Raw genomic sequence first — 70,129 nt, forward strand, 5'->3', positions numbered from 1 at the left:
GAAGAGGCAGATTCCAGGCTTGGACTGCTCTCACCTATGGATATGACACTTACCGGACTTTCCACAGTCAGACGTGTTCACAGACAAGTGACTTACTTGCTGCATGAAGAGGCAGATTCCAGGCTTGGACTGCTCTCACCTATTGATATGACACTTACCGGACTTTCCAGTCAGACATGCTCACAGAAGAGTGACTTACTTGCTGCATGAAGAGGCAGATTCCAGGCTTGGACTGCTCTCACTTATGGATATGACCCATACCGGACTTTCCACAGTCAGACGTGTTCACGGACAAGTGACTTACTTGCTGCATGAAGAGGCAGATTCCAGGCTTGGACTGCTCTCAACCAGTCGTATGACATTTACCAGACATTCAGCAGCCAAGTGTACCCACGACACAGGTGAGGTATCGGCTGTAAAAAGAGGCAGATTCCGGGCTCGGTCTCTGTTCTCACCTATCCACAGCCCAAGGGAAGGGCACTCCTTTAACCTTGGTTCCCTAGAGGTTTCCTCCACTGGGGGTTTTTCCTCTCTTGTTAAAGGACGACTCTTCAGGAGTCAAGGACCCATCATCATCAGGGCCAAATTTAAAACTACTGTCCTGACTTCTAATGGAAACTTCCTCAATATCCAACTTGAATAAAGTAATTAATGAAGTCAGTGTATATCATGTATATTTGAGCTTTCTTTTATGGATCATTACAATACAGCAGAAAATACATAGCACTGGACAACTTTGTATAGTCATTACCATTACACATGGATGCTGATCATCCCTTTTTATTGCACACATGTAAACTAGGGTACAAGTAGTGTTGTGGTTAAAAACAATATATCCCTTTCTTGACATGCAATCTAAATATATGTCACATGTCTAATGCACTTCTATGGAGAGAGTTCTGGAGCATAGCCCAATTCATATACTTTGGAATATAAAAGTTTGGGCACTCCTGGTCAAAATTACTGTTATAGGGAACAGTTAAGTAAGTTGAAGAGGAAATGATCTCTAAAAGGCCTAAAGTTACACATGACATATTTTCTTTGCATGTTAGGCAAAAAAATATATATAATCATCATTTACATTTTAAAAACTACAAAATTCTTCCTTGGAAAATTCTTCCAGCTTTGTGGGATTTCTGGATCGTCTTGCATGCACTGCTATTTTGAGGTCTTGCCACAGATTTTCAATAATGTTCAGATCAGAGTGCTGTGAGGGTCATTGTAAACCTTTCAGCTTCTGCCTTTTGAGATAGTCTATTTTGGATTTTGACATGTGTTTAGGATCATTATCCATTTGTAGAAGCCATCCCCTTTTAACTTCATCCTTTTTACAGATGGTGCAATGTTTCCATTAAGAATATGTTGAAATTCAATTGAATCCATTCATCCCTTTACTTGTAAAATCTTTCCCATGCCATTGGCTGCAACACAACCCCACAGCTTGATTGATCCACTCACATGCTTAACCCCTTTACCCCCAAGGGTGGTTTGCACGTTAATGACCGGGCCAATTTTTACAATTCTGACCACTGTCCCTCTATGAGGTAATAACTCTGGAACGCTTACATGGATCCCGGTGACTCTGACACTGTTTTCTTGTGACATATTGTCTTTCATGTTAGTGGTAAAATTTCATTCATATAACTTGCGTTTATTTGTGAAAAAAACAGAAATTTGGCAAAAATTTTGAAAATGTTGCAATTTTCCAAATTTAAATTTTTATGCCCTTAAATCACAGAGATATGGCACACAAAAAACTTAATAAATAAAATTTGCCACATGTTAACTTTACATCAGCACCATTTGGGAACCAAAATATTTTTTGTTAGGAAGTTATAAGGGTAAAAGTTGACCAGCAATTTCTCATTTTTACACCATTTTATTTTTAGGGACCACATCACATTTGAAGTCAACGGGTCTATATGATTTGAAATACCCAAAAGTGACAACATTCTAAAAACTGCACCCCTCAAGGTGCTCAAAACCACATTAAAGAAATTTATTAACCCTTCAAGTGCTTCACAGGAATTTTTTGAATGTTTAAAAAAAAATTGAACATTTAACTTTTTTTTCACAAAAAAATTACTTCAGGTCCAATTTTTTTTATTTTACCAAAGGTAACAGGAGAAATTGAACTGCAAACGTTATTGTGCAATTTGTTCTGAGTACGATAATACCTGATATGTGGGGGGAAACTACTGTTTCGGTGCATGACAGCGCTCAGAGAAGGGAAGGACTTTTTCAATGCAAAATTGGCTGGAATTCAGATCGGACGCCATGTCACGATTGGAGAGCCCCTGGTGTGCATAAACAGTGGAAACCCCCACAAGTGACCCATTTTGGAAACTAGACCCCCCAAGGAACTTATCTAGATGTGTGGTGAGAACGTTAAACCCCCAAGGGCTTCACAGAAGTTTATATGATACAGCTGTAAAATTAAAAAATCATATTTTTTCCACAAAAATGATCTTTTCACTCCCAATTTTAATTTTACCAAGGGTAAGCAGCGCCATTTGACTTTTTTGGCTGGAATTGAGATTGGACGCCATGTCGCGTTAGGAAAGCCCCTGATGTGCCTAACCAGTGGAAACCCCACAGAAATGACACCATTTTGGAAACTAGACCCCCCAAGGAACTTATCTAGATGTGTGGTGAGCACATTGAACCCCCAAGGGCTTCACAGACGTTTATGACGCCTTGGCGTGAAAATAAAAGAAATCATATTTTTTCCACAAACATGATCTTTTAGTCCCCAATTTTTTTATTTTCCCAAGGGTAACAGGAGAAATTGGACCCCATACATTGTTGTTCAATTTGTCCTAAGCACGCTGATACCCAATATGTGGGAGAAATCTACTGTATGGGCACACATAGAGGCTTGGAAGGGAAGGAGTGATGTTTGGAATGCAGGCTTTGATTGAATGGTCTGCGGCTGTCATGTCGTGTTTGCAGAGCCCCTGATAAGCCTAAACTGTTGAAACCCCCCACAAGTGACCCCAATTTGGAAACTAGACCCCCCACGGAACTTATCTTGATGTATTGTGAGCACTTTGAACCAACAAGTGCTTCACAGAAGTATATAACGCCCGGGCGAGAAAATAAAAAAATAATTTTTTCCACAAAAATGATATTTTAGACCCCAATATTTTTATTTTCCCAAGGGTAACAGGAGAAATTGGACCCCAAAAGTTGTTGTCCAATTTGTCCTGAGTAGGCTGATACCCCATATGTGGGGGTAAACCACTGTTTGGGCGCATGGCAGAGCTTGGAAGGGAAGGAGCACCATTTGACTTTTTCAATGCAGAATTGGCTGCAATTGAGATCAGACGCCATGTTGTGTTTTGAGACCACCTGATGTGCCCAAACAGTGGAAACCCCCCAATTCTAACTCCAACCCTAACCCCAACACACCTCTAACCCTAATCTCAGCCCTAACCATAACCCTAACCCTATCCCTAACTCCAAACCTAGCGCAGACCCTAACCCTAATGGGAAAATGGAAATAAATTCTTCATTTTTTTAATTTTATTATTTTTCCCTAACTAAGGGGGTGATAACGGGGGGTTTGAATTACTATATATGGCGGTTTTTATGTTTGGCAGCTGTCATACGCTAAAAGACAATTTTATTATAAATATAGTTTTTGCATCACCATATTTTGAGGGCTATAATTTTTCCATATTTTGACCCACAGAGTTATGTGAGGTCTTATTTTTTGCGGGACGAGTTGACGTTTTTATTGGTGCCATTTTCGGGCACATTACATTTTTTGATCGCTTTTTATTCCGATTTTTAGGACGCAGAATGAACAAAAACCAGCGTTTCATGAATTTCTTTTGGGGGGTGCGTTTACACTGTTCCGCGTGCGGTAAAATTGATAAAGCGGTTTTATTCTTCGGGTCAGTAGGATTACAGCGATACCTCATTTATGTCATTTTTTTATGTTTTGGTGCTTTTATGTAATGAAAAGTATTTTATATAAAAAAATAATTATTTTTGCATCACTTTATTCTGCGAGCTATAACTTTTTTATTTTTTCGCTGATGATGCTGGGTGGCGGCTAATTTTTTGCGGGACAAGATGACGTTTTCAGCGGTTCCATGATTATTTATATGCGTCTTTTTGATCGCGCGTTATTGCACTTTTTGTTCGGCGATATGATGCTAACGCATTGTTTTTTGCTTTGTTATTTATTTTTATTTTTTAAGGGGTTCACTAAAGGGGTTAACTAGTGGGACAGTTTTATAGGACGGGTTGTTTCAGACGTGACGATACTAATTATGTGTACTTTTGTTTGTTTTTTTTATTTCCAGAAAATGAATTAGGGAATATTTTTTTTTAAATTTATTTAGGGATTTTTTATATAAATTATTTTTACACTTTTTTTTTTACTTTATTGCTTTGCCCCAGGGTGGACATTACTGTGAAGTGTCAGATCGCTGATCTGACGTTTCGAACAGCGCTGTGTCAGATCAGCGATCTGACAGCCGCTGCACAGGCTTCCTCACTGCCTGCTTTCAGCAGCCACTGAGGAAGCCGCCTCCCTGAAGGCCATATTTGTGCAAGTGTCTTCAGCAATCCTATGAGCAGTTCTCACTCAAATATTGCTTGGTCTTCCTGGCCTTATCTTTACCTCCACTGCTCATATTAACTTTCATTTCTTAATTACATTTCAAACTGAGGAAAGGGCGACTTGAAGACGCTTTGTTATCTTCTTGTAGCCTCCTGCTTTGTGGGCCTCCACTATTTTCATTTTCAGAGTGCTAGGCAGCTGCTTAGAAAAACCCACGGCTGCTGTTTTTTTGGGACAACGTTAGAGGAGGCTGGGTTTTTATAAAGCTGTGAAATCTGCATCACCTGGCCTTTCCTAATGATGATAGTGAGCGAGCAGCACTCTTACAGGCTAATTAATGTCCGAAACCTTGGTCAAAGTTATCTGAGCACGCAAAGATCCAAGGGTGCCCAAACTTTTGCATTTAACCATTTTCCTTTTTGTCATTTTAAAATGTAAAAAAATGACAACTTTTTTTTGCCTAAAATACAAAGGAAATGTCATCTTTAACTTTTGACCTATTTAAAGACCATTTCATCTTATAATAAATAATCTTTATTTTTATATAGCGGTAACATATACCGCAGCGCTTTACAGTTTGCACACATTATCATCGCTGTCCTCGATGGGAATCACAATCTAGGTTCCCTATCAGTATGTCTTATGAACATACTTCTTCCAATGGAATGAGTGCAATGCTATTTGGTTTCCCCCGCCATCCTCAGTAATTGGATCAGCTCCACATCTTGCTCCCTATAACAACTGCTGGATCCATTCACTCTCAGTTTGGAATCACTGTATTGCAATGACCAATGCAATATACCAGTCTAATAGTCTGATGTTACCTGAAAAATTATTCCTACCTTTTACAGCAATTTCCCTCCATTTTTACATGGAAATTGAGGCTGTTTCGGCCATACTTAATGTAATGTAGAGACCTCCGGTATGTGAATAGAAGTGGATTCCTGGAACTTGTCACCTTGTAAGTCCATCGGGAAATATACAATTAGATGGGGAGAAAGTTACTAGCCGCAGAAAATACAGTATAAGGCTCATACTCACTTGTGAGAGACTCGCACCATTCTCGTGAGAGTCTCTCGCATGAAAACCTGGCACTGCCGCCAGCACTGGCACTGGAGCGTGCGGCGGCACAGAAATACACGTAGCCGCACGCTCCAGTCCGAGTGCCGGTGGCAGTGCCAGGTTTTCATGCGAGATACTCGCAGGAGGATCGTACGAGTCTCTCACAAGTGAGTATGAGCCCTAAAGATGGCAGTAATAGATATAAACCTGGGGCTGTAGAGGAACACAGTGCAGGATTTTTGCACGATCTTTTTGAAAGTTCAATATTATTTGTTGATTTAGACTTATATTACTATCCTCTTTCTTTCCTCTGCTGCCTTTATAGGGATTCATAAAAGTGTGTTGTAATGGACCTTGTTCACTTAGTATGTTACAAATGCTATGTGTGATTTATCATCTAGAGAGGTGTGTGTATGTGTGTATACAGCGCATGAAATAAGTGTTGAATACATCACCATTTTCTAAGTAAACATATTTCTAACGCATATTTGTCGTTAACAACCCATTGAACCCACAAAGGCAAAGAAATCAAACCACAGATGTCCATAAATTATGTGTAAGAATGTAAAAATGACACAGAAAAAAATATTGAACACAGGAAAAAAGAGAGGTGCTAAAAGCCATGGAAAGCCACGACACCAGCTAAAATCTATCGGTAATTAAAAAGCAATCCTGCTAGTGAAAAATAATATCAGCTGGTTCAACTGATTGCCTAAAAAAAGGTGTCTCATTACCAAGGTGCCACGCAAGAAATAGCTCACAATGGGTAAAACAAGTGAGCTGTCTCAAGACCTTCACAACCTTATTGTTGCAAAACCTACTGATGGCATTGGTGACGGAAGACTTCCTAAACTACTGAATGCTCCAGTGAACACTTTTGGGGTCATAATCTGTAAATGGAAAGTAGATAATTTCACTATAAACCAGGTATGATCAGGTGCTCCTTGCAGGATTTCAGAGTAGTGGAAAGAATTATCAGAAGAGTTGTTCAAGAGCAGTGGAAAGCTACAAAATGGACTTGAATCAGCAGATACAATTATTTCAAATAAAATAATAAGTAATGCACTGAACCTCCATGGCCTCTATGCACGCTCACCACACAAGACTCCATTGCTGAATAAAAAGCATGTTCAAGCATGTTTAAAGTTTCCTCAACAACATTTAGACAAGCCTGTGAAATACTGAGACAATATAGTCTGGCTAGATGAGACCAAAATTGAAGTCTTTGGATGCCATAATACACACCATGTTTGGAGGTCACAAGGCACTACATATCACCCCAAAATCACCATACCCACAGTGAAGTTTGGCGTTGGGAACATCATAGTATGGGGCTGCTTGTCTTTATTACATTTCACTATAGGGTTAGTAATGGGGGTGCAGCCTATGTCTAGTCACCTATGTTTTATTGCTGAAATGTTGTGATGCTGTCACATGTGACCGCCTGTGCCTCTGTGTAAAACCGAAGATGTGAAAAGAAACTTTGTACCTGATGCCTGCTGTATATATGTTTCACCAGTTCCAACAGTAAAGTTCAATTTATTTTTATAAAATGGCTTTTTTTTTTTTATAAAACATGTCGGCTCATATACACCTATGTAAAAACGTTTGGGGAGTACACAGACACAGGTCATTAAAAAGCTATGCCTAAAATGGAGACACTATTCTTTCAAGACCCAATAGAGGAAGCACTGACATAAATTGAAAAACTATGGTCCCGATTCAATATTGCACTTGCAACTATTTTTTATCTTGCTTTTAGTGTTATGTGCCTTTTTAATTGTTAAAATATTCATCTTTCCATTTGCGTCATTTTTGTAAAGAAGTTCTCCCATTGACGGTTTTATCCTCATAATATTTTGCAGTCATCATATTATACAGTACTGTGCACTTACAATTGCTCATTTTGCCTTTCTACTCAGCTAACTCTCCTCTTTTTCCATTAGGAAACTGAGGAGGGCTACAGGTGTGCACAGGGAATAGGAGGCACGGAACGGTAGGAAGGAGAGGTAGGACAGAGGGAGACACAGGAGCTAGGACGGGCTTTTGAGCACAGCAGAAAGTACAGCGAGGAAGCGCAAACAGGAACAGGGCCTGAGTCAAAGCGGGGGCTGACAGGTAGAGCAGCGTCACTGCAAGGGATAGTCAGGCACCTTACCTGGCCTGACGCTGAGCAGAAATAGCTGGTGGGCGCCGCCAGGTTGGGGGCGGAGCCACCGCATCATAGTTCCTAGGGGCCAGCGTGTCAGCAGCAGGGTAGTGCGCAGGCACGCAGGGACGGCGCCGGGGTACCCGGAGGTCAGGTGCGGGGACGCGCCGAGAAGCAGGAGCGCGCCAGGAGCCGGGGCCACGCTGGTGGGAAGTCACGGCAGGGACCGTGAAAGTACCCCCCCTTTACTCCCCCTCTTCCTAATGCTGGTGAGAAATCATCTCATAATAAGAGGAGCATTAATATTTTCTTGGGGTTCCGAAGATCTCTCCTCAGGACCGAAACCTTTCCAATCGACCAAAAACAAAGTTCTCCCTCTAACTGTCTACAAAGCTAGTATATCCTGCACCTCAAAGATATTATCAGAACTACTAGGTTGGGGAATTTGAGAAGAAGCTGAGTGAAAGTGGTTAAATACCGCAGGTTTGAGGAGTGATACGTGAAAGGTATTGGGGATTCTAAGCGAAGCGGGCAATTTCAACTTGTAGGCCACGTCGTTGACACGACTCAAGATCTCAAAGGGACCAATGTAACGTGGGCCCAACTTATAGGAGGGAATCTTTAACCTGATGTACCGTGAGGATAGCCAAACCTTATCTCCTAGGAGATATGGGGGGCATCCAACCGTTTTTTGTCGGCATACCTCTTCATCTTGAGACTGGCTTTTTCAAGGGCTTCTTTGGTCTCCCCCAAAATCTGAGAGAAGTCTACAGACACGGAGGCCACTGCCGGTACACCCGAGGCGGGGGAAACAGGAAGGGGGATGCCGGGATGTTGTCCAAAAACCACAAAAAAGGGAGACTTCGAGGAAGCTTCACTTGGATGATTGTTGTAGGCGAATTCTGCCCAAGGAAGAAGAGAGACCCAGTCATCTTGGTGAGCATTGGAGAACTACCGGAGGTAGGATGTTAAAGCCTGGTTGACGCTCTCTACTTGACCATTTGACGGGATGATAGGCTGAGGAAAAATCCAGAGATATCTTCAACAATCCGCAGAGAGCTCGCCAAAAACGGGAGGTAAACTGGACTCCTCAATCCGAGATAATATGCTGAGGGAAGCCATGGAGTCGGAAGACGTGGAACAGAAAAATCTTTGCCAACTCGGGAGCAGTAGGCAGGCTAGGCAAAGGAATGAAATGGGCCATTTTGGAAAACCGATCAACGACCACCAATATAGCAGTACACCTTGAGGAAGGAGGCAGATCGGTGATGAAGTCCATGGCAATATGGGTCCATGGATTCGCAGGCACAGGTTACGGATGTAGGAGTCCCGAAGGGAGGTGATGAGGGACTTTGTTCCTGGCACAAGAGGGACAGGAGGTGATGAAATCCTAGACATCTTTGCGAAGCGAAGGCCACCAATAATGGCGGGAGACGAGAGAGAGAGTTTTTTAAATTGCTACATGTCCAGAAAACTTAGATGAATGGCTCCAATATAGGACCTTCCATCTATCTCTACTTCAAACCAGGGTTTTACCGGCCGGTGGGGAGACCACGCTCGGTGGGGCCACGGTAAGGATTTTGGCAGGGTCAATGAGATATGCCTGTCCATCTTCCTTATCCATTGACAAAAATGACTGTGATAGGGCGTCAGCCTTGACGTTCTTATCCCCGGGTCGAAAGTGAAGTTCAAAATCAAAACGCCCGAAAAACAAGGACCACCTGGCTTGCCGTGGGTTGAGTCTTTGAGCGGACTGAATGTAGGCCAAATTCTTATGATCCGTGAATATGGTGAACGGATGGACGGCTCCCTCGAGAAGATGGTGCCACTCTTCGAGAGCCATTTTTATAGCCAGCAGCTCTCTGTCTCCAATGGAATAATTTCGTTCAGGAGCGGAGAAGGCCTTAGAAAAAAAACTGCAGGTGAGTAAACGGCCAGAGGAGGATTTTTGCAGAAGGACTGCTCCTGCTCCAACTGAAGATGCGTCCACCTCGAGAATGAATGGCCTATTGGTATCCGGGCAATGGAGCACAGGAGACTTCGCAAATTCCTGTTTCAGAGCCTCAAAGGCGATCTCCGCATCGGGAGGCCAAAGATTGGGGTTGGCTCCTTTCCAGACGAGGGCAGAAATAGGCTAAATAGGCTTAGTCAGAGAAGAAAAGTGGGGGATAAATTGCCTATAATAATTGGCAAATCCCAAGAAACACTGGATTGCTTTTACTCCAAGGGGGCGTGGCCAATTGAGGACAGCTGAGACTTTCTCAGGATCCATCTCCAAGCCCGAGCTCGAGACGATATACCCAAGAAAAGGCAACAAAAAGGCAAGAAAAGGCACCGTGGGCAGCACGGTGGCTCAGTGGTTAGCGCTGCAGCCTTGCAGCGCTGGAGTCCTGGGTTCGAATCCCACCTAGGACAACATCTGCAAGGAGTTTGTATGTTCTCCCCGTGTTTGCGTGGGTTTCCTCTGGGCACTCCGGTTTCCTCCCACACTCCAAAGACATACTGATAGGGAATTTAGATTGTGAGCCCCATCGGGGACAGTGATGAAAATGTGTGCAAACTGTAAAGCGCTGCGGAATATGTTAGCGCTATATAAAAATAAAGATTATTATTATTATTAACAAAGCTTGCTCAAAGATGCACTTCTCCAACTTGGCAAAAAGGTGGTTCTCTCTGAGGCGTTGGAGGACTTGGCAGACATCTCAATGATGCGTGGACAGGGTGGGGGAGAAGACTAAGATGTCGTCTAAGTAGACCACTACACAGGAGTAGAGGAGATCTCGAAAGATGCCATTAACGAGCTCCTGGAAGACTGCAGGTGCGTTGCAAAGACCAAAAGGTCTTAACCAAAATTAACTAAATACTCGTAGTGGCCGTCTCGTGTGTTGAACGCAGTCTTCCACTCATCCCCGGAACGTATGCGAACAAGATTGTAGGCTCCTCATACGTCGAGCTTGGTAAATACTCGTGCTCCCCTCAGGCGATCAAAGAGCTCAGAGATGAGTGGCAGTGGGTATTTGTTCTTCACCGTGATGCGATTTAGGCCACGATAGTCGATGCATGGGCGAAGAGACCCATCCTTCTTCACAAAAAAGAAGTCTGCTCCTGCAGGGGATGAAGATTTCCGAATGAAGCCTCTGGCCAGATAGTCCTGAATGTACTCTGACATGGCTTGGGTCTCTGCCGGGGAGAGAGGATAAATCCTTCCACGAGGAGGAGTGGTACCCGAAACGAGCTCAATGGGGCAGTCGTAGGGACGGTGCGGAGGAAGAATCTCAGCTTCTTTCTTGTCAAAAACATCCGAAAAAGCACTGTATAACAAAAGGCAATCCCAAGAGAACAGAGGGAGGACGGGTTATACCTACAGGATGCGCCGACAGCAGACACCGAGCCTGACAGCACTCCCCCCAGCGCAAGACGTTACCGCTATGCCAATCTAAGGTGGGCTCGTGGAGCCGCAGCCAAGGAAGACCGAGTAGGATAGGGTGAGAGATACCTGCTAAGACATAAAACGTAATTTTCTCTTTGTGCAGGGCCCCAACTTGCAGTTCTACTTCCTGGGTAACAAGCGTAATGGTCTCTTGCAGGGGTTGACCATCTACAGATGCGAGAACCTTGGGATTCTCCAGGGTCTTCACAGGGATAGAAAATTTGTTGACCTCCTCAAGCCTAATAAAATTTCCAGCAGCGCCCGAGTCCATATAGGCAACCAGAGAAGCTCGCTTCCCACCGACATGCAAAAGGACAGACAAAGTGAGGGGTTGAGAGGTATCACATGCTCCTCGGGAGGCCTCTCTTACCTGGCCTAGGTGGAGAAGTTTTCCGGATGCTCGGGACAGGTTCGAAGCAAATGGGAACTGCTGCCACAATAAAAGCAAAGAAACCGGAGATCAATCCAGGAGGCTAGAGAAATTAGATCTTCTAGGGCCGTGGAAGTGTCCTGACCAGCAAGCTGATCTTTTATTCAGCCCGAAAGACCCCGCAAAAAAGCGCCCACCAATGCTTCGTTGTTCCAGCCCAAATCAGAGGACAAGGTCTGGAACTGGATGGCGTACTGGCCCACGGTTTGAGAACCTTGGCAAAGATTAAACAGAGCCTAAGTGGTAGAGGCTAGACGACCCGGTTTGTCAAGCACCCGGTGAAACGGATAACTGGGTGACCACAGGGTCATCATGCTCCCAGAGGGGATTCACCCAAGCCAAGGCGTCCGCTTCCAGATGGGAAATGATGAAGGCCACCTTAGCTCGGTCCGTGGGGTACTGCTGAGGCAGAAGTTCAAAATGGAGGCCATATTGGTTTAAAAAACCCCGGCATAATTTGGCATCCCCGTTATACCGGGGTGGTTTGGCCAACCACGGAGGAGGGTGAGAAACCGTGGCTGGGGGAGGAGCAGAAGCAGCCGACTGCAAGGATAGCAATCGACCATCCACCGACGCCATGTAACTGAGGGTATGTGTCTGATTGTCACGCTGCTGAGCCAACTCCTGTTGCAAGCCAGCCAGCTGGGCGGCGTTACCCGGGTCAGAGGATTGGAGAGCGGAGAGACGCGAGTCCATAGTTTTCATAAAGGACATTATGCGCGTTTGATTCTCCCGGAGGAAAACTAACTCTTTTTGCGCAGCGGCGGCTCCAGCGGGATCCATGGCCTGACTATGCTGTTACGGTATGCTGTCACGGGGAGGAAAAGTAACAACAACCCGGAGTGGACCCTCTGGGTCACGGCCCCAGAGCCCCCGAGGGCGAGCTGGCCTGGTGTAGCCACCCCCTATACAGGGAGAGTTAGGGGCAGCCCCACGGAGGATGCAGCCGTGACAGCCAGAGCCAAAGGGACGACTGGGGCAAAACACTGGAAACGAGGCACAGCGGAATCAGAGCTGCGAAACACGGGGACCACGGAGCGAGGGCAGGACACAGAACCGGGGCACAGAGGATGGCGGAGACTGGAGGCTGCAAGAGAGAGAGCAGGGTACAGGTAAGGCAACAATGGAAGATTGAGGGCTACAGGTGTGCACAGGGAATAGGAGGCACAGAACGGTAGGAAGGAGAGGTAGGACAGAGGGAGACACAGGAGCTAGGACGGGCTTTTGAGCACAGCAGAAGGTACAGCGAGGAAGCGCAAACAGGGACAGGGCCTGAGTCAAAGCGGAGCTGACAGGTAGAGCAGCGCCACCGCAAGTGATAGTCAGGCGCCTTACCTGGCCTGACGCTGAGCAGAAATAGCCTGTGGGCGCCTCCATGTTGGGGGCGGAGCCACCACGACATAGTTCCTAGGGGCCGGCATGTCAGGAGCAGGGTAGTGCGCAGGGACGGCGCCGGGGTACCCGGAGGTCAGGCGCGCGGATGCGCTGAGAAGCAGGAGCACACCGGGAGGAGGGGCCATGCTGGTGAGAAGTCACAGCAGGGACCATGACACACACCAACTCAACCCTCTCCCTCGCCCCAAAGTGAAAAGTGATTTTTTTTTTTTTTTAAAAGTTGCAAAAAAGTTCCAGACAAAATTAAAGACCATTTTTTACTTTCATGAACTACATGCACCATTGTGAATGTCAACAAATACTGCAAGACAAACAAACGAAACGCAAATTTAAAAAATGCAAATGATGAATTCAGGCCTTTGTGCATAAAGTGAAGAAAAAACTGTGCCTGATAACAGCAAACAATGTAGGACCCACCGATATGGACTGATGAAAAGCCATATAAGTAAAGGGTTATTGCAAAAAAAGGGGGAGACAAAAAAGCGCAATAGGGTCTTATCCACGTTACAAAAGACAGTATATCATGAAATATGCTCACCTGGTTAGGATGAGATAAGAGCGTGTAGGTAGCGGCTGCTGCGGATCCACAGGTCTTCAGTGACCAAAGAAATGATGAATCCAAAGGGAGTTTGTAGCTATATTCCGCGCTGCCGCTTTAGACAAATTCCAGGAGAATGCTGTATGATTGCAGTGGTTTTATTCTACGCGTTTCAGGGGTCTCATGCCCCCTTCATCAGGAAATACCACAAATACATACAGGTATCACAGACATAAATAGGTTTGTAAGGATGCTGGATTTCAAAAAAATGAGCGCCAACAAGTCAGATGATGCAGTGTCAAAGTTCAATGACACCACATGGTTAACAGTTAACCTAAGATATATTACAAAAGAATACGTATTTTAAAAGATTTTTTGATTAAATTTTCGTTTACAAAACAGATAATAAAGTCAAATTTACGATTTAAACAAAAAAAAAAAAAAAAAAAGGGAAGGGGGGAGTTTATTCCTGTTTAGAGGTGGATACCTTACAAGTGGACTATCGTATGGAAACAGCAAACCGCTTTTTTTTCATTGAAAGCATTGCAATCTTAATACAAAAAGGGGAAAAAAGTAAAAACATAATTTTAATTCATTACCAATAAAAAATATATAATTTTAGTTAAATTCTAAAAAATTAAATATAAAATTATTTTTTAGTATAGAGGAAATGGGTTAAAAAATAATAAAGGATGCTAAAAGCAGCAACACACGAGAAGCTGCACAGCAGCCAGCGCTGCTCAGAATGAGAACGCAAACAGCATGGATTCATTACTTCACTAATACAAAGATCATGGGCAAATTTTAGATATAACATGAAGCACATAAAAAAGGGGGTTAATATCAGATGCAGCAACACACAGGACGCTGTGCAGGAGCCAACTACTGCTCAAAGAAAAAACGCAGGATAAAGCGGCAGAGTGAATGGGTGGCTTCATTAATAGATAAGATCGCAGGCAGCTTTAGTGTTCACCCCCTGACACATAAGTCTTTTTACTGTGAAGGAGAGGCAGTAACATTCTTGCACTGTTCACTAATCTCTATGACTAGGCAATATATGCATGGGAGCTGAGTTAAAGGAGAAATAAGATACTATTATCAGCCGGGGTCATTCTTTCATGTCAGACTAGTAGAATTAGTAGCGCTTACCCGGGCTTAATTAAAGAAGAAAAAAAAAAAAAAAAAACAACTCTTCAAAAAATTCTTCAAAAAATGCAACTAACAGAGATAATGTTTAAGACAGAGGTATGAAAGTGATTGCTCCCAAGGGCAAAAGGAGCTAAACCTGATAGGAGGCTATACAGGATTTTCATATATATAACACTCTTTTAGAGCTAACGCACAAGCAATATTTAAGCAAATACATAAATAATTTTTTTTTTTTTTTTTTTCTCTTCTTTTTCTTTTTTTTTCCTCTTCCACCAGACCAAGGAGGCACAGTATTGTAAAATTAATTATAAATATAAATATAAAATTGCAATTAGGTATTGCATTAAGTGCAAACAAATCTATAAAAAAATATATTAAAAACCACAAGGCGGGGACTGCATAACTAGGTTGACATTATAAACAAGGGAAACTGACACAAATAGTGCAAATAAAATTTTAAATTTAAATAGAACAAAGAGAAATTATCGCAAAAGAACTCAGAAGCCATCTATACACATGAGGGTTTTTTTTTTTGTTTTTTTTTCTCCTTTTCCCTTCTTCTCTTTCCCCTTAAGGTTGCAGAGCATGTGAATATAGATATAAACAAAAATTCCACTGTCTAGGTAAAAACCTCAGTTATTTCATTTAGACCCTGTGGTTTCAGACTCCCTAATTTGTAGATCCAATAGGCTTCCTTTCTATTTAGTTTCGTAGATCTGTTCGGTGCACATTTAGGTATATGATCGATAGGGCTAATTTTTAATAGTTTCGAATTCTTATTATGTACCAAGGCGTAATGTCTGGACAGCCCATGAGTAAGCAGGCCTTTTTTAATATTATGCCGATGGGAGTTCAGTCTGAGGTGTAGGGGTTGTGTGGTCCTCCCCACATATTGCTTACCACAGGGACATTCAATGACATAAATGACAAAGTCAGAGTTACAATTTAGAACAAAAGGGATCATAAATTTCTCTTTGGTAGAAAATGAAATTATATAATCAGCTTTATGATTTATATTAGAACAGCATAAGCAGTTCCTCGTGCCACATTTAAAGATTCCTTTAGTTGAATTCAGGGTGTAACCGTTAATGGGGCTAGCATGAGCTCTCAGGCGGCTAGGGGCTATTAGATCCTTGATTGTGGGGGCTCTACGGAATGTAACCCCGGGATTCCTAGGAAGGATATTGTTCAGAATGGGATCGTTCAGTAATATATGCCAATTCTTATGAAAAATTCTACGAATTTCATTATGTTCAATGGAGAATTGCGTTATAAAATTCATTGAAAAGTTCTTATCAGTAATGACTTGCTCTTTAGGCTCCAGCAATGCTCTCTGATTTACTTTGATAGAGTTTTTAAAGGCATTCTTAATTAAATGTGAAGGGTATTTTTGGGCAAAAAATCTTTTCTTTAAAATATTGGACTGATCTTTAAAGTCAGTATCCAATGAGCAGTTTTTTCTAATCCGGTGAAATTGATTGTTAGGAATGTTATTCAACCATTTATTGTAGTGCCCACTATTAAAATGAATGTAGCCATTGGTGTCTACTTTTTTAAAAAATGTTTTGCTACATATTCTGTCTTCTTTAATAAAAAGGTTAATATCTAATTTTTTTTTTTTCTTTTCTTCTTTAATTAAGCCCGGGTAAGCGCTACTAATTCTACTAGTCTGACATGAAAGAATGACCCCGGCTGATAATAGTATCTTATTTCTCCTTTAACTCAGCTCCCATGCATATATTGCCTAGTCATAGAGATTAGTGAACAGTGCAAGAATGTTACTGCCTCTCCTTCACAGTAAAAAGACTTATGTGTCAGGGGGTGAACACTAAAGCTGCCTGCGATCTTATCTATTAATGAAGCCACCCATTCACTCTGCCGCTTTATCCTGCGTTTTTTCTTTGAGCAGTAGTTGGCTCCTGCACAGCGTCCTGTGTGTTGCTGCATCTGATATTAACCCCCTTTTTTATGTGCTTCATGTTATATCTAAAATTTGCCCATGATCTTTGTATTAGTGAAGTAATGAATCCATGCTGTCTGTGTTCTCATTCTGAGCAGCGCTGGCTGCTGTGCAGCTTCTCGTGTGTTGCTGCTTTTAGCATCCTTTATTATTTTTTAACCCATTTCCTCTATACTAAAAAATAATTTTATATTTAATTTTTTAGAATTTAACTAAAATTATATATTTTTTATTGGTAATGAATTAAAATTATGTTTTTACTTTTTTCCCCTTTTTGTATTAAGATTGCAATGCTTTCAATGAAAAAAAAGCGGTTTGCTGTTTCCATACGATAGTCCACTTGTAAGGTATCCACCTCTAAACAGGAATAAACTCCCCCCTTCCCCTTTTTTTTTTTTTTTTTTTTTTTTGTTTGTTTAAATCGTAAATTTGACTTTATTATCTGTTTTGTAAACGAAAATTTAATCAAAAAATCTTTTAAAATACGTATTCTTTTGTAATATATCTTAGGTTAACTGTTAACCATGTGGTGTCATTGAACTTTGACACTGCATCATCTGACTTGTTGGCGCTCATTTTTTTGAAATCCAGCATCCTTACAAACCTACTTATGTCTGTGATACCTGTATGTATTTGTGGTATTTCCTGATGAAGGGGGCATGAGACCCCTGAAACGCGTAGAATAAAACCACTGCAATCATACAGCATTCTCCTGGAATTTGTCTAAAGCGGCAGCGCGGAATATAGCTACGAACTCCCTTTGGATTCATCATATAAGTAAAGGGAACACTACCTAATGTAAGCGGAGGGGTAAAACATGCATTGTTGTAATAAAAAATATATATTTTATAAAAAAAATGAACATATTGCAAAAAGAATATACTAAAGACATACATATGTTCGATGAGATATAGAATGCATTGTACGTGAAATGAGCATGCAACATAAAGCAATGTAGAAATTAACAGCACTATATCAGCGAATTAACCCCTTTCTGACTTCAGATGTACTATCCCGTCCATGGTTCCCAGGCTCGTATGACCGGGGACGGGATAGTACGTCTAAGCGATCAGCGGCGCTCCCGGGGGGGCACCGCTGATTGCGGCCCGGTGTCAGCTGGTTATCACAGCTGACACCCGGCACTATGTGTCAGGGGCAGTCACGGACCGCCCCCGACACGTTAACACCTGGCATACTGCGCTCAAACATGATTGCAGTGTACCAGGGGATTAGGGAAGCATCGGCAGGGGGGTGCTCCCTACATGCTTCCCTGAGACCCCCGGAGCAGTACGATGTGCTGCGCTGCTCCGAAGTTCTCCTTCCCTGCAGGCCCCCGGATGCAAGATGGCCACAGGGGCCTTCGGGGGCCTGCAGAGAGGCGGCTTCCTCACTGCCTGCAGAGTGCAGGGCTGAGAAAGCCTGCAGCAGCGCCTGCCAGATCGCTGATCTGACACAGCGCTGTTCTATATGTCAGATCAGCGATCTGACACTTCACAGTAATGTCCCCCCTGCGACAAAGTAATAAAGTAAAATAAAAAGTGTAAAAAAAATTCATAAAAATCCCTAAATAAATAAAAAATATATATATATATTCCCTAATAAATTCATTTTTTTGGAAATAAATTTAAAAAAAACAATAAAAGTACACATATTTAGTATTGCCGCATCCGTAACGACCCGCCCTATAAAACTGTCAAACTATTTAACCCCTTTAGAGAACAAAGCAAAAACCAATGCTTTATCATCATACTGCCAAACAAAAAGTGCAATAACCCACGATCAAAAAGATGCATTTAAATAACCATGGTACCGCTGAAAACGTCATCTTGTCCCACAAAAAACGAGCCACCATACAGCATCCTCAGCAAAAAAATAAAAAAGTTATAGCTCGCAGAATAAAGCTGTTACGTGTTACAGAACCACTCAGCACCCAGAATATGTTGTGCAGTTATATGTATGTATAATAGGTTCCATGTGAGATGCATGTCCCTAATGCATCAGTTCACAGGCTGCGCCCCAGGGCAGAGGGGACACGATATTCTCCTTTTGTCCGCCCTCCCCCCACCTTTGTAATTCCCATGTAAACATTGGCAGGCTCCGGCCACCTGCGGCTTTTGTAATGTATGCCTGGTCTGCCGCTTTTCTATTGGCCGGCCCTCTGTATCTGTGTGATATATTCTGTGTCCTGTGAGTAAAGTGTTGTCAGACTGGAAATACATGGAGAAGCAGTGATCTTTTATATGCGGCCATGTAACTAAGGAATTCCAGCCAGCGTCATTCATTCAGACTCCAGCCAACGCAGAGCGGACCTCCGAAAACACAGGGTGGTTCTGAAAGAGGTACTCCAGCTTGGTAGACCCCGCTACACTGGTGGCAGCAGCGGGATATGATACCCCTTCTACAGGAGGAAAGGAATGAATGGAAAACAACTACCAGAAGTTAAAGAGGACTACATTAAAAGATCTGGTGGAAGACCGAGGGTTGATCGCCAGCAACAAAACAAAAGCGGATTTGATAGCAGCCATCATGGAACACGACAGTGCAAGCGCCCCCCAATGTGAACGTGGAGGAGACCGAATTCCAGAGAGAGGTAAAGAACAGATTGGTGTTCTATGGCCTAAACCCTGCGGTAGAGATCATACGAGAGGTGATGGCTGATGTGCGTACTGATCTGAAGGAAAAGATGACCGAGCGGACCAGGATGGAGCTAGCCAAGATGGAGATGGCAGAGCGGACCAAAGTGGAGCTGGCCAAGATGGAGATGGCAGAGCGGAGAGAGGAGAGTCAGCGAGCAGGGGGAGCTCTGGCCTTCGACCAGGTACCTTCAACAGTAAGCCACAAAAAGATCCAGTATAATGCCTTCCGACAGTTGGGGGAGGCAGAGGAAGACATTGATGGCTTTCTGCAGGACTTTGAGCGGCAGTGTGCCCTTCATCAAGTGAAGCCGGAGGAACGGGTTCAGATTCTGACCAGCAAGCTGACAGGCCGGGCAGCGGACGCCTATCGCACGGTACCTGATGAGGACTGTATGGACTATGAGCGGATCAAAGAAGTGATCTTGGCCCAGTATGCGCTGACACCAGAGGCATACTGCCAAAAGTTCCGCGGACTTATAAAGCGCGTAACCGATACCCACGCTAAATGGGCCTGTAAATTACGGCGGTCACTGCTACAGTGGGCACAAGGGAGCCAAGCAACCACTAAGGAGGACGTCCTCCAGCTCTTCTTGTTAGAACGATTCTTTAATGGAATAACCCCCGAGACACAGGAATGGCTTCGGGACAGGCGGACGACTCTTGAGGAAGCCGCTCGTCTGGCCGATGAACATCATGATGCCAGGAGGCCGCAGTTGTCCGGATCAAAGATGGTCACTAGGGGCCCGCCCATGGACCTGGAGGGCCCCAAACCACCGAAGATTGTAGGGGGACCAGCTAGAAACCCGGCCTACCACAGTCCCCCTGGGGCGCGATGCCACACCTGCCGTCAGCTGGGCCACCTGCAAAGACAATACCCCAACCGGACTCAGCATACCCAGTGGCCAAAGGCGGGAACAGCTACCTTCAGCCGGGCTGCTGTACACTGCTACCAAGGCGAAGCTGACCCGGCATTGGGGGCTACGACTAACCAAGGGGTGGAAGAGATGGAGGAAGTGCTGCATGAAGTAGACCCCGTGCAGGCAGCCCGGGCAGATAATCGACAAAAGCATCGACAGGTCGTGTGGGTTAATGGGAAACGTATGCAGGGACTAAGAGATTCCGGAGCAACTTTGACCCTTGTGAAGCCTCATCTCGTCCGGGACCAAGAGAAGATGGACCGGACAGTGGCAGTCAGTGTAGCAGGGGGAGCCATACATCGACTGCCCACTGCCAGGATTCACCTGAACTGGGGAGTCGGGGATGGCCTTGTTGAGGTCGGCTTGATGGAGGATTTGCCTGCAGACGTCTTGCTGGGAAATGACTTGGGGCCCATGTTGTCTACATTCTCGGTGGCCCCTCTGGCTGAGACCTATCCTGTTACCACCCGGAGACAAGCTCGAGCTGTGGAGGCGGAATCACACTCAGAGGAGGCCCAGGTAAGACATCCCAGCCCTGCACGTATTCCCATAGCCAGACACATTTCTTGGGCCACCCCAGATGAATTTAAGAGGGAGTTACTTGAGGATCCTTCATTAGAGGGATATCGTGGGAAGGCACAGGAGGGGAGAGGAGTACTGGAAGGGGAACAGTTTGTATGGAAGCACGGACTCCTCTACCGGATCACAGAGCAGCACCACACAGGGACGAGCCCCACTATAAAACGACAGCTGGTAGTTCCCAAGAAGTATAGGCAGGAGCTACTGCGAATCTCTCATGATATACCCTTGGCCGGGCACTTCGGCGTCAGTCGCACCAGGCTTCGTCTGACACAAAACTTCTTTTGGCCGGGGGTAACCTATGATGTTCGTCAGTACTGCCAGACCTGTGACAGTTGCCAGTGCATTGGCAAGAGGGGGGATCGATGCAAGGCCAAATTACGCCCCCTCCCCATTGTGGAGGAACCATTTAGCCGAGTAGCGGTCGATCTGATAGGGCCGTTAGGCAAACCCAGTCCGTCAGGGAAAAAGTATATACTGACAGTGGTAGATTATGCCACACAGTATCCAGAGGCGGTTGCGTTACCTAACATACTGGCAGAGACGGTGGCGGCCGCCCTGCTCCAGGTGTTCTCACAGGTTGGATTTCCCCGGGAGATAATCTTGGACCAGGGTACCCAGTTTACAGCAGAGGTGACCAACCAACTGTGGAAGCTGTGTGTCGTAAAGTCCATTAGAAGGGCCCCGTACCACCCCCAAACCAATGGGTTGTGTGAATGCTTTAACGGGACATTAAAACAGCTCATTGGGACTTTTACCAGGACATACAGGGACTGGGAGAAATTCTTGCCACACCTCCTGTTTGCCTATCGGGAGGTGCCCCAAGAATCCACGGGGTTCTCCCCGTTCGAGCTGGTATTCGGGAGACGGGTAAGGGGACCCCTAGACTTAGTGCTGGAACACTGGGAAGGGGAGGGCCTCATAGAAGGGGTACCTATTGTACCCTATGTGCTGGAATTCCGGGACGGCCTACAGAAGCTGACTCAGGCTGTACGTGAGAACATGCAGGCGACCCAGTGGCGCCAGCGCATATGGTACGATCAGAGGGCCAGAGAGCGCACTTTGGAAATAGGACAGAAGGTCCTGGTGTTAGAGTCCACTAAGCAGAATAAGTTTCAAGCTGCATGGCAGTGGCCCTACCAGGTAGTGGGGAAAATAGCCGACACAACCTATAATGTCGCCGATTGTGACGACCCCAGGGTTATCCGCATGTTCCACGTGAATATGCTGAAGCCCTACCGGGAGCGCCCTGAAGAGTTAGTGGCCATCTGTGCACCTGAAGCAGAGGATTTAGCCGGACTTCCCTTGCCGGATGTCTTAAGGGAAAGGACTCAGTCTAAAACATGGGACCAGATACACTTGGGTGAAGACCTAGGCCCCCGGAAGAGACTGCAGGCGGAGGAGTTGTTGAGGCAGCGACAGAGGATGTTTTCAGGGAGACCAGGGTACACTCGCCTGGCACAACACAAGGTTGAGAGCCAGGATCAGACCCCCCTGTGACAAAACCCCTTCCGCGTCCCTGAGTCTGTGTGAGAGGGGATGCGACAAGAGATACAAGAGATGCTGCGTTTAGGGGTCATTGAAGAGTCAGATAGTCCCTGGGCATTCCCCGTAGTGTTAGTGCCCAAGAAGGATGGGACTACACTGTTTTGTGTAGACTATCGTAGGCTCAATGAGAAAACAGTGACAGATGCATACCCCATGCCGCGTGTGGATGAGTTGTTAGAACGGCTGGCGGGGGAAAAGTATTTGACCACCATCGATCTATGCAAAGGCTACTGGCAGATTCCCCTTAGTCCTGACGCTATTCCCAAGTCGGCATTTGTCACCCCGATGTCACGGGAAGCTTAGGTAACTCTAGGCTGAACCTCAGGGCCCCTGCGGTGTCCCTCAGAATAGAGGAAACCCTGACTTTCCCTCATCCCAGGGTTTACACTGAAGGTGTGCCTGCCTGGGCCTACACCCTGTCCTTGTCTCCTGTCCAGCCCTAAGCTGAACCCACCACCCTCCACCCAGTGAAGAGACCAAACACCAGACCCCACAAATAATTACGGACAAGGGTAAGGGAAACGCACCACACCGCGTACACACAAGAGAAAACAATAAGGTGCAAGGGCAACCAAATAATACGCAGGGAGGAAATAATGGCAACAACGGAATATACTACACCAGATATTGTATGCTCCTAAGACGCCCCCTTCAGACCGGTAACGCTAGCACACGGCAAGAGCTATAGTCGGCGACGCCCATGGTCACGCAGGACAATTTAAAGGCAGGGGGCGTGGCTAAGCCCTCACCCAGACTAACAACCTGGTTAACCCAATCCAAGCCGGATCAGAAGACCAACCGGCGCCGCTGAGAACAAAGTGGTAGGATGGGGTATTACCGCTGTCTGCCGGACAACCTGGTGCGAACCGTGTCCGACATGACACCCGTTCAGCTTATTCCAGTTTCGAGTTATGCCATTCGGGATGAAGAATGCCCCGGCGACCTTCCAAAGGCTGGCTGACCGGCTTCTGGATGGTCTCCAGGACTATGCTTGTGCCTACCTGGACGACATCGCCATCTACAGTGCGACATGGGAAGAGCATCTAAATCACCTAGAGACAGTATTGGACAGGATCCACCAGGCCGGAATCACCCTGAACTCAAACAAGTGTCACGTGGGCAAAGCAGAGGTTCAGTATTTAGGGCATTGGGTGGGAAGTGGGAAACAATGACCAGAACCAGCCAAGATTGAGGCCATAGCCAAATGGCCCACCCCACGCACTAAAACCCAGGTCATGGCGTTTCTAGGGACAGCGGGGTATTACAGGAAATTCGTTCCCAATTACAGCAGCGTAGCCAAGCCCCTCACTGATTTGACCCGTAAGAACCAACCCCGCCAGGTAACCTGGACCTCAGAGTGTGAGGAAGCCTTCCGCCAACTAAAGGACGCCCTCATCAATACCCCTGTATTGGCCGCACCCGATCCAACTAAACGTTTCCTGGTTCACACAGACGCTTCTATGTTTGGATTGGGGGCAGTACTGAGCCAAGTCGGGCCGGACGGCCAAGAACACCCGGTAGCTTACCTGAGTCGGAAACTACTGCCCCGTGAAGTAAGCTATGTGGCCATCGAGAAGGAGTGCCTGGCGGTAGTATGGGCACTCAAGAAGTTGCAACCATATTTGTATGGATGACAGTTTTCGCTCCTAACGGACCATAATCCCCTAGTCTGGCTTAATCGGGTCTCCGGAGACAACGCCAGATTGCTGAAGTTGAGTTTAGCCCTACAACCTCTGGACTTCACCATCCACCACAGACCCGGCAAACAAAACGGTAACGCCGATGGACTAAGTCGACAAACGGAACTTGTACCAACCCAATAAACTTCGGTCATCCCCAAACCGATCCGTTGAGGATCAGACTGTGTATGCCGATCGCGTCGCTGAAAAGGGGGAGCCGTGTTACGTGCTACAGAACCACTCAGCACCCAGAATATGTTGTGCAGTTATATGTATGGATAATAGGCTCTATGTGAGATGCATGTCCCTAATGCATCAGCATTTCCCTTTTGTCCGCCCTCCCCCCACCTTTGTAATTTCCACAGTAAACATCGGCAGGCTCTGGGCACCTGCGGCTTTTGTAATGCCTGTCTGGCCTGCCGCTTTTCTATTGGCCTGCCCTCTGTATCTGTGTGATATATTCTGTGTCCTGTGAGTAAAGTGTTGTCAGACTGGAAATACATGGAGAAGCAGTGATCTTTTTTATGCGCCCATGAAAACAAGGAATTCCAGCCAGCGTCATTCATTCAGACTCCAGCCAACGCAAAGAGGACCTCCGAAAACACGGGGTGGTACTGAAAGAGGTACCCCAGCTTGGTAGACCCCGTTACAAAGGGTCTCTCTGTCAGTTAATCACAACACAGTTCTCATTCCAGGCCAGCAGAGGGAGCTCTGAACCAAAAACTGGGGGAAGAGCTGCTCTCTGGGGGCCAGGAATGGAAAATTAGTTCGTGTGAGGAGGGCAATGTGTGTGGACGGGAGGAGAGGAGCTGGAAGATTGAGCAGAGTTGAGAGCTCACTTCTAGCTAGAGCGCATGATCTGGAGCCCGGTCTCCAAGGTTGTATGGATACTGATGTTCCTGCAGCAGAAACCGGAGGAATAGGAAGCTGTAAATGCTCTGTTCCCATATAAGACTCGAAGGCACAACAGCAATGTGTGAGCTAGAAGAAGGCTACAGCTGTCTGCCATACGAGGGAGTTCTAAAAGAGAACAAGCAAGTGGAACTTCAGTGTAACACAGTTCTGCAAGTACCTAAGATAAGCACTAGAAACGAGACTACACAACCCATCTGATAGAGAGATTCCTAAGTTGCTTCCAGGCCGGCCAGCCTCTGTTCCATCTGTAATCTGGAATTCTGGACTGCATTTACCACGCAAAGTAAAGGTAAAAGAAACTGCACCCTATTGTGTCCTTGCCTTCTTCCTGCAAACTCTCCAGTGTTATGAACGAGTCACCGTAGGAGGCAGACACAAAAATAGAAGCTACGTCCAGAAAGCCGGAGAAGTTGGCAACTATCAGATTGCAGACCCCTGAACCTATCAACAAAACTAGCAGTAGCCGTGGGGGGTTCCTACGGTGCCCTAGACCCCTCGATCACAGCCGGAGAACTACATAACCTAAAGACAGAAAAGGAAATCTAAACTGCCCCAGAGCAGACACCAAAGTAAAAGGCAGCCTCCAACATATAATGACGGTGAAGCAAGATGAAAAATCACTCACACAGATAGAAAGATAGGCTGAGCAAACAATGGGGCCCAAGCTAACTAAAAATAGGACAGGATAGGAAAGCTGCTGTCTGCAATCTGCAAAAACCCTATAAAATACATAAGCCAACAGGCTGATATGGAAAAAGGCCCTGAAGCAGCTAGGCTTCAAAAACTATATCAGCACTCAGGTATTTTCTGAAGACAGAGCTAAAGGAATTCAGCTCACCCCAGCAGGGAATGGCAGAAATCCAGCAAAACAAAGTCAAAGTACAAATGCAAACGGCAGAGCAGAAAACTTAGCTTTAGAAGAGCAGGAATTCAGACTGGTATCCAAGGATCCCACAGAGAAATCACCCGCAGGGCAGAAGGGCGTCGACAGCCTTATATCCAGTCAGTAACTCCACTCAGCCAATCATCATCATTAGGCCCAGATGCTTGATAATCAGGCTCACTACCTTTCTTTACCAGAAGAGGGAGTTCATCAGGCCTCAGTGGTAAAGGGGAAAATGAACTCACAACACTCCAGCACTGCTACATTTCTGTGCCAGACACTACACCCTCTTCCTCAACACCTATCCTCTTCATCTACTCTGCCCTGGGACTACAACCCTACCTGTGGAGGGCTACAACATCATTGCTGCACCACACCATCTGTCCCAGAGGATCTGTTTGCAGCGTTGGCTTAACCCCTTTATTGCCGAGCACCACAGGTGGCGTCACGTATCATCCACTCAAACTTTAACCAGCCACGCTTTAACCCCTTTTTACATGGACGCCAAGGGCCACAAAAAAGCTGGTCACCGCTACTGTGACACTTGCCTCTGAGATACCGTCCCGGTTCCGAGTACTCTACTGCCCTAGCGAGCGATCCATTTTGGCATCACAAACAGGATTTACGGAGCCCGGTGTTCCCGGGTCCTGTGTGCCAGAGACTGTGTTGTGTGCCATAGACTATCTGTGCAATTGCCGCCATTACCCCGCCGCTTGGCGAGCGCGGGAAGACGAAGGGGCGGGCCGTCGTGGGCGGAGCCAACCGAAGAGCGCGAAAAAGTGAAGCGCTGCGCGGGAAGAGAGACCAGCGCGCAGGAAGTGAGAGGCAGAGGCCTGCAGCCCCGGCGTCCCCCCAATCATCCAACGTGCAAAGCGGCAACCGGTAAGCCAGCGCAACCCAAGGTCTGGCCGTTAACTAGGGGGGAGGAGGATGTCTGAGGCAAGAGCAGATGCAGCGGTGGACGCCACCACACCCACAGCGCCGCAAGATGCAGGGGCCAGCGTAGCTGTGGCTCTAATGGCGCCACAGAATCCAGCAGCCAGCGCCACCGCCAGCGCGCAGCAGGAGCAAGTGCCCACTGCAACAGTCCACATAATGCCGCTGTCTATGCCCTATATACCGGGAGCGGCCTAGTTACCGTAGTATTCAGGGGAGTCACATACCCTGAGTGAATTTAAAGAGAGACTGTGCAGTTTGTTTGAGGTGTATCCTCTGTCTGAAAGCCAGAAAGTTAACATCCTTATTGGGCAGCTAACTGGTGCAGCACAGAGGGAAGTAAAAGCCTGGCAGGACGCTGATAAAGAGACTGTTACAAAGATTCTGGCCAAGCTAAGAAGGACCTTTGACACCCGCACTGCAGCTGAAATAAAAATGAGATTCTTTGGGTGTAAGCAGAGAGCGCAGGACAGTATACGGGACTATGCTCTTAACCTACAGAAGGTGCTGCGAGCCATAAAGCAGATTGACCCAGACAGTGTGAAAGATGGAGACAGACTGCTAAAGGAGCAATTTATTGAGGGACTCCTATCCAGTACCCACAGAGCACAGCTGCACATCATAGCCCTACAGAACCCTGACCTAGACTTTGCAGACTTCAAAGACAGGGCTATTCGGGTGCTGCATGAACCAAATGTCAGCCGTCCAGCGCCCTCTAGGCGCCCAGCGATCACATACCACCAAGAAGCAGCAGCTTTCCCTCCCAGCCCTGTGGGGGCTGATGCACAGACTCTGGATAATGATCCATCTACAGAACTGCGCCTTCAGGTCCAAGAGCTGGCCAAAAATATGGCTGCACTTGCCAAAACTGTGCAGTCCCTGCAGGTGTCATCAAAGGAGAAGATCCAGCTGGCCTCCAGTCCAGAGGATGTCCCATGGCTACGGAAGAAGAGGATCCCGCCACGCCGAGGGAGAGACGATCGCTATGACCAGAACGGACGTCCCATCTGTCGTCACTGCCACAAGGCAGGCCACATTACAAGGTTCTGTTATTTAAACTACCAACCCCTGGGGCAGAGGGCCAACCCCCAGGAGTAGGACCACAAGGCCCAAAGAACTGGCGAGCCAAGTATGTTGGAGGGCGACCGGTCCTCCCAGTGGTGATTGATGGTGTGGCGCCCCCAGGAGTATGGTCGCCACAGTGGCTTTGCCTTCCTCCAGGGGAGGGTAATGCCAGGCTTGGAGGCAATGATGGGTCTCTCTCGCAGTCAATCTAAGCATGCAACACAGTTCCACTCCAGGCCAGCAGGGGGAACTCTGAACCAGGATTAAGGGGAGGAGTGCTCTCTGAGGGCCAAGAGGAAGGAGTGGTCAGTTAGTCTGTGGAGGGTGAAGTGTGCAGACGTGGAGAGAGAAGCTGAAGGTTGAGCTGGGAAAGGAGAGCTCCCTCACAGTGAGCGCATGAACTGGAGCCTGGTCTCCACGGTTGTACGGATACTAACGGTCCTGCAACAGACACCAGAGGAGTAGGAGGCTGTAAATGCCCTACTCCCATCTAAGACTTGAGGGCACAACAGCAGCTTGGATAGAGCCGGGACTCCGGAGAAAGGAGCCCCCAGAGATAGGCTACAGCTGTCTGCTGTGAAAGTAAGGTTCTTGGGAACATCTGACAGGAGGAACTTCAGTGCAACTCAGTACTAGGAGTACTTCATACAAACAAGCGCTAGGAAGGAGACTGCACAGCCCGTCTGCTGAGAGAGAATCCCTGAGTTGCTTCCAGGCTAGCCTGCTCCATTACCATCTGTAATCAGGACCCTGGACTGCAGTTATCAAGGTACAGAAATTGCACCCTGCTGTGTCTTAGTCTGCTTCCTACCCTTACGGCACTGCTACATCCTCATGCCAACCATCTCTACACTGCCCTGGGACTATAGCTTCACCTGTGGGGAGCTTTTACATCCTTGCTGCACCCTACCATCAGTCCCAGCGGATCTGCATGCAGCGTCGGCTTAACACCTCCCTTGCCGAGCACCACAGGTGGCATCACGAACTATTGCATTCCATTAACTACATTCCCCCATTACTTGGGCGCCCAGGGCCACGGACCGGGTCACCGCTGCTGTGACACATTCCCCTGACACCGGCCCGCTACCGAGTACCCCACAGCCCTGGGAGGGCGACCTAATGGCATCCCCATGAACGCATTGCTGGACACTGGCTCTCAGGTGATGACTATGCCATATATCCTTTACAAGCGGTATTGGGCTGACTCTGAACTTACTCGTGGCCCAAGTAATGAACTGACAGTAGTTGCCAGCAATGGTCAATCTTTGCCGCAAGTAGGATGTAAAGAGATTACTATTAAAGTGGGGCGAGTAGAGTTAAAATCTCAAGGTCTGATAGTTGTGGACATTGATCGACGAGAATGTAACCCAATGATGACCTTAGGTACTAATGTGATTGAAAATTGTCTTTCCGTGGTTATTGTTTTGTTGCAACAGGTGGCCGAGACTGCTGGTTCCAGTGAACGAGTCCTGCAGAAGGAGATCAAGGCCCTGATGCAAAGACAGCAGGTAGAACTCTCTGGCGGAGAAATTGGCAGTGTCAGAGTGAGTGACCCCTTCCCCATTGCAATACCCCCCAGATGTGAAATGTTGATTTGGTGTCGGGCAGCCATAGGCCTCAGAGGAAAATATTACCAAGCCTTGGTAGAGCCAGTGTACTCTGATAGCCGGCCCACTGTCCTGACAGCCAGAGGGGTAGTTGATGTTCGCAAAGGGAGAGTACCTGTACGCCTCTTGAATTGTGGGGAGGAGGAGGCCATAGTACCTCGGTACGCCACAGTTGCTAAGCTGCTGTCAGTAACAATGCAATACGGGCAGCAGAGCCCTTGGTCTCATCCGACCAGGTGGAGGACAATGGCTCTTTAAAGCAGCTGGAGGAGTGGTGTCAGCAACTGCAGGTGGGAACTGACTCCACCCCTTCATACCAAAAAAGTGGGGTTTACCGAGTGACTCAGGAGTATGAGCGGGTATTCAGTAAACACCCTCTAGACTTTGGGAAGGCAAAAGGGGTTCAACACCATATCCCCACTGGAGACCATCCACCCATAAAAGAAAGGTACCGGCCTATACCCCCAACACAATATCAATGTGCCAAAAGTATGTTGCGGGAAATGAAAGAGGCTGGGCTGATCAGAGACAGTTGTAGCCCCTGGGCAGTTCCAATAGTCTTTGTGAAAAAGAAGGATGGTACCATGAGAATGTGTGTTGATTACCGAAAAATTAACAGCATTACACATAAGGATGCCTACCCATTACTCAGAATTGATGAGTCAGTAGCCGCACTTAAAACTGCTATTTTTCCACCTTAGATCTCACTAGTGGGTATTGGCAGGTTCCTGTGGCAGAGGCAGACAAGGAGAAAACAGCGTTTACTACACCAATGGGTCTCTGCGAGTTCAACTACATGCCATTCGGGCTCTGCACCGCCCCTGGGACGTTTCAACGGCTAATGGGGTGCTGTCTTGGACATAAGAACTTCGAGACAGTTCTGTTATACCTTGATGATGTCATTGTTTTCTCCAAGACTTATGAAGACCATCTGAAGCACCTGGCTGAGGTGTCTGAACCCTTGTCCAACTTTGGCCTGAAAGTGAAGCCATCCAAATGCCACCTCCTGAAGCCCAAGGTACAGTACCTCGGTCATGTAGTGAGTGCAGAAGGTGTGGCACTGGATCCTGACAAAGTCACCGTCAACCGGGACTGGCAGAAGCCCAGCAACCTCCATGAGGTACCTCAATTCCTCAGGTTGGTAGGCTACTACCGAAGGTTCATCAAAGGCTTCACTGAGATAGCCACCCCTATGCAAAATCTTCTGGTAGGTCAGCCCAAGAAAGCCAGGAAGAAGAGTCCTACATTTGAATGGAATGAGGAACTGGAGAGGTCCTTCACTCGACTGAAGATGGCTCTCACAGGAGATGAAGTTCTGGCCTACCCAGATTATGACCAACCATTTGTTCTGTATACTGATGCCAGCAACGTGGGACTGGGAGCAGTACTGTCACAGGTACAGAATGGCAAAGAAAGAGTGATCTCCTACGCCGTTGGGTCGCCCTCCCAGGGCTGTGGGGTACTCGGTACCGGGCCGGTATCAGTGGGATGTGTCACAGCAGCGGTGACCCGGACCGTGGCCCTGGGCGCCCAAGTAATAGGAAGATGTGAATGGTGGAATGTAGTTAGATGAATAGTTCGTGACGCCACCTGTGGTGCTCGGCAAGGGAGGTGTTAAGCCGACGCTGCATGCAGATCCGCTGGGACTGATGGCATAGTGCAGCAAAGATGTAAAAGCTCCCCACAGGTGAAGCCATAGTCCCAGGGCAGTGTAGATGTGGTTGGCATGGGGATGTAGCGGTGCCGGAAAGGTAGGAAGCAGACAAGACACAGCGGGGTGCAATTTCTGTACCTTTACTTGATAACTGCAGTCCAGGGTCCTGATTACAGATGGTATTGGAGCAGGCTAGCCTGGAAGCAATTCAGGGATTCTCTCTCAGCAGACGGGCTGTGCAGTCTCCTTACTAGTGCGTATTTGCGGGATCTCCAGTACCGAGTTACTCTGAAGTTCCTCCTGTCAGATGTTCTCAAGAACCTCACTTGCACGGCAGACAGCTGTAGCCTATCTCAGGGATTCATCTCTCCTGAGTCCCGGCTCTCTATCTAAGCTGCTGTTGTGACCTCAAGTCTTAGATGGGAGTAGGGCATTTACAGCCTCCTACTCCTCTGGTGTCTGCTGCAGGACCGTTAGTATCCGTACAACCGTGGAGACCAGGCTCCAGTTCATGCGCTCTCTCCAGAGATGAGCTCTTCCTCTCAGCTCTATCTCAGCGCTCCTTCCACATGTCTGCACACTTCACCCTCCACAGACTAACTAACCACTACTTCCTCTTGGCCCTCAGAGAGCACTCCTCCCCTTTATCCCGGTTCAGAGTTCCCCCTGCTGGCCTGGAGCGGAACTGTGTTGCATGCATAGATTGACTGTGAGAGAGACCTATCATTGCCTCCAAGCCAGGCATTACCCTCCCCTGGAGGAAGGCAAAGCCACTGTGGCTACCATACCCCTGGGGGCGCCACACCAGCAGGAAGCTTCGTCCCACTGAAAGGAACCCTGACAACTACAGTTCCTTCAAACTAGAGTTCCTCACCATAGTCTGGGCTGTGACTGAACGATTCAAGCATTACCAAGCTTCAGCCAAGTTTACCATCTTCACGGACAACAACCCGTTGACTCACTTGGAAACTGCAAAACTAGGTTCACTGGAGCAGCGATGGATGGCCGGCTGTCTAACTATGAATTCACCATCAAGTACCAAGCGAGGCGCAAGAATGCCAATGCTGATGCGCTGTCCAGAATGCCTAGTCTGCCAGATGCAGGAGAAGACCCTGAGGCTCTTAAAGAACTAGAGTTACCTGCCTTCCACCGGTCAATTGCGGCCCAACGTGCTCAAGGAGTGAGAAACAGACGGTCTATCGTAAAAGAGGCCACCCTAAACCTATTGCCTCATCATGACTGGGCAGAAACGCAGGATAGCGACCCCGCAGACCGCCTGGTAATGGAGCTACTGTCACAAGCTGACTCACGCCCAGATCCAGATGCTCCTGAAGAAACCCAGCAGTTGTGGAAGGAAAGAGGCAGACTGTTCATCTATGAGGGAAAGCTGTGTCGGAGGAGTATCAATGCCTGCACTCATAAGTTGGTCTGGCAGGTGGTAGTCCCAAAGAGGGAGGCATCAATGGTCCTGGAAGCATACCACAATGGAGCTGGACACTTCAGATGGAAGAAGTTGGAGGCCTTGCTCTGGGATTCTACTGGGCTGGAATGAGGAAGGCCATTGAAAATTGGTGCCAGGAGTGTGGCCAATGTAACCTGCGCAGGAAGGACCGTAACAGCCAGCGAGCTCCTTTTGCAGCCAATAATAACCAAACAGCCACTTGAGTTGGTAGCCCTGGACCATGTGAAGCTGGTTCCAAGCCATTCAGGCTACGTTTATGCTCTTACCATTGTACTAGCAAAATCTGAAAAATGCCAAGGGGGTGGTATGAATACTTTCATAAACCACTGTATATACCCCAGCACAGTCACTACCAGCTCCACAATAACAAAAGGAAGAACGAGCTGCCGCCAGTAATCGTTTAATGGACGCCTGTTACCGGGAGCGTTTGGCGTCAGGAGTGAGGTCTATAGAACAGGAGGAACAAAGCGATGACATTTCATACATGTAATCTGGAAAGGTAAAAAAGAGTGTTTATAATGAATATACAAAGATGATACAAAACGGAAACCAGTAAGGTATACACAATTACACAGAATAAAAGGGATAACAAAGAAAAGTACTAAACCTGATGTCACAAAAACGGCTCAGAGCTGAGTGGGGGGAGAGGTGCTCCTTAGGGAAATGGACAGAACTACAGCAAGCTGAACCTTACGGGACTGACAAATGCCCATACCAAAATTCTGCTTTTTATTAGATCACTTTTACGGTGAGCGCATGTGGGGGCTGATTGTGGGGTGTGCAAGGTCTGTTAGAAGTTTATGAGATTCACAATTTACAGGATATCTTCACCCCTGGAGGTCCCAGGCAGGAGATATTGTTGTCATGTTTCTTATTTCGATGTTATCTGTCTGTAGAGATGAAACATGACATGGATAGCACCATTCATCGGACCAATATAAGTTGGAGGGGTTTTGGCTCCATTACGGTGATGTGAGTGACTGTATTGCTTGTCCCTTCGCTACGACGTTGAAAATGTTTCAGAAGCGTGTTCTATCCCTGGGAAGTGTATTTCTCCACCTCCGCATAAATAGATCCCAGGCTTAGTGTCTGGCTCTCAGAGCAGGTCCTGTTTAATTGCCTGGTCACTACAGGAGATCCGTACTTCAATGGAGGTTGACACATCAGCTCTTTTTTACTTCCCCAGTTATAGTTAATCCCATAAGGCCGACAATCAGTGCTGACCTAATTCTGCTGCCACCGCTGAGGTTTTGTTACAATGTATAGTCCTTTACAAACCAGAATCAGAAGCACAACCCTGTGTCCTGTGCTGACAGTTGGTCACAATGTATCGTGCAGGTGGCTTGTATCCAGCTGTTCCCTCCACTGTAAAAACCCCCCAGCTGTGGGAGACAGGAGGATTTTCAGCCTTTTCATGTTAACAGTGAAGTGACATCAAGCAGAGGTCCTGACAGTAGCGCTGAGCCAGGCCCGGATTGGTAATATGCCCAACTGGGCATTTTCCCGCTGGGCCAGTCATGTGGGCCGCAGGCGGCAGCGCCTGCTCATCTGGCCGCTTGCCAGCTGATGCGGCCACTGGCCTGGCTGTTGTTCCTGCCGCCGGCCCTCTGCACGCACTGCAGGGAGATAAGCCGCCCCCCCAGCCACTCACAGCGTCGCTTGCCTGCTCTCTTCTCTGTACACAGGACCTGAGATGAGGTCACAGGAGAGGAGTCAGCGGTCACAAGATCAGGAGCCTTTGTCCAGCCCCCTGATCATGTGACCCCTGACTCCGCCCCTCCTGTGACCTCATCACGGGTCCTGTGCGCTCAGCCCTGCCTCTTGGTGTCTGCCGGACTCTGCTGTGCTGGTTGTCATGGTGCTGGATGAGGTAAGTATGTGTGGGGTCAGGAGGGGTTTAAAGGGTAGATGTAGCAGAGCTGTGTGTGTATGAGGTGTACGGAGCGGAGCCGCGTGTGTACGAGGTGTACGGAGCGGAGCCGCGTGTGTACGACGTGTACGGAGCGGAGCCGCGTGTGTACGACGTGTACGGAGCGGAGCCGCGTGTGTACGACGTGTACGGAGCGGAGCCGCGTGTGTACGACGTGTACGGAGCGGAGCCGCGTGTGTACGACGTGTACGGAGCGGAGCCGCGTGTGTACGACGTGTACGGAGCGGAGCCGCGTGTGTACGACGTGTACGGAGCGGAGCCGCGTGTGTACGACGTGTACGGAGCGGAGCCGCGTGTGTACGACGTGTACGGAGCGGAGCCGCGTGTGTACGACGTGTACGGCGCGGAGCCGCGTGTGTACGACGTGTACGGCGCGGAGCCGCGTGTGTACGACGTGTACGGCGCGGAGCCGCGTGTGTACGACGTGTACGGCGCGGAGCCGCGTGTGTACGACGTGTACGGCGCGGAGCCGCGTGTGTACGACGTGTACGGCGCGGAGCCGCGTGTGTACGACGTGTACGGCGCGGAGCCGCGTGTGTACGACGTGTACGGCGCGGAGCCGCGTGTGTACGACGTGTACGGCGCGGAGCCGCGTGTGTACGACGTGTACGGCGCGGAGCCGCGTGTGTACGACGTGTACGGCGCGGAGCCGCGTGTGTACGACGTGTACGGCGCGGAGCCGCGTGTGTACGACGTGTACGGCGCGGAGCCGCGTGTGTACGACGTGTACGGAGCGGAGCCGCGTGTGTACGACGTGTACGGAGCGGAGCCGCGTGTGTACGACGTGTACGGAGCGGAGCCGCGTGTGTACGACGTGTACGGAGCGGAGCCGCGTGTGTACGACGTGTACGGAGCGGAGCCGCGTGTGTACGACGTGTACGGAGCGGAGCCGCGTGTGTACGACGTGTACGGAGCGGAGCCGCGTGTGTACGACGTGTACGGAGCGGAGCCGCGTGTGTACGACGTGTACGGAGCGGAGCCGCGTGTGTACGACGTGTACGGAGCGGAGCCGCGTGTGTACGACGTGTACGGAGCGGAGCCGCGTGTGTACGACGTGTACGGAGCGGAGCCGCGTGTGTACGACGTGTACGGAGCGGAGCCGCGTGTGTACGACGTGTACGGAGCGGAGCCGCGTGTGTACGACGTGTACGGAGCGGAGCCGCGTGTGTACGACGTGTACGGAGCGGAGCCGCGTGTGTACGACGTGTACGGAGCGGAGCCGCGTGTGTACGACGTGTACGGAGCGGAGCCGCGTGTGTACGACGTGTACGGAGCGGAGCCGCGTGTGTACGACGTGTACGGAGCGGAGCCGCGTGTGTACGACGTGTACGGAGCGGAGCCGCGTGTGTACGACGTGTACGGAGCGGAGCCGCGTGTGTACGACGTGTACGGAGCGGAGCCGCGTGTGTACGACGTGTACGGAGCGGAGCCGCGTGTGTACGACGTGTACGGAGCGGAGCCGCGTGTGTACGACGTGTACGGAGCGGAGCCGCGTGTGTACGACGTGTACGGAGCGGAGCCGCGTGTGTACGACGTGTACGGAGCGGAGCCGCGTGTGTACGACGTGTACGGAGCGGAGCCGCGTGTGTACGACGTGTACGGAGCGGAGCCGCGTGTGTACGACGTGTACGGAGCGGAGCCGCGTGTGTACGACGTGTACGGAGCGGAGCCGCGTGTGTACGACGTGTACGGAGCGGAGCCGCGTGTGTACGACGTGTACGGAGCGGAGCCGCGTGTGTACGACGTGTACGGAGCGGAGCCGCGTGTGTACGACGTGTACGGAGCGGAGCCGCGTGTGTACGACGTGTACGGAGCGGAGCCGCGTGTGTACGACGTGTACGGAGCGGAGCCGCGTGTGTACGACGTGTACGGAGCGGAGCCGCGTGTGTACGACGTGTACGGAGCGGAGCCGCGTGTGTACGACGTGTACGGCGCGGAGCCGCGTGTGTACGACGTGTACGGCGCGGAGCCGCGTGTGTACGACGTGTACGGAGCGGAGCCGCGTGTGTACGACGTGTGCGGAGCGCGTGTACGAGGTGTACGGAGCGGAGCCGCGTGTGTACGAGGTGTACGGAGCGGAGCCGCGTGTGTACGAGGTGTACGGAGCGGAGCCGCGTGTGTACGAGGTGTACGGAGCGGAGCCGCGTGTGTACGAGGTGTACGGAGCGGAGCCGCGTGTGTACGAGGTGTACGGAGCGGAGCCGCGTGTGTACGAGGTGTACGGAGCGGAGCCGCGTGTGTACGAGGTGTACGGAGCGGAGCCGCGTGTGTACGAGGTGTACGGAGCGGAGCCGCGTGTGTACGAGGTGTGCGGAGCCGCGTGTGTACGAGGTGTACGGAGCGGAGCCGCGTGTGTACGAGGTGTACGGAGCGGAGCCGCGTGTGTACGAGGTGTACGGAGCGGAGCCGCGTGTGTACGAGGTGTACGGAGCGGAGCCGCGTGTGTACGAGGTGTACGGAGCGGAGCCGCGTGTGTACGAGGTGTACGGAGCGGAGCCGCGTGTGTACGAGGTGTACGGAGCGGAGCCGCGTGTGTACGAGGTGTACGGAGCGGAGCCGCGTGTGTACGAGGTGTACGGAGCGGAGCCGCGTGTGTACGAGGTGTACGGAGCGGAGCCGCGTGTGTACGAGGTGTACGGAGCGGAGCCGCGTGTGTACTTGGTGTACGGAGCGGAGCCGCGTGTGTACTTGGTGTACGGAGCGGAGCCGCGTGTGTACTTGGTGTACGGAGCGGAGCCGCGTGTGTACTTGGTGTACGGAGCGGAGCCGCGTGTGTACTTGGTGTACGGAGCGGAGCCGCGTGTGTACTTGGTGTACAGAGTGGAGCCGCGTGTGTATGGGGTATACGGAGTGGAACCGTGTGTGTACGGAGTGGAGCCATATGTGCACGAGGTGTACGGAGAGGAGCCTCGTGTGTACGAGGTGTACGGAGCGGAGCCGCGTGTACGAGGTGTACGGACCGAAGCCGTGTGTGTACTTGGTGTACGGAGCGGAGCCGCGTGTGTACTTGGTGTACGGAGTGGAGCCGCGTGTGTATGGGGTAAACGGAGTGGAACCGTGTGTGTACGGAGTGGAGCCATATGTGCACGAGGTGTACGGAGAGGAGCCTCGTGTGTACGAGGTGTACGGAGCGGAGCCGCGTGTACGAGGTGTACGGACCGAAGCCGTGTGTGTACTTGGTGTACGGAGCGGAGCCGCGTGTGTATGGGGTATACGGAGTGGAGCCGTGTATACGGAGCGGAGCCAAGTGTGTACGAAGCATACAAAGCGGGCTTTTCCCACGGACACAGGAGTACACGGCGGAGGCCCGAGGAGCATTTTAAAACTCGCACATGACGTTCCACCGGAAGTGATGTGCTGGAAGCTGACCGGAAATGAGATAATTCTTGAGAACCAGGAATGCTTCAGATCCATCACCATGTCCCCCCGACGGCGCAGTAAGCAGGATCGCCTTGGAATCGGGGATGTCGGCCATGTGAGCGGATCATGATATGTCCTGCATCGGGAGGCTCAGGTGGGCACTACAATGGGAGCCGGGCTGCTATAGTATCTTTATAGAATCTTTATTTCTTTCTCTTCTCTCTCTGTTCTTTCTTTCTCTCTCTAATCTTTCTTTTTTCTTTCTCTCTGTTCTTTCTTTTCTTTCCCCTCTTTCTCTGTTTCTTCTTTCTCTGGCTCTCCTTTCTTTGTTTTCTTTTTTTCTCTCTCTGTTTTCTCTCTTCCTTAGTGCCTGTCAGTGTGACCATAATGCCAGCCACTTGTCAGGAACACCGCACTGCACTTGCTCACTGAGCCAGTGCGCGTGTCCTGAGTACAAAGACTGTGCACAAAGATACCTGCGGAGCGGGGTCTCAGTGGTGACGGTGCATGCTCCAAGCTCACAGGACCTGAAGCACGTGACTGCTGGGGGCGTGGCCTCAGCTCCACAGCGCCAGGAGCTGCAGGGACACTCCTAGAAAGGTAACTACAGGGCAATGTTACCAAGGGACAGAGACAGAAACCAGATCAAGCCGGGTCAAAGCTCAAGATAGCAATGCAGTACCAAAGGGTTAGACAGAATGAATAGTCAGGACATAGCAATAGGTCAGAAAACCAGAACGGGCAATAGACTGTACAATAGGGGTAAACTGTAACGGAGTAACGATAGCCAAGCCAGGAGGTCAGAACCGGAGAAGACAGTAGTACCAAAGCGAGAGACGGTGTACAGAGTGAGGGAATAGGCCGGGTCATACACGGGAAGCAAACAAGCAATGCAGAATACACGCACACCAGGGGTCAGACACACCAGAACAGCAGTATAGCTGACAGAGAACCCTGGTAAAGAGTGAGTATAATTACCCCTCCCAGATCCAGAAAGAGGCCACGAACACTTAACCCTGTGAGTGCAGGGCAAGAACCCTGTTCAAACCATGACACCACTGTGCCCTCAGTACCAGTCAGTGTGATCAGCAGTGCTAAATGGGTGCGGTTGGGCGTGGACATGGGTGTGACTAGTTGCGGAATGGATGTGGCCTAAAAATTGCAGAGGCGCGCTGAGCACGCCGCAGTCTTTCTTCCTCTTTCCCTTCTTCAACAGTTGGGAGGTATGATAGGGGCGGCTGTGACCAGGGGGTCTGGTTGCCCAATTGATAGCAGTTCTGCCAGGAATTCTGTCACCGTGCGTACAAACGGGGACAGAGCTTTGGGAGGAGAACTGTACCTAAAAGCAATAAATAGGACTGAGCTGAAATCCTGGGCACAGCTCCGACTACATGTTATATAGTCGTGTTAATCTCCTCTCACTTCTTGTAACCTACAAGTGTACAAACATATTATATAGTCACCATGTGACTAGTGGGCCTGTGTAACTTCAAATGCCAGGGCTGAATTTCAGTCCCCGTCCGGCCCTGCGCTGAGCAGTCAGATCAGCAGCAGCCGGTGGTGGCGCCTCCTCCCCGTCCTCTCCACACACCAGCATTACACTCTTTTCTTATCGGTTGCGAGAGCTGCAGATCAGAAGAAAATGGAGCCAAGATTTTCTGGCCCCGTTACTATGATAACCCTGTACAACGAGGCCACGGCTGCCGCGCCCCACGCCGAGAGCGGCGTGGGATCAATGGCTCAGGCCTCCGCGTCATTATCCGTGTGCACGTGACCCGCCGCACCGAGGCCTGAGCGTCGCCCGCCCCTGCGTCCCTTTATAAGCCCCCGCCCCTGCGCCCCTCTTTATAAGCCCCCTCCCCTGCGCCCCTCTTTATAAGCCCCCCTCCCCTGCGCCCCTCTTTATAAGCCCCCCTCCCCTGCGCCCCTCTTTATAAGCCCCCTCCCCTGCGCCCCTCTTTATAAGCCCCCTCCCCTGCGCCCCTCTTTATAAGCCCCCCTCTTTATAAGCCCCCCTCCCCTGCGCCCCTCTTTATAAGCCCCCTCCCCTGCGCCCCTCTTTATAAGCCCCCCTCTTTATAAGCCCCCTCCCCTGCGCCCCTCTTTATAAGCCCCCTCCCCTGCGCCCCTCTTTATAAGCCCCCTCCCCTGCGCCCCTCTTTATAAGCCCCCCTCCCCTGCGCCCCTCTTTATAAGCCCCCCTCTTTATAAGCCCCCTCCCCTGCGCCCCTCTTTATAAGCCCCCCTCTTTAAAAGCCCCCTCCCCTGCGCCCCTCTTTATAAGCCCCCCTCTTTATAAGCCCCCTCCCCTGCACCCCTCTTTATAAGCCCCCCTCCCCCCTATTCCTCACCATTCTCCAGCTCTCTGCTTGCTGTTGGTGACTGGAATTGTCTTGTTCTTTCCCAGAGGATAAAACCCTTCACAGCTGAGGGTCTGTAACATCTGCACCGGCAGCCCCATGTGAGGCCTGTGCCGGCAGCCCCATGTGAGGCCTGTGCCGGCAGCCCCATGTGAGGCCTGTGCCGGCAGCCCCATGTGAGGCCTGTGCCGGCAGCCCCATGTGAGGCCTGTGCCGGCAGCCCCATGTGAGGCCTGTGCCGGCAGCCCCATGTAAGGCCTGTACCAGCAGCCCCATGTGAGGCCTGTGCCGACAGCCCCATGTAAGTCCAGGTTTTCAAAGCACTGACAGCAAGAAGAGATCCTGAACATGCAATAAGTGAGAAAGGCCCAAACCACACTCCACCCTGGTGGCCCCTCCAGGGCTCTGTCCGGAAGCTCATGGGCCCCAATCACTGGACTTTTCATATAAACCAAAGGGACGTTTTGCCCCTCCGCCCCCGCTGCTCCGCCGCCCCCGCAGTGACGCACCGGGGTCTCCTCCTCACGTGAGTGCGACACTCATCGTCATTCGCGCTCTGCCGCCTTCACAGCTGTTGCGAGACCAGAGGCGTCCGCCAGGGGGCGCACATGGGAGCGGAGCTGGTCTGTAACTCCCAGGTCACCGGAAGGACAGGAATTACTGTGCACGCTGACCCGGAAGTGGGGCAGCTCCTGTTGTGGTGGAGTCAGCTGACTGCAGGCTCGGGGCCGCCTAGGATCATTAATGATGGCGGCGATCCCCGCATACACCGCGGTGGTGATCCTGCTGCTGGCTGCGGTGCACGGCACTGAGGAGAAGGTGAGAGGAGCAGGCCCGGGGTGCAGGGGGAGCAGGCCCGGCTATAGTGCTGGGATCATGTCTGTGTGTGCGTCCTACGGAGATTTCCTCACCACCCCAACCTAATATATATATATATATATATAGCAGACCCCCAAATATATACAGTGACCACATATGTGTATACACACACATATATATATATATATATATATATACATAGTCACAGCACTGAATATATGCACCCAGTAATCAGCACTGACCCCGCACAGACCCGAATTGGTGCTGACTCCGCCCCTGCATAGTCCCAGATCACAGCTGACTCCGCCCCTGCATAGTCCCAGATCACAGCTGACTCCGCCCCCTGCATAGTCCCAGATCACATCTGACTCCGCCCCCTGCATAGTCCCAGATCACAGCTGACTCCGCCCCCTGCATAGTCCCAGATCACATCTGACTCCGCCCCTGCATAGTCCCAGATCACATCTGACTCCGCCCCTGCATAGTCCCAGATCACATCTGACTCCGCCCCTGCATAGTCCCAGATCACATCTGACTCCGCCCCTGCATAGTCCCACATCACATCTGACTCCGCCCCTGCATAGTCCCAGATCACAGCTGACTCCGCCCCCTGCATAGTCCCAGATCACAGCTGACTCCGCCCCTGCATAGTCCCAGATCACAGCTGACTCCGCCCCTGCATAGTCCCAGATCACAGCTGACTCCGCCCCTGCATAGTCCCAGATCACAGCTGACTCCGCCCCTGCATAGTCCCACATCACAGCTGACTGCGCCCCTGCATAGTCCTAGATCACAGCTGACGCCGCCCCTGCATAGTCCCAGATCACTGCTGACTCCGCCCCTGCATAGTCCCAAATCACTGCTGACTCCGCCCCTGCATAGTCCCAAATCACTGCTGACTCCGCCCCTGCATAGTCCCAGATCACAGCTGACTCCGCCCCTGCATAGTCCCAGATCACAGCTGACTCCGCCCCTGCATAGTCCCAGATCACAGCTGACTCCGCCCCTGCATAGTCCCAGATCACAGCTGACTCCGCCCCTGCATAGTCCCAGATCACAGCTGACTCCGCCCCTGCATAGTCCCAGATCACAGCTGACTCCGCCCCTGCATAGTCCCAAATCACTGCTGACTCCGCCCCTGCATAGTCCCAGATCACAGCTGACTCCGCCCCTGCATAGTCCCAGATCACAGCTGACTCCGCCCCTGCATAGTCCCAGATCACAGCTGACTCCGCCCCTGCATAGTCCCAAATCACTGCTGACTCCGCCCCTGCATAGTCCAAAATCACTGCTGACTCCGCCCCTGCATAGTCCCAGATCACTGCTGACTCCGCCCCTGCATAGTCCCAGATAACTGCTGACTCCGCCCCTGCATAGTCCCAGATCACTGCTGACTCCGCCCCTGCATAGTCCCAGATCACTGCTGACTCCGCCCCTGCATAGTCCCAAATCACTGCTGACTCCGCCCCTGCATAGTCCCAAATCACTGCTGACTCCGCCCCTGCATAGTCCCAGATCACAGCTGACGCCGCCCCTGCATAGTCCCAGATCACAGCTGACGCCGCCCCTGCATAGTCCCAGATCACAGCTGACGCCGCCCCTGCATAGTCCCAGATCACAGCTGACGCTGCCCCTGCATAGTCCCAGATCACAGCTGACGCTGCCCCTGCATAGTCCCAGATCACAGCTGACTCCGCCCCTGCATAGTCCCAGATCACAGCTGACGCCGCCCCTGCATAGTCCCAGATCACAGCTGACTCCACCCCTGCATAGTCCCAGATCACAGCTGACTCCGCCCCTGCATAGTCCCAGATCACAGCTGACTCCGCCCCTGCATAGTCCCAGATCACAGCTGACTCCGCCCCTGCATAGTCCCAGATCACTGCTGACTCCGCCCCTGCATAGTCCCAGATCACTGCTGACTCCGCCCCTGCATAGTCCCAAATCACTGCTGACTCCGCCCCTGCATAGTCCCAAATCACTGCTGACTCCGCCCCTGCATAGTCCCAAATCACTGCTGACTCCGCCCCTGCATAGTCCCAGATCACAGCTGACTCCGCCCCTGCATAGTCCCAGATCACAGCTGACTCCGCCCCTGCATAGTCCCAGATCACTGCTGACTCCGCCCCTGCATAGTCCCAGATCACTGCTGACTCCGCCCCTGCATAGTCCCAGATCACTGCTGACTCCGCCCCTGCATAGTCCCAGATCACAGCTGACTCCGCCCCTGCATAGTCCCAGATCACTGCTGACTCCACCCCTGCAGTCCAAGATCACTGACTCCTCCCCCTGCACAGTCTGGGATGACCGCTGACTCCTCCCCCTGCACAGTCTGGGATGACCGCTGACTCCTCCCCCTGCACAGTCTGGGATGACCGCTGACTCCTCCCCCTGCACAGTCTGGGATGACCGCTGACTCCTCCCCCTGCACAGTCTGGGATGACCGCTGACTCCTCCCCCTGCACAGTCTGGGATGACCGCTGACTCCTCCCCCTGCACAGTCTGGGATGACCGCTGACTCCTCCCCCTGCACAGTCTGGGTTGACCGCTGACTCCTCCCCCTGCACAGTCTGGGATGACCGCTGACTCCTCCCCCTGCACAGTCTGGGATGACCGCTGACTCCTCCCCCTGCACAGTCCTGGATGACCGCTGACCCCGCCCCCTGCACAGTCTGGGATTACCGCTGACTCCTCCCCCTGCACAGTCTGGGATTACCGCTGACTCCTCCCCCTGCACAGTCTGGGATTACCGCTGACTCCTCCCCCTGCACAGTCTGGGATTACCGCTGACTCCTCCCCCTGCACAGTCTGGGATTACCGCTGACTCCTCCCCCTGCACAGTCCTGGATGACCGCTGACTCCGCCCCCTGCACAGTCCCAGATCATCACTCACACTTTCTGTTTGTATAGGACACTTTGGTTTGGTCACGGTGTAATCGTTTTCATTGGTTTCCAGAATTCCGAGGATGTGCGCTGTAAATGTATCTGCCCCCCTTACAAGGACAAGCCGGGGAACATCTACAACCGGAACGTGACGCAGAAGGACTGGTCAGTGCCGCTTCTCGAGCCTGTGACTGCTGCGCTCCAGGGACTGTGGCAGAATGTAGAGTCCGGCCCCGAGACAGCGAGCGCGAGACAGAGAGCGCGAGACAGCGAGCGCGAGACAGAGAGCGAGAGCGCCATAAGATCACTGCTCGCAGTCAGTGAAGAGAAACATGAACCTGAAAGCGTTTCTAACCCGGAGGTGCCCGAGCTCGGCTCAGTGCGGGTCACACTGTATCAGTGACGAGCCCGGCGTCCAGCACAAGGCAGGGACGGATCGTCTGCACTGATACACTGTAACAAAAGCAGGTCTCTCAGTGGGAGCACGAATGTCTCTCCACAGGTGGCGAGCAGAAACCATTGCTTCTATTCACCTCTTATCTGAGCCGACGTGACGCCCCTGCCCCGAGAGGATCTCTGGGGGATTATTACCCTCCTCTAATAGATGAGCAGCAGAGAATTTGCCGCCCGGAAGAAAATAAGTGAATATCTTTGTGTGAAGCAGTTGATAATTGTGTTTCTGTTCTCCTGCTGCAGCGATTGCCTCCATGTTGTCAGCCCCATGCCTGTGCCGGGAGCGGACGTGGAAGCGTATTGTCTGCGCTGTGAATGTAAATATGAGGAGAGGAGCTCCGGCACCATCAAGGTGAGACACCGCTGCAGACGATCGTGCACGTTAGACACCTGACACATGGACTTATCTCCCATACATGTGCACGCTCGGTACCTCTGAGCATACACGTGTTCTCAGCCAGAGGCCGCTCCTACACTCCTCTAGTGGTGACTTATATTCCATCACACGGCTGACAGTGAAGCGTCCTCATCCTTCTCCTCCCTGACATGTTAGCGGGAGACTACAGAGACATCCATACAAATCTAGTATTGGAAAATCGGAAATAACTTGGAGGTTTCATCCTGCAGAGCAAATGTTAGAGCACTACAGCTACTTGGACGTGTGATTACAATATTAGACAATTGCCTGACTGGTAACTCCCCAAATCTTCCTATTATAAAATCACACCCCTCCCTTACAAGGCAGATTCATCTTGCACTAATCCTGCTGGACTTTACACCGGCAGCATCAGCATACCGGACATTGCGAAGCGGCTTCTATCAGCCCAGCCACTGTGCACCTGGGTCGTCCTCCCAGGGTCGTGGGGTACTCGGTACCGGGCCGGTATCAGTGGGATGTGTCACAGCAGCGGTGACCCGGACCGTGGCCCTGGGCGCCCAAGTAATGGCGGAGATGTGAATGGTGGAATGTAGTTAGATGAATAGAATAGTTTGTGACGCCACCTGTAGTGTTCGGCAAGGGAGGTGTTAGGCCGACGCTGCACGCGGATCCTCTGGGGCTGGTGGTGTGTTGCAGCATAGATGGTGTAGCTCCCCACAGGTGAAGCTGTAGCCCCAGGGCCGTGTAGTTGCAATGGTTGAGGAGAGGCGCAGGCGGTGTAAATGATGGTACTCAGATGTAGCGGTGCTGAGCGGGTTGGCGCAAGAATGAATGGAGGACACCGGGGCTTGTAGTTCCAAAGCTTTACTCACAGTCTGCGGTACACAAGGGTGCCTGCCTCCGGGCCGTGTCCTCCGGGTCAGAGACTCAGTCAACCTCCAGGCCAGATGGAACACTCCCCTCCAACATCTACCTTTCTGAACGACTCCTCTATAGCGCCTTAAAGTGTGAAGATCTCCTAGTACTGAGTTACACTGGAGTTCCTCCTGACTGATGTTCCCAAGAACTCCACTTGTACGGCAGACAGCTGTAGCCTGCTTCGGGGACTCCCTTCTCCTGAGTCCCGGCTCTCTATCCGTGTTGCTGTTGTGCCCCAAGTCTTAGTTGGGAGTAGTGCATTTACAGCCAACTACTCCACCGATGTCTGCTGCAGAACCATAAGTGTCCATACAACCTCGGGGACCGGGCCCCGGCCTTGCGCTGAGAACCTATAGGCAGGGTTCCTCTTCCAACCCACGTCCTCTCTGTTCTCCTTACTCCTTCGTTCCATACTGATCTTTCTCTCTCTTATGGAAGCTTACATTTCAGTTCTACGTCTTTCTCATTCTTTCCTTTCCTGTGCCAGCTGGCTCAGATCACTGAGGCAGCTGCAGCACTCCTTCCTCCATCCCTTCTTCCAGGGATCCTCACTCCTGTCTGAGTGACTTCCTACCCGACTGACCTTCTGTCAGACTGACATGTCATCCTACACTTTCCCACTCTTTTATGTATCTTAACTCCACCCACCTCCCAGCACATCCAGTGTTCCAAGCAGGGAACCACCAGAGGTGCTCTGCTACTCTCTAAGCACTGAGCCGCAATGTGGTTGTGCAGAACTACCCTGTTGTGTGGGGTGCGAGTGTTGGAGTGAGGAAAGGAATTCCCACCTTACCCGGACGGTGGGGCACCACACCTTAGGAGAAGGTGCAGTACCTCTGTGGCGACTGAGCCTCAGGGGCGCCACATACATACATTACATTACATTACTGATCCTGAGTTACATCCTGTATTATACTCCAGAGCTGCACTCACTATTCTTCTGGTGCAGTCACTGTGTACATACATTACATTACTGATCCTGAGTTACATCCTGTATTATACTCCAGAGCTGGACTCACTATTCTGCTGGTGCAGTCACTGTGTACATACATTACATTACTGATCCTGAGTTACATCCTGTATTATACCCCAGAGCTGTACTCACTATTCTTCTGGTGCAGTCACTGTGTACATACGTTACTGATCCTGAGTTACCTCCTGTATTATACCCCAGAGCTGCACTCACTATTCTGCTGGTGCAGTCACTGTGTACATACATTACATTACTGATCCTGAGTTACCTCCTGTATTATCCTCCAGAGCTGCACTCACTATTCTGCTGGTGCAGTCACTGTGTACATACATTACATTACTGATCCTGAGTTACATCCTGTATTATACTCCAGAGCTGGACTCACTATTCTGCTGGTGCAGTCACTGTGTACATACATTACATTACTGATCCTGAGTTACATCCTGTATTATACCCCAGAGCTGTACTCACTATTCTTCTGGTGCAGTCACTGTGTACATACATTACTGATCCTTAGTTACCTCCTGTATTATACCCCAGAGCTGCACTCACTATTCTGCTGGTGCAGTCACTGTGTACATACATTACATTACTGATCCTGAGTTACCTCCTGTATTATCCTCCAGAGCTGCACTCACTATTCTGCTGGTGCAGTCACTGTGTACATACATTACATTACTGATCCTGAGTTACCTCCTGTATTATACTCCAGAGCTGCACTCACTATTCTGCTGGTGCAGTCACTGTGTACATACATTACATTACTGATCCTGAGTTACCTCCTGTATTATCCTCCAGAGCTGCACTCACTATTCTGCTGGTGCAGTCACTGTTTACATACATTACTGATCCTGAGTTACCTCCTGTATTATACTCCAGAGCTGCACTCACTATTCTGCTGGTGCAGTCACTGTGTACATACATTACATTACTGATCCTGAGTTACCTCCTGTATTATACTCCAGAGCTGCACTCACTATTCTGCTGGTGCAGTCACTGTGTACATACATTAAATTACTGATCCTGAGTTACATCCTGCATTATACTCCAGAGCTGCACTCACTATTCTGCTGGTGCAGTCACTGTGTACATACATTACATATCCTGAGTTACCTCCTGTATTATACCCCAGAGCTGCACTCACTATTCTGCTGGTGCAGTCACTGTGTACATACATTACATTACTGATCCTGAGTTACATCCTGTATTATACTCCAGAGCTGCACTCACTATTCTGCTGGTGCAGTCACTGTGTACATACATTACATTACTGATCCTGAGTTACACCCTGTATTATACTCCAGAGCTGCACTCACTATTCTGCTGGTGCAGTCACTGTGTACACACATTGCTTATCCTGTATTATACTCCAGAGCTGCACTCTGTTCTTGCCCTCCGCAGGTGACGATCATCATTTACCTGTCCATCCTCGGCCTCCTCCTGCTGTACATGGTGTACCTGACCCTGGTGGAGCCCATGCTGAAGAGACGTCTCTTTGGTCACTCTCAGCTGATACAGAATGATGAAGATGTTGGGGTGAGTGTGGACACCTGCGGCTCCATCGGGGGGCGCTCCTCCACATAGTGTGTATTACCTGGGCACATGTATGGGGGCCACACTTGGTGATCAGCAGTTTTGGTGGCTGTCACTCCCCGTCATACACAAACACCCCCAAACATTAGCGCCTGTTGACACAGCAGAGCTGACCCTGCGATGCCTCCCCGGCGGCGGCTCTGGCTCCAGCTCTCGGGCGTTCATGTTGACTACTATAACAGAGGGGTAACCTGATCTCGTCTGCTCAATGCCCGGCCGCTGCCGAGTGTTGTATAAACACATCGTGACGATGGCGAGTCACCAGTACACCGCCGTCATTATCAGGATGGTATCGGGCACGTTTTACTCAGCACAGTGCAGTGTTAGGGTGTAGTAAGACGGCCGTAGCCCAAGATCGGAGCTCGGTGCATGGACCGGCTTGTGGCTCTCCTGTGCATGCAGCTTCCTGTATTTCTAAACCGCTGTCACGTGCGGGTCGGGAGTGCCGCCGGCCAGTCTGTGCACGACGTTCCGATCATGGGCTCATTTATTCGACCGTCTGACTGCGCCCGTAGTAAAAAGCTAAAGTCCATGTAATAATGGGGAGTGTGGTGGGGGGGCGCCACCTGTCAGACATGATGGGCGGTCTCGTCCCCCCGCTGGTCCTGACACACTGTGGTTGTATTTTACACGGGATTAGGAGCCTCATTTTCTTGGCGGTGTTTATGTCTTCCTGATTTGGAGACCAGTGCTTGCTGTCAGTGAGTGGACATCCGCGGGTCTTCTGGAGCTGTGGCTTCATTCACAGACAGGACGCAGAGCTCCTATGCACAGCCTGTTAGTAACTTGCAGAACTTTTCGCGCCTTACATCCCGCAGAGGTGGTTTCCGGTTCGGTGCTTCCCGATGACGCCTTCGTGAATCACATTCTGGATTTCTACCTTTCAGGATCACCAGCCTTTCGCCAATGCCCACGACGTGCTGGCCCGATCCAGGAGCCGCGCCAACGTGCTGAACAAGGTGGAGTACGCTCAGCAGCGCTGGAAGTTACAAGTGCAAGAGCAGCGCAAGTCCGTGTTCGACCGCCACGTGGTGCTGAGCTAATCGGAGGAAGGCCGAGGCAGCCGTCGGGGGCACGGCGGCACTGCTGGGTTTCTGGGACCCCGTAACAGGCAGATCCCTGAGTAGTGACCACAGTGTAAATACAGATGATCCTACTAATAAAATGGTGAATATGTTCTGTCACTGCCGCGGACGTGATTACGTGCTCATAGTCCCACGTCGTCAGTAACTGAAGGACTTCCTCCGGCACTGGACTGTCCGGCTGCTGCACGACAGATCCCTTCTCATCGCTGATTACTGGGTGATCAATCAGATCATATATAGAGGACTATACCCCTAACATAATCATCGGCAAGACCCCTGATTATTGCATGCTCCACGGCGGTCTGCATCCACCACAGGTTCTGTAATGATAGTGCATGTCTGCACGAGAACACACTGGACTATTACCCGATTCTGCCACCTTCAGGTCGTGATTGATCGTGGTCGAGCTGCAGTTCCACGCACAATCTCTGGATGAGGGGGGGCGCTATTTATAGAAGAGTAGCCATCCTTCTTTAGTCCTGAAACGCCCCTTTGATGATTGTTCTGCAACTTTCTTTTTCACCACTGAAGAACTCTGCTTGCTCTTTGTGAATTGCAACATTTTTTTTTGTTCCACTGTAAATCCATGTTTTCGCAGCTGGGGGTTTGTTACAATGTTGGCTCTGTGAGATGAACACTAATCTCAGTACTGTCCTGAACTCCAAGCTGATGGTTATTATCTGCACTGACACATTGAAACAAGTCCATCCGCAGGGAGTGTAGGAGCCGTTTTCAGCCTCCGGATGTTTGTTACAGTGTGTCAGTGCAGGCGGCTTCACCTGACATTAGCACATCTGTCTTGGGCTCCAGGATGCCACTCTTATCTGCACTGACACATTGTAACAAACCCTCAGCTCAAAACATTAACAAATAAAAATAGAAGGTTGCAGTTTATAGTTATTTACACTGGACAGGATGAGCCGTTAGCGCCTAATGTACGATGATCAACTGTGATCAGGTGCTGAACTGGAAAGATCACCCCAGGATCACTGGTATAATAGCGGCGTCCTCATTGGTCCGTGCAGGATGAGATCCCGACTACAGTTCTAGTGTTCAGTGTCTGCACAGGAATCAGCCGCGCCAGGCATGTGCCTGATATGCACTGGTCGGCGTCCAAGAAATTCCCCCCAGACTGTGGAACCACAACTCTGGCTGCCAGAGCAGGATGTGAGTAGTAGCTTCATGATGGAAGGGGCGATGCAAGTTTTTCTGATGACACCACAGTCGGTGACCTCCCCTGCTGCCGTCTTTGTATTGAAGCTGAATTTACCTGTTTAGACTTTGTATGTTGATATTGTAAAATAAACACTGAGTTCTCCCAAGTATTGTGTCCAGATCTTCTGCCTCGTTCCTCGTGCATTGTCTGAATCTTCTGCAGCGCTCCTCCTACATTATCTGAATCTTCTGCAGCGTTCCTCGTGCATTGTCTGAATCTTCTGCAGCGCTCCTCGTGCATTATCTGAATCTTCTGCAGCGTTCCTCGTGCATTGTCTGAATCTTCTGCAGCGCTCCTCGTGCATTGTCTGAATCTTCTGCAGCGCTCCTTGTGCATTATCTGAATCTTCTGCCTCGTTCCTCGTGCATTATTTGAATCTTCTGCAGCGCTCCTCCTACATTATCTGATTCTGCAGCGCTCCTTGTGCATTATCTGAATCTTCTGCCTCGTTCCTCGTGCATTGTCTGAATCTTCTGCAGCGCTCCTCCTACATTATCTGATTCTTCTGCAGCGCTCCTCCTACATTATCTGATTCTTCTGCAGCGCTCCTCGTGCATTATCTGAATCTTCTGCAGCGCTCCTCCTACATTATCTGAATCTTCTGCAGCGCTCCTCGTGCATTATCTGAATCTTCTGCAGCGCTCCTCCTACATTATCTGATTCTTCTGCAGCGCTCCTTGTGCATTATCTGATTCTTCTGCAGCGCTCCTTGTGCATTATCTGAATCTTCTGCAGCGCTCCTTGTGCATTATCTGAATCTTCTGCAGCGCTCCTACATTATCTGAATCTTCTGCAGCGCTCCTCGTGCATTATCTGAATCTTCTGCAGCGCTCCTCCTACATTATCTGAATCTTCTGCAGCGCTCCTTGTGCATTATCTGATTCTTCTGCAGCGCTCCTTGTGCATTATCTGAATCTTCTGCAGCGCTCCTTGTGCATTATCTGAATCTTCTGCAGCGCTCCTCCTACATTATCTGAATCTTCTGCAGCGCTCCTCCTACATTATCTGAATCTTCTGCAGCGCTCCTTGTGCATTATCTGAATCTTCTGCAGCGCTCCTCCTACATTATCTGAATCATCTGCAGTGCTCCTCGGGCATTGTCTGAATCTTCTGCAGCGCTCCTCGTGCATTGTCTGAATCTTCTGCAGCGCTCCTCGTGCATTGTCTGAATCTTCTGCAGCGTTCCTCGTGCATTGTCTGAATCTTCTGCAGCGCTCCTCGTGCATTGTCTGAATCTTCTGCAGCGCTCCTTGTGCATTATCTGAATCTTCTGCCTCGTTCCTCGTGCATTATTTGAATCTTCTGCAGCGCTCCTCCTACATTATCTGATTCTGCAGCGCTCCTTGTGCATTATCTGAATCTTCTGCCTCGTTCCTCGTGCATTGTCTGAATCTTCTGCAGCGCTCCTCCTACATTATCTGATTCTTCTGCAGCGCTCCTCCTACATTATCTGAATCTTCTGCAGCGCTCCTCCTACATTATCTGAATCTTCTGCAGCGCTCCTCGTGCATTATCTGAATCTTCTGCAGCGCTCCTCCTACATTATCTGATTCTTCTGCAGCGCTCCTCCTACATTATCTGAATCTTCTGCAGCGCTCCTTGTGCATTATCTGATTCTTCTGCAGCGCTCCTTGTGCATTATCTGAATCTTCTGCAGCGCTCCTTGTGCATTATCTGAATCTTCTGCAGCGCTCCTCCTACATTATCTGAATCTTCTGCAGCGCTCCTCCTACATTATCTGAATCTTCTGCAGCGCTCCTTGTGCATTATCTTAATCTTCTGCAGCGCTCCTCCTACATTATCTGAATCTTCTGCAGCGCTCCTCGTGCATTGTCTGAATCTTCTGCAGCGCTCCTCGTGCATTGTCTGAATCTTCTGCAGCGCTCCTTGTGCATTATCTGAATCTTCTGCCTCGTTCCTCGTGCATTATTTGAATCTTCTGCAGCGCTCCTCCTACATTATCTGAATCTTCTGCAGCGCTCCTCGTGCATTGTCTGAATCTTCTGCAGCGCTCCTCGTGCATTGTCTGAATCTTCTGCAGCGCTCCTTGTGCATTATCTGAATCTTCTGCCTCGTTCCTCGTGCATTATTTGAATCTTCTGCAGCGCTCCTCCTACATTATCTGATTCTGCAGCGCTCCTTGTGCATTATCTGAATCTTCTGCCTCGTTCCTCGTGCATTGTCTGAATCTTCTGCAGCGCTCCTCCTACATTATCTGATTCTTCTGCAGCGCTCCTCCTACATTATCTGATTCTTCTGCAGCGCTCCTCGTGCATTATCTGAATCTTCTGCAGCGCTCCTCCTACATTATCTGAATCTTCTGCAGCGCTCCTCGTGCATTATCTGAATCTTCTGCAGCGCTCCTCCTACATTATCTGAATCTTCTGCAGCGCTCCATGTGCATTATCTGAATCTTCTGCAGCGCTCCTTGTGCATTATCTGAATCTTCTGCAGCGCTCCTCCTACATTATCTGAATCTTCTGCAGCGCTCCTTGTGCATTATCTGAATCTTCTGCAGCGCTCCTCCTACATTGTCTGAATCTTCTGCAGCACTCCTCGTGCATTATCTGAATCTTCTGCAGCGCTCCTCCTACATTATCTGAATCTTCTGCAGCGCTCCTCGTGCATTATCTGAATCTTCTGCAGCGCTCCTTGTGCATTATCTGATTCTTCTGCAGCGCTCCTTGTGCATTATCTGAATCTTCTGCAGCGCTCCTTGTGCATTATCTGAATCTTCTGCAGCGCTCCTCCTACATTATCTGAATCTTCTGCAGCGCTCCTCCTACATTATCTGAATCTTCTGCAGCGCTCCTTGTGCATTATCTGAATCTTCTGCAGCGCTCCTCCTACATTATCTGAATCTTCTGCAGCGCTCCTCCTACATTATCTGAATCTTCTGCAGCGCTCCTTGTGCATTATCTGAATCTTCTGCAGCGCTCCTTGTGCATTATCTGAATCTTCTGCAGCGCTCCTTGTGCATTATCTGAATCTTCTGCAGCGCTCCTTGTGCATTATCTGAATCTTCTGCAGCGCTCCTTGTGCATTATCTGAATCTTCTGCAGCACTCCTCGTGCACTTTCTGAATCTTCTGTAATGCACCTAGTGCATTCGGTTTGACTTCTGCAGTGCTGCCTGACGAGGCTGGTCTACTTACTATGATTATACAGTCATTGACAAGTTATCATTTATGAATGTTTAAAATCAGTATGCACCCTCCTATCCTGACTGACTGCCCCTCAGTGTCCTCCCTGTTGCTGAATCTCCTCTCACTTAGTGACTTCTGCTCAGTGTCCTCCCTGCTCCATTTCTGCCCACATAACCTGAATGACAGCCCCCTAGTGTTCCTCTACCCTGCTGAATTCTTACACTGCTCAGCACAAGCTGCAGTTATCAGGCTGGATGAATGGAGACTGAAATCACTTGGACTCGTGTTTTCTTTACCGAGACTTATTTTACCATCAGGAATATACCGCCATTCTGACATAGATTTTCACAGAAAGTACACCAGCCTCATCAGCTCTAAGAGATCTATTATGTGTGCAGTTTGTATTGTGAAATCTGTCTGGTCATTGATAATTGATACATTTATGACCATCAGTAATGGGAGCAGGATACAATCACACGGAGACAGCTGCAGACTGCACAAAACCAAAGCAAAAAAAAAAACCCCTTGGCGTTGTATGTATTAGGCTGGTTTCACTTTAGCGTTTTTTGCGCAGCGAATCGTGCGCGTCCATCTGCATGCGTACCTATGTTTAACATGGCGTGCGCAAGGTGTTGCGCTTGCAAGCGTTCGTATGTGTTTTCGGGCACATGCGTTTTTTCAAGGTGTGCGCCTAGGCGTGCCAGACGCAACCTGTTGCATTTTTGGGTCCGCCGAAAGGCATAAAAAAAGCCACAAAATAACGCATTACAGTCTATGGGAACGCAGGCGTGCGCATGGACATGTTAGTCTGCGTTTCGTGCGCATGCGTTTTTGGCATAAATGTGCATGATGCGGTTTTTGCATGCGTTTCTATTGCGCACGATGCGCTGCGCAAAAAACCTTTAATGTGAAAATGTTAAAAATGTGAATTTCAGCCGCAGCAATTTCTGCAAGAAACTCTCCAGTCTGTGAATTTATCCCTAAATTACAGATATAGGAAGACGTGTGACGGGAAAGCGACAACACTGAGAAGATCGTATTGTCCCATAAACACGACTGTTATTCCTTTTATGTAGTGGAACTGATCCCGGTGCTGCTCTTGTATACACAACTCAGGGTATTGTCCCAGCCAGTATAAATGACAGGACGCTCCATAACGTGAGGTCAGAGAGACGCCCGGCACAACGGGGAGGTAAGATGCTCCAGTATAGGGGCGAGTGCAGCTCTGGAGTATAATACAGGATGTGACTGAGGATCAGTAATGTATGTACACAGTGACTGCACCAGCAGAATAGTGAGTGCAGCTCTGGGGTATAATACAGGATGTAACTCAGGATCAGTAATGTAATGTATGTACACAGTGACTGCACCAGCAGAATAGTGAGTGCAGCTCTGGAGTATAATACAGGATGTAACTCAGGATCAGTAATGTATGTACACAGTGACTGCACCAGCAGAATAGTGAGTGCTGCTCTGGGGTATAATACAGGATGTAACTCAGGATCAGTAATGTATGTACACAGTGACTGCACCAGCAGAATAGTGAGTGCAGCTCTGGAGTATAATACAGGATGTAACTCAGGATCAGTAATGTATGTACACAGTGACTGCACCAGCAGAATAGTGAGTGCAGCTCTGGAGTATAATACAGGAAGTAACTCAGGATCAGTAATGTATGTACACAGTGACTGCACCAGCAGAATAGCGAGTGCAGCTCTGGAGTATAATACAGGATGTAACTCAGGATCAGTAATGTATGTACACAGTGACTGCACCAGCAGAATAGTGAGTGCAGCTCTGGAGTATAATACAGGAAGTAACTCAGGATCAGTAATGTATGTACACAGTGACTGCACCAGCAGAATAGTGAGTGCAGCTCTGGAGTATAATACAGGATGTAACTCAGGATCAGTAATGTATGTACACAGTGACTGCACCAGCAGAATAGTGAGTGCAGCTCTGGAGTATAATACAGGATGTAACTCAGGATCAGTAATGTAATGTATGTACACAGTGACTGCACCAGCAGAATAGTGAGTGCAGCTCTGGAGTATAATACAGGATGTAACTCAGGATCAGTAATGTAATGTATGTACACAGTGACTGCACCAGCAGAATAGTGAGTGCAGCTCTGGAGTATAATACAGGATGTAACTCAGGATCAGTAATGTATGTACACAGTGACTGCACCAGCAGAATAGTGAGTGCAGCTCTGGAGTATAATACAGGATGTAACTCAGGATCAGTAATGTAATGTATGTACACAGTGACTGCACCAGCAGAATAGTGAGTGCAGCTCTGGAGTATAATACAGGAGGTAACTCAGGATCAGTAATGTAATGTATGTACACAGTGACTGCACCAGCAGAATAGTGAGTGCAGCTCTGGGGTATAATACAGGATGTAACTCAGGATCAGTAATGTAATGTATGTACACAGTGACTGCACCAGCAGAATAGTGAGTGCAGCTCTGAGGTATAATACAGGATGTAACTCAGGATCAGTAATGTAATGTATGTACACAGTGACTGCACCAGCAGAATAGTGAGTGCAGCTCTGGAGTATAATACAGGATGTAACTCAGGATCAGTAATGTAATGTATGTACACAGTGACTGCACCAGCAGAATAGTGAGTGCAGCTCTGAGGTATAATACAGGATGTAACTCAGGATCAGTAATGTAATGTACAGTCATATGTAAAAGTTTGGGCACCCCTATTAATGTTAACCTTTTTTCTTTATAACAATTTTGGTTTTTGCAACAGCTATTTCAGTTTCATATATCTAATAACTGAGGGACTCAGTTATATTTCTGGATTCAAATGAGGTTTATTGTACTAACAGAAAATGTGCAATCTGCATTTAAACAAAATTTGACCGGTGCAAAAGTATGGGCACCCTTATCATTTTCTTGATTTGAACACTCCTAACTACTTTTTACTGACTTCCTGAAGCACTAAATTGGTTTTGTAACCTCATTGAGCTTTGAACTTCATAGCCAGGTGTATCAAATCATGAGAAAAGGTATTTAAAGTGGCCACTTGCAAGTAGTTCTCCTATTTGATTCTCCTATGAAGAGTGGCATCATGGGCTCCTCAAAACAACTCTCAAATGATCTGAAAACAAAGATTATTCAACATAGCTTTTCAGGGGAAGGATACAAAAAGTTGTCTCAGAGATTTAACCAGTCAGTTTCCACTGTAAGGAACATAGTAAGGAAATGGAAGAACACAGGTACAGTTCTTGTTAAGCCCAGAAGTGGCAGGCCAAGAAAAATATCAGAAAGGCAGAGAAGAAGAATGGTGAGAACAGTCAAGGACAATCCACAGACCACCTCCAAAGACCAGCAGCATCATCTTGCTGCAGATGGTGTCACTGTGAATCGGTCAACAATACAGCGCATGCATAACGCCTTTTTGTATGACCAAACAACTCAATCTTTGTTTCATCAGTCCACAGGACCTTCTTCCAAAATGTAACTGGCTTGTCCAAATGTGCTTTTTCATACTTCAGGCGACTCTGTTTGTGGCGTGCTTGCAGAAACGGCTTCTTTCGCATCACTCTCCCATACAGCTTCTCCTTGTGCAAAGTGACACCATCTGCAGCAAGATGATGCTGCTGGTCTTTGGAGGTGGTCTGTGGATTGTCCTTGACTGTTCTCACCATTCTTCTTCTCTGCCTTTCTGATATTTTTCTTGGTCTGCCACTTCTGGGCTTAACAAGAACTGTACCTGTGTTCTTCCATTTCCTTACTATATTCCTCACAGTGGAAACTGACTGGTTAAATCTCTGAGACAACTTTTTGTATCCTTCCCCTGAAAAGCTATGTTGAACAAACTTTGTTTTCAGATCATTTGAGAGTTGTTTTGAGGAGCCCATGATGCCACTCTTCATAGGAGAATCAAATAGGAGAACTACTTGCAAGTGGCCACTTTAAATACCTTTTCTCATGATTTGATACACCTGGCTACGAAGTTCAAAGCTCAATGAGGTTACAAAACCAATTTAGTGCTTCAGGAAGTCAGTAAAAAGTAGTTAGGAGTGTTCAAATCAAGAAAATGATAAGGGTGCCCATACTTTTGCACCGGTCAAATTTTGTTTAAATGCAGATTGCACATTTTCTGTTAGTACAATAAACCTCATTTGAATCCAGAAATATAACTGAGTCCATCAGTTATTAGATATATGAAACTGAAATACCTGTTGCAAAAACCAAAATTGTTATAAAGAAAAAAGGTTAACATTAATAGGGGTGCCCAAACTTTTACATATGACTGTATGTACACAGTGACTGCACCAGCAGAATAGTGAGTGGAGCTCTGGGGTATAATACAGAATGTAACTCGGGATCAGTAATGTAATGTATGTACACAGTGACTGCACCAGCAGAATAGTGAGTGCAGCTCTGGGGTATAATACAGGATGTAACTCAGGATCAGTAATGTATGTACACAGTGACTGCACCAGCAGAATAGTGAGTGCAGCTCTGGGGTATAATACAGAATGTAACTCGGGATCAGTAATGTAATGTATGTACACAGTGACTGCACCAGCAGAATAGTGAGTGCAGCTCTGGGGTATAATACAGGATGTAACTCAGGATCAGTAATGTAATGTATGTACACAGTGACTGCACCAGCAGAATAGTGAGTGCAGCTCTGGAGTATAATACAGGATGTAACTCAGGATCAGTAATGTATGTACACAGTGACTGCACCAGCAGAATAGTGAGTGCAGCTCTGGGGTATAATACAGGATGTAACTCAGGATCAGTAATGTAATGTATGTACACAGTGACTGCACCAGCAGAATAGTGAGTGCAGCTCTGGAGTATAATACAGGATGTAACTCAGGATCAGTAATGTAATGTATGTACACAGTGACTGCACCAGCAGAATAGTGAGTGCAGCTCTGGAGTATAATACAGGATGTAACTCGGGATCAGTAATGTATGTACACAGTGACTGCACCAGCAGAATAGTGAGTGCAGCTCTGGGGTATAATACAGGATGTAACTCAGGATCAGTAATGTAATGTATGTACACAGTGACTGCACCAGCAGAATAGTGAGTGCAGCTCTGGAGTATAATACAGGATGTAACTCGGGATCAGTAATGTATGTACACAGTGACTGCACCAGCAGAATAGTGAGTGCAGCTCTGGGGTATAATACAGGATGTAACTCAGGATCAGTAATGTATGTATACAGTGACTGCCCCAGCAGAATAGTGAGTGCAGCTCTGGGGTATAATACAGGATGTAACTCAGGATCAGTAATGTATGTACACAGTGACTGCACCAGCAGAATAGTGATTGCAGCTCTGGAGTATAATACAGGATGTAACTCAGGATCAATAATGTAATGTATGTACACAGTGACTGCACCAGCAGAATAGTGATTGCAGCTCTGGAGTATAATACAGGAGGTAACTCAGGATCAGTAATGTAATGTATGTACACAGTGACTGCACCAGCAGAATAGTGAGTGCAGCTCTGGGGTATAATACAGGATGTAACTCAGGATCAGTAATGTATGTATACAGTGACTGCACCAGCAGAATAGTGAGTGCAGCTCTGGGGTATAATACAGGATGTAACTCAGGATCAGTAATGTATGTACACAGTGACTGCACCAGCAGAATAGTGATTGCAGCTCTGGAGTATAATACAGGATGTAACTCAGGATCAATAATGTAATGTATGTACACAGTGACTGCACCAGCAGAATAGTGATTGCAGCTCTGGAGTATAATACAGGAGGTAACTCAGGATCAGTAATGTAATGTATGTACACAGTGACTGCACCAGCAGAATAGTGAGTGCAGCTCTGGAGTATAATACAGGATGTAACTCAGGATCAGTAATGTAATGTATGTACACAGTGACTGCACCAGCAGAATAGTGATTGCAGCTCTGGAGTATAATACAGGAGGTAACTCAGGATCAGTAATGTATGTACAGGTGCATTTTAAGATTATTTTCTAGCCTCCTTACAACTGCTCCTTCTCCCTCTTTGCTCGTGTTCTTTATTCATTATTTTTCTATAGGTCGGGCTGAATAATGAGTAATGATCTGTATGATCAGCCAGAGATGACGACTCACGCCAGTGACGCTTTTGCCCCGTCTTCGCTACCTCTGCCCCCGTTCTGCGTGGACGCCCCAGTGATGTTCCATTTGCCCCCTGATATGTATCAGCTGCACCGCTGTCAGGACGTGACCCCCGGGATAGATCATTACTACAGCAGCCTATATGGCCGCCCAGCGCTGCCCCCGTGTCAGCAGTATGGGAATAGTGACGGTTATTATGGACCGTCATACGTCCGTAAGAGGAATGAAAGGGAGAGACAGCGTGTGAGGTGCGTGAACGAGGGCTACGCCCGGCTCCGGAGACATCTACCGCAGGAATATACGGAGAAACGGCTCAGCAAGGTGCAGACCCTCAGAGCAGCCATCAAATACATCTGCCGGCTGCAAGAAGCCCTCCGCTGGGAGGAGACGGAGGACTCCGGAGACGCCATTCAGCAAAGCTCCGATCACTGACGGATGCAGCACGGAGGGCTGGAATGGCTGATAACAGGGAGCAGCAGACTGTACCAACATCCACGTGAATAAACGTGAAACAGCGGCGTAATTACTGTCACGGCGTCACTGCTTCTTTACAGCTTCATTATTTCTAATATACTTTATAGTTACTTTGACTTTTTCAAAATCTCTGCTTCCTGTTAATTAATATCATCACTTGAAAAAGGCGGAAACCTTCCGTGACTTAGTTCTACTGAGCACGGGACACTAGAAACATGGCTCTCTAGGGTACTGAGGTCTTATCGGTGCTGCTACATTGTAAGAAGCCCATCAGCTGTGCGAGCAGGACGGGATCCGAATGTGTCACTGTTGTTTCTGTAAATTTACCATAAATGGTTCAAATTACTATAAGAAATGTCATATATCTGCTCCTTTCTCCACTTATGAGCCACTTTGTCCCTTGAACACATCCGCTCTGGAAAACTGCTAAAATCAGCCCTGCTCAAAACAAGATGTAATGCCAGCTCACTGAGGGATCAGATCACAGCTTCCTAGGGAAGTCTATGGAGGGTGGAAGGAAGGGAGGAGCAGAGTGAGGGAAAAGGCAGATCGTGCTGCAGCTGCCAGAAAAAGTTTGAACTTACTGCTTTGTTGACATGTCTTCATCCTGCTGTATAATGTCCTCCATACTGCAGAATGTGCTTTCTCTCGCCCCAGTACTGGATGCACAGCTTCGCTGCCTGATACTTCTGTATTATGTCCTCCATGCTGCTGATGCATTCTAAAAGTATATTCTCTCATTGAGTACTGGATGCAGAGCTACGCAGCCCGGTACTTCTGTACTATGCCCGCCATACTGCTGATGCATTCCAGAAGGTATTTTATCTTCTCCCAGTACTGGATGCAGAGCTACGCAGCCCGGTACTTCTGTACTATTCCCGCCATATTGCCAATGCATTCCAGAAGGTGTTTTATCTCACCCCAGTGCTGGATGAAGAGCTACACAGCCCGGTACTTCTGTACTATGCCCGCCATACTGCCAATGCATTCCAGAAGGTGTTTTATCTCACCCCGGTGCTGGATGAAGAGCTACACAGCCCGGTACTTCTGTACTATGCCCGCCATACTGCCAATGCATTCCAGAAGGTGTTTTATCTCACCCCAGTGCTGGATGAAGAGCTACACAGCCTGGTACTTCTGTATAATACCCTCCATACTGCCAATGCATTCCAGAAAGTGTTTTATCTCACCCCAGTGCTGGATACACAACTGCACAGCTTAGTACTTCTGTATAATGACATCCATGTTGCTGTTTCTAGTAAGTAAACAAAATCTAAGAAAAAATAAGCATCTACCCTGCAGTAAATAAATATAAATAGGGCATGAAAATAACATAGGGTACTTAGTTAACATAATTTTGATAAAAAAACGTAAAAGCCATCCCACCACGCCAAGGTGTCACTTGACATATGGCGTGGTGGGATGGATTTTACGTCTATTTTATCAACATTATGTTAAGCAATTACCCTATATTATTGTCACCGCTGCCATACCTGCCCGTCGGTCACTTACCTGGTCCGCCGCGGTCCGTCCTGCTGCAGGCAACGGTTCCTCTGGCTCCTGTCCCAGCGTGCTGTCTCTGCCACATCTCCCCTCTGCTTCCGGCCTCACGCTCTGAGGGTATGTCCATTATGAGGTGTGAAACCGCAGGGCAAAACCGCAGATAAACCGCAGGACTTTAGTCCTGCGGATTTATCTGCGGATTTCACTACAAAATCCGCAATGCCAAAAAACTCCGTGTGCACATACCCTTAGGCTTTGTGCACACGTACGCAGAAAATTTCTGCATAAAAACAGGACTCCTTCCCAGAAAACGCGCGTTTTGTTCCTTGCGTTTTTCTGCATTTTTTTAGCGTTTTTTGCACACAAAACACGCGTTTTTGATGTGATTTTTTTCCGCGCGTCCCCAGACACACAGAAAATAGCAAGAAATGCGGAATTTTCCGCAAAATTAATGAGCATGCTGCGTTTTTTTTTTACCGCTAAGTGTTTTTTTTGTGGAAAGAAAAGCATCAATACACACAAAAAAGTGCAAAATGCATTAAAATGAATGGGAAGCTTCTTTTAAGCGTTTTATAAACTGATTTTTTGGTAAATCCACAAAAAAACCGCAATGTGTGAACACAGCCTTATCGGCGTCTGCGCATGCGCCAGGTCCCTTAAAGGGCACCTGCACATTTCTCAGCCTTTTATGCCTTCGGATGCCTCAGCCCCATAACACTCGGTAGCCAGTCCGGGTAAGTCATGGTATTTCTGGACGCCTCCTCTATGGGGAGGTGCCTGGTTATTTCCTACCCGCTCTGTAACTCTGGCCTGCGCCTGCTGCCTCGTGCGCTCGCGTCCCTACTGTCCTCTGAGTACACTTGCGCTGCCTTGCTTGCAACCACATGCTCGTGTCCTAGTCCCTCTTGAAGCTCGCTCTACACCTGTCAGCCCTGGAAGCATTCTGCTTCCCGTGTAACTCCTACTCTCTCCACAGCAAGCTCCCGCTGCAGCCGTCCTCTCCCGGAGTCCCTCCTGTACCCGCCTGGTGTCCTGCGATCCATGTGTACTGCTGCATCCTCTGCCCTCCCCGGGTGCCACTCAGTCTCGGTCCCCATTCGCGGCTTGAGCCGCCCCTCTAGGTATCGGCTGCCGTGGTCCAGTGACCTCTGAGCCTGCTCCCGACGATCCCTGTATAGGGGCCGGCCTCCATTAGGTCAGCTCGCCCAGGGGTCGGTCTGTTCCATGGTCCGCTTCTCTGCGGCGTTACAATTATTTTCATGCACTATTGCTATTTATTCACTGCATGGCATTTGCTTATTTCGTTTTTATCTTCGGTTTTGTCTGTTTGGTGACCGGTGTGAAGGTAGGATAAATCGGCCTGCGCTCTCTCCACTGCCACCAGTGTGAGCAGCCGCCGCTGGGGCGCACTACGGAAAGGGGACAAAGCGCGAGAGCGCTGCCCAGATTACCTACTAAGACCACACAGGCGTCACACCTCACAAGGCGACACATTGAAGGTGAACGGTCGAAACGTCAGTGGCTTTATCACGTCTTTTCCTTTTCTGCTCCATGATCATATAAATACATTTCTTCTTGGCATCACTGTACGGATCGAGCGTGCGGTGAATGCTCTTCATTAGTGACCAGTGTGAACATGCGCCTGGAAAATATGATCGTTTCAGCCTTTTCCTCATCTATCAAATTAAAGAGCCTCCCAGGAGCAGCCAATGCTGGGATGCAGCAGATATAGATTAGCACGTGCTGAACTATGGGGCCCGGTCCCACTGCTAGGACTCGGAGGGGATGAATGGCCGATTTTTGCGCATGGCCCGGGCAGGCGCCCGCTGGGCCAACGCCTTTTCATTTACATGGTTCTTATTGCTCAAAGTAAAAGCTACCAATGGAACACAACGTACACCTCCTTAAAGTGGTATTCCTCTCTTATAAGGGGACGGCGTATTGCTAGGCTACGCCACCGCTTTATGACTGATGGGGGTTTGACCTGTTGTGCCCGCGCTGATCCTGTGACTAAGGCCTGTTTCACACTTCAGTTTTTTGACGTCAGTCAAAATCCGCCACTTATAGAAAAAAACGGATCCGCCCATTTTTAGGCGGATCCGTTTTTTTCCCCCCATAGACTTACATTAGCGGCGGATTTTGACTGATGTCTGTCAGATCCGGTTTTTTTGACGGATCCGTAAAAATTTTAGCGCCTCCCAGGCGGAAGAGACGGATGATGCAGATTTCCCCTGCCGAGCACATTCTCTCTCTCCTCTTCCCAGACCGCGGTTCCTTTAAATTTCGCCCACATGCCGACTCCAGCGGATGCGTACACAACGCGGATCCAGTGACGACCGTTTGGCCCACAACGGCAGCGGATCCGTTTTTAACAGCTCTGGCGGCTTTGGCCTTCCGTCAAGAAACGGAAATATGAAACAGGCCTTAGCCATGCAGCGCACGTCCTGTATACTGTATAGAGCCGCCAGTCAGCGACCACCCTGCATTGGCCTGGTGCTCACAAGTGAATGGCCGCAGCAGCCGAGATGCGACTCCGTCTCTGGTGTCATTGTGGCACGTGATACCCGGCTCAGCTTACACCGTGGACGCTCACGGCTCCAGGAGTCACACAGAATCATGGAGGGTGACGCAGGTGGAAACAGCAGAAGACTAGCTGTACAGCATGGACGTATGAATGGCCTCCCAGGGAAGCAACAATCCTCTACTGAAATACTCTGTGCTGCCGCGGAGCCTGCTCTTTACATTATGTGACCATTCTATAAGATCAGCACACTCCTCTCCCAAAATGCTCTGTGCTGCTGTATATATCGTATTCTGTCACCTCCTACCATATCAGTATAGTCCTGAAATGCTCTGTGCTGCTGTATATATCTTATTCTGTCACCTCCTACCATGTCAGTATAGTCCTGAAATGCTCTGTGCTGCTGTATATATCTTATTCTGTCACCTCCTACCATATCAGTATAGTGCTGAAATGCTCTGTGCTGCTGTATATATCTTATTCTGTCACCTCCTACCATATCAGTATAGTGCTGAAATGCTCTGTGCTGCTGTATATATCTTATTCTGTCACCTCCTACCATATCAGTACAGTGCTGAAATGCTCTGTGCTGCTGTATATATCTTATTCTGTCACCTCCTACCATGTCAGTATAGTCCTGAAATGCTCTGTGCTGCTGTATATATCTTATTCTGTCACCTCCTACCATGTCAGTATAGTCCTGAAATGCTCTGTGCTGCTGTATATATCGTATTCTGTCACCTCCTACCATATCAGTATAGTCCTGAAATGCTCTGTGCTGCTGTATATATCTTATTCTGTCACCTCCTACCATATCAGTATAGTCCTGAAATGCTCTGTGCTGCTGTATATATCTTATTCTGTCACCTCCTACCATATCAGTATAGTCCTGAAATGCTCTGTGCTGCTGTATATATCTTATTCTGTCACCTCCTACCATATCAGTATAGTGCTGAAATGCTCTGTGCTGCTGTATATATCTTATTCTGTCACCTCCTACCATGTCAGTATAGTCCTGAAATGCTCTGTGCTGCTGTATATATCTTATTCTGTCACCTCCTACCATATCAGTATAGTCCTGAAATGCTCTGTGCTGCTGTATATATCTTATTCTGTCACCTCCTACCATATCAGTATAGTCCTGAAATGCTCTGTGCTGCTGTATATATCGTATTCTGTCACCTCCTACCATATCAGTATAGTCCTGAAATGCTCTGTGCTGCTGTATATATCTTATTCTGTCACCTCCTACCATATCAGTATAGTCCTGAAATGCTCTGTGCTGCTGTATATATCTTATTCTGTCACCTCCTACCATATCAGTACAGTCCTGAAATGCTCTGTGCTGCTGTATATATCGTATTCTGTCACCTCCTACCATATCAGTATAGTCCTGAAATGCTCTGTGCTGCTGTATATATCTTATTCTGTCACCTCCTACCATATCAGTATAGTCCTGAAATGCTCTGTGCTGCTGTATATATCTTATTCTGTCACCTCCTACCATATCAGTATAGTCCTGAAATGCTCTGTGCTGCTGTATATATCGTATTCTGTCACCTCCTACCATATCAGTATAGTCCTGAAATGCTCTGTGCTGCTGTATATATCGTATTCTGTCACCTCCTACCATATCAGTATAGTCCTGAAATGCTCTGTGCCGCTGTATATATCTTATTCTGTCACCTCCTACCATATCAGTACAGTGCTGAAATGCTCTGTGCTGCTGTATATATCTTATTCTGTCACCTCCTACCATGTCAGTATAGTCCTGAAATGCTCTGTGCTGCTGTATATATCGTATTCTGTCACCTCCTACCATATCAGTATAGTCCTGAAATGCTCTGTGCTGCTGTATATATCTTATTCTGTCACCTCCTACCATATCAGTATAGTCCTGAAATGCTCTGTGCTGCTGTATATATCGTATTCTGTCACCTCCTACCATATCAGTATAGTCCTGAAATGCTCTGTGCTGCTGTATATATCGTATTCTGTCACCTCCTACCATGTCAGTATAGTCCTGAAATGCTCTGTGCCGCTGTATATATCTTATTCTGTCACCTCCTACCATATCAGTACAGTGCTGAAATGCTCTGTGCTGCTGTATATATCTTATTCTGTCACCTCCTACCATGTCAGTATAGTCCTGAAATGCTCTGTGCTGCTGTATATATCGTATTCTGTCACCTCCTACCATATCAGTATAGTCCTGAAATGCTCTGTGCTGCTGTATATATCTTATTCTGTCACCTCCTACCATATCAGTATAGTCCTGAAATGCTCTGTGCTGCTGTATATATCGTATTCTGTCACCTCCTACCATATCAGTATAGTCCTGAAATGCTCTGTGCTGCTGTATATATCTTATTCTGTCACCTCCTACCATATCAGTATAGTCCTGAAATGCTCTGTGCTGCTGTATATATCTTATTCTGTCACCTCCTACCATATCAGTACAGTGCTGAAATGCTCTGTGCTGCTGTATATATCGTATTCTGTCACCTCCTACCATATCAGTATAGTCCTGAAATGCTCTGTGCCGCTGTATATATCTTATTCTGTCACCTCCTACCATATCAGTACAGTGCTGAAATGCTCTGTGCTGCTGTATATATCTTATTCTGTCACCTCCTACATATTAGTATAGTCCTGAAATGCTCTGTGCCGCTGTATATATCTTATTCTGTCACCTCCTACCATATCAGTACAGTGCTGAAATGCTCTGTGCCGCTGTATATATCTTATTCTGTCACCTCCTACCATATCAGTATAGTCCTGAAATGCTCTGTGCTGCTGTATATATCTTATTCTGTCACCTCCTACCAAATCAGTATAGTCCTGAAATGCTCTGTGCCGCTGTATATATCTTATTCTGTCACCTCCTACCATATCAGTATAGTCCTGAAATGCTCTGTGCCGCTGTATATATCTTATTCTGTCACCTCCTACCATATCAGTATAGTCCTGAAATGCTCTGTGCCGCTGTATATATCTTATTCTGTCACCTCCTACCATATCAGTATAGTCCTGAAATGCTCTGTGCCGCTGTATATATCTTATTCTGTCACCTCCTACCATATCAGTATAGTCCTGAAATGCTCTGTGCTGCTGTATATATCTTATTCTGTCACCTCCTACCATATCAGTATAGTGCTGAAATGCTCTGTGCTGCTGTATATATCTTATTCTGTCACCTCCTACCATATCAGTATAGTCCTGAAATGCTCTGTGCTGCTGTATATATCTTATTCTGTCACCTCCTACCATATCAGTATAGTCCTGAAATGATCTGTGCTGCTGTATATATCTTATTCTGTCACCTCCTACCATATCAGTATAGTGCTGAAATGCTCTGTGCTGCTGTATATATCTTATTCTGTCACCTCCTACCATATCAGTATAGTCCTGAAATGCTCTGTGCTGCTGTATATATCTTATTCTGTCACCTCCTACCATATCAGTATAGTGCTGAAATGCTCTGTGGTGCTGTATATATCTTATTCTGTCACCTCCTACCATATCAGTATAGTGCTGAAATGCTCTGTGCTGCTGTATATATCTTATTCTGTCACCTCCTACCATATCAGTATAGTCCTGAAATGCTCTGTGCTGCTGTATATATCTTATTCTGTCACCTCCTACCATATCAGTATAGTGCTGAAATGCTCTGTGCTGCTGTATATATCTTATTCTGTCACCTCCTACCATATCAGTATAGTCCTGAAATGCTCTGTGGTGCTGTATATATCTTATTCTGTCACCTCCTACCATATCAGTATAGTCCTGAAATGCTCTGTGCTGCTGTATATATCTTATTCTGTCACCTCCTACCATATCAGTATAGTGCTGAAATGATCTGTGGTGCTGTATATATCTTATTCTGTCACCTCCTACCATATCAGTATAGTCCTGAAATGCTCTGTGCTGCTGTATATATCTTATTCTGTCACCTCCTACCATATCAGTATAGTGCTGAAATGCTCTGTGCTGCTGTATATATCTTATTCTGTCACCTCCTACCATATCAGTATAGTGCTGAAATGATCTGTGGTGCTGTATATATCTTATTCTGTCACCTCCTACCATATCAGTATAGTCCTGAAATGCTCTGTGCTGCTGTATATATCTTATTCTGTCACCTCCTACCATATCAGTATAGTGCTGAAATGCTCTGTGCTGCTGTATATATCTTATTCTGTCACCTCCTACCATATCAGTATAGTCCTGAAATGCTCTGTGCTGCTGTATATATCTTATTCTGTCACCTCCTACCATATCAGTATAGTGCTGAAATGCTCTGTGCTGCTGTATATATCTTATTCTGTCACCTCCTACCATATCAGTATAGTCCTGAAATGCTCTGTGCTGCTGTATATATCTTATTCTGTCACCTCCTACCATATCAGTATAGTCCTGAAATGCTCTGTGCTGCTGTATATATCTTATTCTGTCACCTCCTACCATATCAGTATAGTCCTGAAATGCTCTGTGCTGCTGTATATATCGTATTCTGTCACCTCCTACCATATCAGTATAGTCCTGAAATGCTCTGTGCTGCTGTATATATCTTATTCTGTCACCTCCTACCATATCAGTATAGTCCTGAAATGCTCTGTGCTGCTGTATATATCTTATTCTGTCACCTCCTACCATATCAGTATAGTGCTGAAATGCTCTGTGCTGCTGTATATATCTTATTCTGTCACCTCCTACCATATCAGTATAGTCCTGAAATGCTCTGTGGTGCTGTATATATCTTATTCTGTCACCTCCTACCATATCAGTATAGTGCTGAAATGCTCTGTGCTGCTGTATATATCTTATTCTGTCACCTCCTACCATATCAGTATAGTCCTGAAATGCTCTGTTGCTGCTGTATATATCTTATTCTGTCACCTCCTACCATATCAGTATAGTGCTGAAATGCTCTGTGCTGCTGTATATATCTTATTCTGTCACCTCCTACCATATCTGTATAGTCCTGAAATGCTCTGTGCTGCTGTATATATCTTATTCTGTCACCTCCTACCATATCAGTATAGTCCTGAAATGCTCTGTGCTGCTGTATATATCTTATTCTGTCTCCTCCTACCATATCAGTATAGTCCTGAAATGCTCTGTGCTGCTGTATATATCGTATTCTGTCACCTCCTACCATATCAGTATAGTCCTGAAATGCTCTGTGCTGCTGTATATATCTTATTCTGTCACCTCCTACCATATCAGTATAGTCCTGAAATGCTCTGTGCCGCTGTATATATCTTATTCTGTCACCTCCTACCATATCAGTATAGTCCTGAAATGATCTGTGGTGCTGTATATATCTTATTCTGTCACCTCCTACCATATCAGTATAGTCCTGAAATGCTCTGTGCTGCTGTATATATCGTATTCTGTCACCTCCTACCATATCAGTATAGTCCTGAAATGCTCTGTGCTGCTGTATATATCTTATTCTGTCACCTCCTACCATATCAGTATAGTCCTGAAATGCTCTGTGCTGCTGTATATATCTTATTCTGTCACCTCCTACCATATCAGTATAGTCCTGAAATGATCTGTGGTGCTGTATATATCTTATTCTGTCACCTCCTACCATATCAGTATAGTCCTGAAATGCTCTGTGCTGCTGTATATATCGTATTCTGTCACCTCCTACCATATCAGTATAGTCCTGAAATGCTCTGTGCTGCTGTATATATCTTATTCTGTCACCTCCTACCATATCAGTATAGTCCTGAAATGCTCTGTGCTGCTGTATATATCTTATTCTGTCACCTCCTACCATATCAGTATAGTCCTGAAATGATCTGTGGTGCTGTATATATCTTATTCTGTC

At 48.4% G+C, this 70,129-nt stretch overlaps 2 protein-coding genes across 2 annotated transcripts; both read left to right on the plus strand.

Annotated features, from left to right (window-relative positions):
• The first annotated feature begins 40,853 nt into the window (after nucleotides 1-40,853).
• TMEM9B (TMEM9 domain family member B) lies at nucleotides 40,854-50,642 on the plus strand. Its single transcript, XM_073545186.1, has 5 exons — nucleotides 40,854-41,036; nucleotides 43,993-44,084; nucleotides 44,616-44,724; nucleotides 48,044-48,178; nucleotides 49,123-50,642. The coding sequence occupies exons 1-5, from the start codon at nucleotides 40,962-40,964 to the stop codon at nucleotides 49,276-49,278; spliced, it is 567 nt and encodes a 188-aa protein (XP_073401287.1). The 5' UTR covers nucleotides 40,854-40,961; the 3' UTR covers nucleotides 49,279-50,642.
• Nucleotides 50,643-59,771: 9,129 nt separating this feature from the next.
• Nucleotides 59,772-60,221, plus strand: ASCL3 (achaete-scute family bHLH transcription factor 3). Its single transcript, XM_073545170.1, has one exon. It carries the CDS (start codon nucleotides 59,772-59,774, stop codon nucleotides 60,219-60,221), a length of 450 nt encoding a protein of 149 aa, XP_073401271.1.
• Nucleotides 60,222-70,129: the final 9,908 nt, after the last annotated feature.

Source organism: Dendrobates tinctorius, unplaced genomic scaffold, assembly GCF_039654945.1.
Source record: "Dendrobates tinctorius isolate UK_male_01 unplaced genomic scaffold, ASM3965494v1 ptg000142l, whole genome shotgun sequence".
In the NCBI taxonomy this organism is placed as follows: domain Eukaryota; kingdom Metazoa; phylum Chordata; class Amphibia; order Anura; family Dendrobatidae; genus Dendrobates; species Dendrobates tinctorius.

What these genes read in the sequence shown, in the direction of transcription:
- ASCL3 (XM_073545170.1), top strand. Translation starts at nt 59,772, where the DNA reads ATGACGACTCACGCCAGTGACGCTTTTGCCCCGTCTTCGCTACCTCTG.
- TMEM9B (XM_073545186.1), top strand. Translation starts at nt 40,962, where the DNA reads ATGATGGCGGCGATCCCCGCATACACCGCGGTGGTGATCCTGCTGCTG. An exon ending in GGAGCTCCGGCACCATCAAG is followed by an intron (nt 44,725 to 48,043) that starts GTGAGACACCGC and finishes TGCCCTCCGCAG; the next exon opens with GTGACGATCATCATTTACCT. An exon ending in AGAATGATGAAGATGTTGGG is followed by an intron (nt 48,179 to 49,122) that starts GTGAGTGTGGAC and finishes TCTACCTTTCAG; the next exon opens with GATCACCAGCCTTTCGCCAA.